This window comes from Rhipicephalus microplus, chromosome 8 (genome assembly GCF_043290135.1).
Source record: "Rhipicephalus microplus isolate Deutch F79 chromosome 8, USDA_Rmic, whole genome shotgun sequence".
Lineage (NCBI taxonomy): Eukaryota > Metazoa > Arthropoda > Arachnida > Ixodida > Ixodidae > Rhipicephalus > Rhipicephalus microplus.
Window position 1 is genome coordinate 121524190 of NC_134707.1, and position 56718 is coordinate 121580907.

At 44.2% G+C, this 56718-nt stretch overlaps 1 protein-coding gene and 1 long non-coding RNA gene across 8 annotated transcripts; one reads left to right on the forward strand and one right to left on the reverse strand.

Moving 5' to 3' along the window:
* The first annotated feature begins 4769 nt into the window (after positions 1-4769).
* Positions 4770-53000, forward strand: LOC119164575 (uncharacterized). 7 transcript variants are annotated; one of them, XR_012885790.1, is made up of 9 exons: positions 4771-5868; positions 18299-18377; positions 23632-23667; positions 25743-25778; positions 29288-29323; positions 32641-32679; positions 37116-37249; positions 37619-37779; positions 50768-53000. XR_012885790.1 is itself a non-coding variant. In XM_075872528.1 (8 exons), exons 1-8 carry the CDS (start codon positions 4997-4999, stop codon positions 50799-50801), a joined length of 1266 nt encoding a protein of 421 aa, XP_075728643.1. In that variant the 5' UTR covers positions 4773-4996; the 3' UTR covers positions 50802-53000. The 7 variants fall into 7 exon arrangements, 6 of the variants coding, with proteins under 6 accessions (XP_075728649.1, XP_075728648.1, XP_075728646.1 ...); XM_075872528.1 differs by lacking the exon at positions 37619-37779 and having other exon boundaries at positions 4773-5868; XM_075872531.1 differs by lacking the exons at positions 37619-37779; positions 50768-53000 and having other exon boundaries at positions 29288-29372; positions 37116-37213.
* Positions 41457-45830, reverse strand: LOC142769358 (uncharacterized). Its single transcript, XR_012885792.1, has 2 exons — positions 45720-45830; positions 41457-44679 (listed from the first exon to the last, which is right to left on the reverse strand). It is a non-coding gene; the product is annotated as an uncharacterized LOC142769358 (long non-coding RNA).
* Positions 53001-56718: the final 3718 nt, after the last annotated feature.

The following is a 56718-nucleotide window of genomic DNA, read 5'->3' on the forward strand; positions in this document are numbered from 1 at the left end:
CGTGACATATTCGTTTTCCGCCGCATTCGCCCGATCGTGTCCACATATAACTTTCCCGTTTTATAGCGACGACACACCGTTGATTGCGGTCACGTCATTGAATGTCATTTAAACAGCGGTTGCATTATTTATTTGCAAATTACTTCTTCATAAAGTATGGTGAAGTAATTTATTATTTGGCCACCTGAGGAGCTTTCTAACTTGACTTATTTTTTATGAAGACTTGAATATAATGTTAAGTTTTATTTGGTTGACTCTGAGCATTACCTTCGCAACAGAAGTACATCTGTCAGCGACAATCATTCTTAACCTCTCCCAGTGCCAGTAGGTCCGTTCAAGTTACGTGATGAAAACCAGTTTACTGAACTATGTCATATATGACATGTCGCTCAAATGTCGGTCTCTGCATTTTTGATGAATCCAGTCGTCTTTTGTAAATTGTCTACTGGCAAGTTTTTTTTTTAAATTTTGTTTTGTTCTTTTTAAAACTGGTGGTCTCAGACAAGCTTATTACGCCTCTCCTCACCACTGGATAGCCGTTGTTACGCGCGGCGCCTGGGCCGACGGGGGAGGGCCGCGTTCTTTTTTCATCAAACAAGTCACTGAAGGGCTGCCAGCCTGCTGTCCGCCGTGTACTGTCCATCTTAGCCGGGAAGTGAGGTGGCATTCCGACACCATAAGACGTTCGACGAGACGACTACAATGGTTTCTTGGTGTCACAGGTACAGTGTGGTGGCCACGCCCCAATCAAAGACCTTGACTTGAGCGAGTGTGAGCGGCACCGTCAGAAATGGTGTGTGTGTCTCGTGATTCAACAGCGCATTCTGGACCCATTCCCTGATTAAGTCAAAACGTACACTTTATAGTGAGCCACCCAGCTCATTCGCCAGAGACCTCTCGCCCTGTCTGTACAGAATGTAATAAATACTCTGTTAAGTTTGCCATCTTACTCCTGAGTGCACATGCGTTTTCTTTTCTGTCTCTCTACACGCCCTTCCTTGCCCCTATTTCTCAACCCTCAGTGCTAGGCAGCAAACCGGATGCCAAGATATGGTTAATCCCCCAGCCTTCCTTTCTCTCTCTTGCCATCTTACTGCCTTGGCATCTTCATCCCGGGTATCCAATGTCTTAAAAGACCGGTACAAACAGACAAGTTAAAAAATCAAACAGATGGTGAATATTTTCTGCAGCATGTTCAGACGCTGCATATAAGTGGTCATCCTCGAAAATTATCAACTTTAACACCGCGGACAGGTGCTGATATACCCTGAGTAGGTTCGACCATGTATTATGCCTCGACGCTTTTAATCTTCATTAAACTTCTCCCTTTCGATTTCATCCTTCGGGGTTTTGTGTAGTTCTTCATCTAACGCCTAACCTCCATGTCCTTCCTCATTTATTCCTCCTCCTCCTTTCATCTAACGCGCTGCATTCGTGCTGCACTGCTACCACTTCATTTCTTCTTTATGTACGCCCTGTTTCGGGCACAATTATAGGCTGCCATCTTGTACTGATAATGATGCCGTTTTCCATCCGTATGAATATTCGCATTGTGCTACGGCGAACTCGCACGCATCAAAACGCTGGGCCATTACATTCAACGTCGTATCACCATAATTATAGCTAATTACGACACAAAAAACAGATAAATTGATAAATTATTCCCGTACTGCTAGCATATCAGAAATGAAATCTAACCTTGACCTACCCAATTTAACTGTCCGGAGGAAACTGGCGCGACTGCATTTTTTTTTCATAAGATATTTTTTCACAATCCATCAATGAAGCAAGACCTCATTTCACAACCGTCATACCACTCATCGCGCATTGATCACCAGCATAAGGTTGCCATTCCGTTAGGCCGCACCAAATTCTTTTCAGCAGCCTTCTTACCGAAAACAGCCGCCGATTGGAACCACCTTCCCTCTTCCGTTGTAACAATAACAGACCCTTTGTTATTCAAGACTGCAATTTCTCAGCAATGCTTGTAACTATACGCAGTTTCCATTATCTATCTTTGTCTTGTATATGCTTGAATACTTACTTATACATTTTTAGTTGACTTATGTTGCCTTCCTGATTTGCGCATCTGACACTTGTTTCTTTATTTTGTCTTTTTTTTTCTTGTGTGTTACAAATGTTGTGCCCACCCCCTCTGTAATGCCCTACGGGCCCTGAGGGTATTCTAATAAATAAATAAATAAATAAGCCTAAGACGGCAGTGTCTATGCTTTACTGTAACTGTTACATTTATTTTTGTCAATTTGTCCAATATGTCATTTCATGCAGCGGCCGCCGAACTCGTTCCGCTGTTCATAGTGGTACTCTCGGTCTCTGAAGCTGGATGAAGATAACTAAGAAGCCTGGTTTTTACTGGCTACATAAAATGTGAAACGAAGCTATAAATCACGATGAAAAAGAAGACAAATCTGTGAAAAGTCAGTACTGGCGCATAAATGGCGCGCCGATTGCGCCGACGAAAAACGTCGGCGGCGGCGGCGCGGCGAAAACTATCGGCGGCGGCGCGCCGACCAGTCGGCGCACACCTCTACTCCTCAGTGTCCTCACTCCGCGCCACTAGAGTGAACTAGAATAGGTTGAGTGGCGCGACCACCGCTGTTTTCCTGAAGCTCCGTACGCGGTTGCGATAGAGGGCGCTACGAGCAATCCGGCTTGGTCGCGCATCGCTCGCGCGGTCGTGCGTTGCCGGGCTTCTGCGCCTTTGGCGACACGTGCGACGGCCAGTTTCTTACCGGTGTACGGCTATAGATTTATACTGTCAGAGTAGCATTAAAAATGGTGTTTCCACACGATAATCAGGCTTTCGCCTCATAATATTGCCCCTAAATGTGGCTGCACTGGTTTCGCGGCTCTGAGCGTCTGCTACGGTGACGCGCGAATGCGCCCCTTGCGTAGGTTCTTCGCGATTCCGTTTTTTTTTTTTAGTCTTTTTACCAATTGAGAGAAACTGTCAAGTTCGCGTGCTGTCCGTCTCATTGTGCATGGCCGCAGTAAAGCGAAGCTGTAAATAGCAGTTCAAATTGGAATGAATGTCGTGAGCGAAAGCTACACGTGTGCTTTTGTCACGACGCTTCGGCTACGGGAAGGAATGCTTTAAATAACGATGCTAATAGAAAACTGCTTTTTCTTACACCCATATTAAAAGGACAACAGCGATGTCTGCATCCCTTAGCTTTTTATTGGATCAGCAGCAAATATACAAATATCGTTCAATGTGTAGAAACAAGCAGCGGTAATTTAGCCAAAGGATAAAGCCATGCATAAACCAACGTGGTTTTTTCCACCTGTCAACAGCATATTAAATGTGTTTACAGACATGACAAAATAAAAATAAAGATGTTTAAAACCGGCTGCTATATACAAAGAAATATCAGTCACACACACTATGCATAAAGATACATTTTAAAGGAAAACAAAATAAAAATAAAGATGCTTAAAACTTATTGCTTTACATATATACAAAGAAGTATCACTGTTACACTGGCTATGTACACAGATAAACATCAAAGTACAAAAAAATCACTGTAAATACTATGTACAAAGAAAACTGTTACAGGTATGTAACAGGACGAGGAGCACTCAGCTGTACGGGAATCCTACACGCACCTACGGAGCTTTAGGTGCTGCAGCCTCCTGCGCCGTTCTTCCTTAGCTCTATTGATTCCTTTAACCAAAAAGTGCAATCGAGTGACAACATAAAATTTTACCAGATGAGACTTCACTGCTTTTGCATGTTGAGCACAGCCAAGGGGTCTCCCTTCAACTCTGACCAGATGCAGCACATCTAAAATGCTTTCACTGCGCAGTTCATTAGTGCTGAAGCAGTCTGTAAATGTGTCTTCTAAATAGCTAACGAAGTCAAACAGCTCCTTAGACGGGTACAACAAATTACCTTTGTCGCAAAAGTTCGTAAAGGCCAAACACTCATGTTCCTTCCCTTCTGAAGCTGGAACAAGCAGTGCATCCTCACTTCTGCACACACTTTCTAGCAACATATCCAGCCATGTAATATGCTAGGCGAGAGTCACTTTTTTTCCCACAAGGCTTTAATGCTCAGTTGGGGCAGCAATACTGTCATGGCAGGCAGCGCTTTCTATCACGTCAAGATCTCCTTGAGCGACGTGGTCATCAATTGTTTGCTGCAGGCTTGTTGCATCTGCCGAGTGTGCATCTCCAGTGTCGAACAGTGATGTAAGCACCAATGGTGTAACGCTCGCACCGTGCACTGGCTTAGCTAGGCTATAGTAGCTCAGGCAGTTGACAGCAATTAAGAACTGCTCTGGGGTCGGATGGTCATTACAGCCCGACGACTGCCGCACAACTCCAAACAAGTTCTCGAGTGGATCTTGGCTTAGGTTACTTGTCATCAAATACCTGTAGCTTAGTTCTGTGGTAACATAGTCCAGTAAAGAAAGCACACTGGACAGCGTAATCCTCAGGCCAGTAGCTGTCTGCTTGCTAAGGAACCCGACGCCCTTGCCGACATGCTGCTCCCACTTGTCAATGTAGTCTAGAAAACTGGAGAGCGCAGAACTACCACTTGAGTGCGGCCAAAGAGCCTCGGACTTGAATCTAGAGGTCATCAGTTTGATGAAAACACGCAGTCCCCGTCGCCTTCGCTGCAAATTGCAATGGCCCGGCGGCGGACGCGGAGGAAATTTCCAAGCTGCTTCGATCGCAGCGCCCCCACGCTAACTTTCCGCAGTTCGGGCTTCGCCAGGAAGCGTAGGCGGCTCCCGGCGATCGCGCCACTCGACCTCTTCTAGTACACTCTAGCGCCACGGTCCTTCCTCCGTGCTCCGCGCCCATCCCGCCCGCGTTATCACAAAATCTCCGAAACTGCAGTACTTGTGTCGCCCTGTTGTGGTCTCTCGCTTGTTACGTCTCATAGAGGCACTGCGCCGTGTCGCCTGTAGGCAGACAGAAATTAGGTGCCTTCTTCCTTTTCCTTATGTACAACTAACGTCTCTTAGACATGGGACGCCCGCGCGTCATAAGAACTCCGTCGGAGGAGCGCGAGTTTCAGCTTCGACGCAAGGAAATGAGGCGAGTCCGCCTTCTTAACCAGACCGAGGAACAGCGTGCCATCATGCGTTCGAAGCAAGCCGCATTGCAACGCCGTAGGCGCCAGGACGCCACGCTTCGGGAGCGCGAGAATGAAGCACGACGGCGACTCCGAGCGGACCCTGTGATTAGGCAGCTGGAAGCGGCCAAACAGCGTGCGAGACGCGCAGACGAGGCGGTGCGTCTGCGAGAGGCAGAGGCGAGATGGAGGCGACGTCAGAACCCCGAAGTTCGGCAGCTCGAAGCGGCAAAACATCGTGAACGACGTAAAGACATAGCAGTGCGTCTGCGAGAGGCAGAGGCGAACTGGAGGCGACGTCAAAACACCGAAGTTCGGCAACTCGAAGCGGCGAGACATCGTGCCCGCAGGGAAGATCCGGAGGTGCGCCTACGAGAGGCACAAGGTAATCGACGGCGCCGACAGAACCTAGAAGGCGCGATAAGCGTTGCACAACAGTATGACTACGAGGCATCTCGGGGATTAGAGACCGGGGAGGACTGGCAATCGCGGCTGAGGCAACGAACGCAACTATCCAACGAGCGGTATGCGTGTTGTGACGTTTGCTTTTGCCTCGCCCGAGAACAAGACCTATCGCCCGTCAACAGCGCTCAGCTGCCCTTGCTAATTGCCGAATTTCCGGACGAAGAAGTGGACTCCTTCTTGCTGTGCTCGTTGTGTCATGCCGCAATTAGAGCGGATGCAATTGGTGCGCCTTCTCGAAGCAACGGCTACGCCCATCCCGCTAATACCGCAGGTTTATGTGAAGATCACTTTTTCTGCAGGTAAGAGGGTGCGCCACAGTTGTGTAGATGTCTTGACAGGTCTCGCATGGCCACGTGTACTGGTGCTTCAGACAGCACCATACTTGTTGGCATGGTAATGCTGAGTTGACGGTAGCGATGGCAATTGCGGCAGCTTTGTCATCTCTGAAATTCACAAATGATGTGTACCGTTTCACCCCTCGGAAGTCTCAACTTATGTAACACAAGACAGTATTTAGTTGCCTGTCAGATGTGGGAATTTTCGAAGTAGTAAACAAACTTCTGAAAGCGAGGTAACTTGTTTGGTAGGTTTGTGCGGCCACACGCATACAAAATGTCTATTTAGTATAGCGTATATGTAACATACTTAAAATCAGTTTTAATGCGCGTGTAGTGACACAAGCCACTTTATGACATTGAAACCAACTTGTTTTTGATGCTAACAAACGACAACCACCTGCATGACGACTTTGTGTTGGTTTCCATGGTGTCTTCTTGCAGACCTTTTCCGCAAAAAGAAAGAGCACTTCCCTTATCGACTTGCACTGCCGTTCATAAAGACAAAACTAAAGAGGTCTGCCAAGATCTGGAGCTTCGAGTGGTGTCCTTTCTGGAACACTAAGGTCCAATTCGAAAATGTCAGTACAGACCTTGATGGCAAGGTCTATGGGCACACTTGTGTAAAGCAACTTTGGCTCAGAGAAGCTGTGGAGACTATAAAAGACAAACTCAAAAAGAAGTTCCCATGCGTTTTATATGGGATTCCTTGTAATCGGTAAAGCTATTATGTGAAAACGAAGCACGGGGAATGAATGCGCTAGTATAGCTCGCAGCGTACATAAGCCATGGCATCGACTGGAATGATTCAAAGTTAATAGGAAAAGTAGAGAACAAAACAGCTAGGCTTCTTCTAGAATCTCTGTATATTCAGGCAACCGGTAACATGCTAAAATGCAACTTATGTAGCCAAGCTGTCCGTGCTATGCACTACATGTTTACGTCACATCATTAAGCCCATGTAACCCTGAAAACTATTTCTTTTACAGTGAAAGCTGTTATCGGATCACAACTCGGGTCCCGCACAGCTCCGGTAGTTGTTCCTCGCCACCACCAGCTTCCGTAACACATCGCACTAAACTAAAAAAAAAAAGAAACCTGGTACAGTGGGGCTCGAACTCGGGTCCACTAGGTGCCAGCCCAGTATTCTACCACTTAGCCACGCCGGTGCTTGGGACTTGTTGGCAAACGTGCCTTAGGCAGGCTTGATGTCGGTAAAGTAATCGCGTTAATACGACTCGTAAAGCGTTTTAAAACGGCGAAAAAACAAGCAGTCGTCGCACAATGCGAAAAGCGTAATGAGGGGGTGGTCCAATGCTCCAACCCGAAGCTTGTTTTTGTTCAGCTTTAAACTGTGGCGCATACCCACTTCAGGCATAATTCTTCATTGTCGTCAGCCACTGCATGAACCATTGGCTCGAAATTCCTCGCACTTGTTTAGTGGATACCACGCTTCTAAAAAAAATGCCGAAAAATAGCATAGTAAATGCCAGCCTGCGACCCTAGAAGCTTTATTAATGCCGTAGTGGGCATCAAGCAAGTGGGCTTGCTGCAGTTACCCAATGAGTATTTATAAAAGGCTCTGAAAGGCCGCTTTTCCAACTTTTGCTGTGACTGTGCCGCAGAGCGCGGGTTCGAATCCCGGATGCGGCGGCTGCATTTCCGATGGAGGCGGAAATGTTGTAGGCCCGTGTGCTCAGATTTGGGTGCACGTTAAAGAACCCCAGGTGGTCTAAATTTCCGGAGCCCTCCACTACGGTGTCTCTCATAATCATATAGTGGTTTTGGGACGTTAAACCCCACATATCAATCAATTGCTGTGACTGTGTGCTGCGCCTTTTGTGCAAGCCTGGCGTTTTTTTGAACAAGGCCTCCGTAGCAGGGTCGAAATGTCATAGGTATGTTTTTATTTAAACGACTGGTTGGTGCATACTATTTCCTACCAACACAAGGTAAGGTGTGCTGATACAGACACAAGCGTAGCGCACTGCATAAATGTCAACTTTTATGTGATATGGAGCACTACTGCAGTAAAGAAGGCATACACAAAAACTTGTATGTGCGCAGATAGAGTAGTGTCGCCTGGTAATCATGCACAGAGCTTGGCGATTGAAATGCAATGCCCAGAGTACATGGCTTCTGGCTGTGAGACATTCTGGCAGACTGGATGCCTCCAGGTAGCATGAAAGAAAAATATTGGTCAGTGGCCAAGTCAGGAAGAGATCACATGCTTTAGAATGCCAGCAGGCAAAAAAAGAGTGTTTCTTGCTCGCCATCATGGCTACTAACGGTGCTAACTACTGTGAATTGCCGAGCAAGCAGTCCCATCCGAGCAAGCACCCACACCACCCCCTTTTTCGGGAAATCGGAAATAAGCATCGATGTCCGAGCCAGGTCCCTGTGCCTTCCCTGCAGTCACTTTTTTTTTGTTTCAGGACGAGCATTACTTGTGCAAAATTTACAGCAACTACACAGAAAGTCTATCAAATTTTATGAAACTTCGTTGTCATGCGGCTGGTCATATATATCTATCTGGATGCTGCTTCAATGCTGACACTTGTGTCAGTTCAGCCTCATTGACATAATCAAGAAAAGAAATTGACTTAAGATTGTTGGTGTGATTGTTCCTGGTTGCGTCCAATGCTAAAGAGTCGTTTGCTGAGTTTCTTGGTGAAGAAGGGGAATAAAATGCAGCAGATCCCAAGCACCTTAGGAAGCAATGTTACGCGAAATTCGTGGAGGGAAGCTGACTGTGTTGTAATCTTTTCATTGAGCGAAATATTGCTAAACGACGCTAAAGATATGTACAAATGCACCCTCAGACATATGTTAAACAGTCGCATCTTTACTGTTGCATAATAATGGCAACACCAACATGGGTATTAGCAACAGCAGACGTGGTAAGCTGATATCTAACACTTCTGCCAGTGAGGATGGCGGTCCTGGACACTGCTAGATTAGCTTCAGTGTATGGTACTTCAGTACAATTGTCGTTAATCCGACGTGACGGCTGTATGACAGAAGCACGTATATGTTCTTCATAAGATTGAATAGCCAACACAGTTACCGCAGTTGACGTTACATGAACATTACGGTCTGCTTGAAAAGCAGTTTTGATTCTGAAACTGTCTGTCCATCTACACATCTGTCTGTCTATCCATCTATTCCAGCGCCCTTTCATTCATCTGTCCGTCCGTTCATGTGTCCATCGTTTATACTAGTTGGCGACTTAATCGTAGACATTACGGACCCTAGGACCTATAGTTTTGCCCACTTGTTGTCATTCATTTTGTGGAGACTTACTGTTTTTTCTGGGTGCTATCAAATTAAAATTACCAATGGCTGTTTGTGTCGGTCTTTCGTTGATAGAAACTGTCAATCATCTTTAGTGCATTGTGCTTAACTACAGTTGATCTTAACCCGACTTGATGGCCGTATCGAGGGGCACATACCCACGTACCGGCCACTGGTAGAATACCGCTACCAGTAGCATACCAACGCCCGCATGCCAGTGTTTCGGCCACTGTCTGGCCGAAAGTGTTTGACGTCGTACACGATGGGACTGTTGCATTATTTGGGTCATGAAAGGCGAGTCGTGTTCATGAAATCGTCTTACCCTACCATACTAATTTTAGTTTACCCCAAGTTAAGAAACTTACGGGGGTGATCACGAAAGCACCCGAGCGTAGGCGGCTAGACAAATAGACGGCACAAGTTCTTGCAGTACTCAAAGAAATGCTTTGCATTTAAAAACAGTGAAAAAATATAGCAGTTCATGAGAAACACAACTGGGCATTTTTTATCTTTAGTGGCTCTTCCACTGCCCTCTTGAATTTCGGTCCAGGACTGAGGAAGCGCCCCCTCTCATATCTAGTTGAATTGTCTCTTACCATAGAGGGGGCACTTGCTATGTATTTTATGGTAACTTTGAGAAGTTCGAATGTAGATCTGTTGAATTTAATCGAGTTAAGTTCTCCTGTTCACAGTAGAATGGAAGCAGAAGTTAAAAGCCGCGGGGCCTGACAAATTCTCCTGCTCCTGCAACAGCTCAGCATGTAGGCCGTATATGTAGCACACAAATCAATATAAAAATCTGTACGTACAGATTCAACGGAAATTGTCACAAAAGAAAACAAGTACATATGTACACACAAAAAAGTAGAAAAATGCAACAGTCAATATATGAAATGTCGTGTGTACAGGAAAACTATGAAAACTTTGACATAATAGCAATAAAGAGTGTTTTACTCTAAACAACTAAATCTGAGATAAGGACAGAGAAATTGACAATATATAATGTACTTTTGGTCAAGCGAACTGATATTGCGAGAAATGAGAAATGTTTTGAACAAATAATTCGAATCTTCCATGATGTCGTCGCCATGAAATTCGCAATGTCTATTAAGAAGTGTTTCTTATTGTTATTAATTGTTTCTTATAGTTCAATCTTACTTTCGGTGTTCGCAAGTGATGCTGTAGCGTGGATTAGTGGCTACACCTATAACCTAACATGTTCAGTTTGGTTTCATGTATTTAGTGGTACACCTGATTGGCTTTTAACATATAATACTTCATTAATAAAGGCTTGGTTCAAAAGTTTTTTAAAGGTCTACGATAAACCTCAAATGCACATAGGACTATTTTTTGTGGCAATATCAGGTTGTTATAATTTCTTTGAGTGGTGATGCCTCATATACCCCATAAAGTGGACAGGGGGATGACCGCCAGTGTAGTATGGTTGGTAGAGCACTGGGTGCATTATTCAAGGTAGCATGCTTATTTCCTGCCAGCAGCAAGTTATCTTTTCGGCACTTTACTTCTTTGAATATACATAATACAATTAGCATTTTCTATATTTTTTTTTACTTTCTTGTCTTCTAGTTGTAACTGACATTGCCATTTGTTATTGTAATGTGCTAATATATGTGCAATAATAGATTTGGTACTCCGCACAATAATCGAATTTTCACTCGTAAGAAGTCATGCAAAGAAGGCCATGATCGCGCAGGACTGGACGGCGTCTGCTAAAAATGCATGTAAATTCAGATTTGTGGCACGAAAACGTTCCACAGCAGTCTTGGGTCTGGTAGTAGCCTAAAGCTTCGTATATTTTGCATAATGACTCTCGAACATCTGCATGTGACTGCCATCTATTATTTTTTTCTTCTCTTCTTGCAAAGTCACTCAGAGTTTGCAGTAGTGTACTTGGCCCCAGATAGCTGGTGGTGGCTCAACATGACCATTGCGATATAAAACATCACTGATGTCGATGTTTTTCTCACGCGCACTGGGTTCATCGTAGTGCATTTCGACCTGTATATGCAGCAACCGTCATTTTTTTAGCTTTTGTGGGTGACATAGCTTGACAAAGTCTGGTATTGTGCTGTTATGCTTTGTTCCTGATAAGTGGTGATCATCACCATTTGTGCAGTGTCACATGCTGCATTGTGACTGCAGCTTTGAGAAGCTTTGTACTAACTAAGCTTTTCTAAAGCTTCTCCCATGTTCTTTGTTTTTTGTATGGCTATGGGATGACGGACAAGCCAAGTCCAACGTACTGCCATCGGCGGGGTTTGGGCAAGTCACCATTAAGATCTGGCGTGAGCCCTGCCGTGGTGGTCTAGTGGCTATGGTACTCGACTGCTGACCCGCAGGTCGCGGGATCGAGTCCCTGCTGGGGCAACTGCATTTCAGGGGAAAATGCTGTCGGCTCGTGTGCTCAGATTTGGGTGCACGTTGAAGAACCCCAGGTGGTTGAAATTTCCAGAGCCCTCCACTATGGCGTCTCTCATAATTATATAGTGGGTTTGGGACGTTAAACCCTACATATCAATCTGCCCTACATGAAACCCTACATCACATCTGGCGTGCGTGGAATTAATGAACAGCTCAGTTAACTGTGAGCCTTTAAAGTGGATAAGGCTGGCCAAGTGAACAGCCTTGCACTACAGGAATAATTGCAAGCTACCTGACTGCATCTGTGCCCACTGGCTTATAGGTAGCTGATGAATGTCTGTTACGATGGTGTAGCAATGGTTGGCTACTGGCCCGAAGGCTGTGGGTTTGAAGCCCGAAGCCGGTGGTGGGCGAATTTTATTGGAGGCCAAATGGTGTACTGGCGATGTCAATGCATGTTAAAGAACACCAGATGGTGGAAATTTGTGGAGCCCTCCACTACACCACCCCTCATAATCATATCGGGGTTTTGGGACGTTAAACCCCGGATGTCAGGTATCTCGTCAAGTCATAATCAGAAACAAGTGTTTGGGGCAAGGAAATATGCCAGTTTTTTTTCATAATGATGATCTTGATCACCCTGTCATGTCCACTGAAGGCTTCACCTATTGATCTATGACCCATTCCATTCCAGCATGACCTGATTCCACTATATGCTTCCAAAGTTACTTTCGTCCCTCAATTTAGCTCTTTGCTGTCCTCAGCTTCTCTACCCATTGCTTGCACCTCACATCATGGAGGCACAAATGGCCGTCACTTTGCAGTTGTGTTTTTGCTTTTGTTTTGTAAACAGAATGGATTGTTGGTAACTTTGTCAGCCAATTTAAATTAGTTACCCTAGAAAGCTCACGGCGGTGAAGTGTCACAGCCGAACGCTTGCGAAACTTTGTCTTGCGGCAAAACAGCTACAGGCCACACAAAGTCTAACGGAGTCGAAAAAATGAAGCTTAGAGAAATTTGTATAGTACCCGTCATTCCCATGCTCGCTGAAGCCTCGTGCATTCCATCTCCCTTATACACTAGTGCTGTTTTTCCCTCTTTGCATTGTTACGAAATGGTAAATTGCAGATACACAAGCCCTTGAAACAAGAGCACACCTCAAGAAATAGACGGTGGCGCCAGGTTCTTGTCTAGGTATTATTGTGAGAAACAGCTCTATAGCTGATACATTCTTAAAGGAAACATCTTTTTGAGCTGATGCATGTCTGCACAACAGCGTAGGCTATACAAGTGCATCCTGTTTGAAATTTTTAGAATTGCTTGTTCGTGGTAGTTATCTGATATGAACGTACTTTTGAAATACTAAGTCTTTGGTGGCAAGAACTTTCGACTATTCGTAAGTCGGTCTAAAATACCCCATGAAGCGATTGTCATCCCTTTTTGTGCTCTAAACTGGTCAAAAATGAGCTATCACCGACTAGCCCAGATTTTCCTTCTCAATAGACAGAATGTTCGTCTGACAGCTTGGCTACAATTTCAGAGTCTGCTTTCAATATAATTTTAATCAAGAGTCTGAAGGAATCCCATCTGGTTGGGTACAAACACATAGTGGAGTAACACAAAAATGCCTACGAAGGTAAAATGCACGCAAATTTTAAAAATATGTTACATGCAATCAACTGCCGTGGCACTGGTGGAATATTTGAACCCTCGGTGATCACTTTCTCTGTTTTATTTTGTGGCAGAAATTAATTATAAGGAGACTGTGAGAAGTGAACAAATCGAAGTAGCGTTACTGAACAGAAGAAAATGAGCGAGTTCATCTGATTAGTTTACCATTTTCCCATAACCAATGGATGTCTCAAAACCTATTAGCAGAATTACACAAGTGGGATAGCTTCTAAAAAAAAGAACCAAAAGTAAGCCGTTTAATATTAAGTTGATTGCCTGTTACAAAAAATTATGTTACGCTGTAAACCCGGCAATTAAAAGCTGCAAAATGTTTGCTTCTCAAATAAAGCAGCAGGTACTAATGCTACACTGAAATGGGAAATTGTAAACTGCTTTCTAAACAGGAATTCTCAACACCAAGTATCCAGAATTATAATCAACAACTCCCTTATTGACATAGCGGACACTTTCTGCTCCTACTTTTTGTTGACGCACCCTCTCCTACTTAGACGTCTCCCTAATTCTTTCTTTCTCTATCCCACCACTCATGAAGAAATACATTGTCATTAAACGCCTCTAATCCACTGGTTCAGAAATTGATGAAGTCCTGCTTGCTGATATCAAATTAATTTTGCACCTGATTTCCGATGTTCTGTGTTTCATTACGAATTCAATATTTTTAATGAGCCTGTCTGGCATATTTCTTAATGAGCTACAATAATCGTAGTTCTTGAAAAAGGCGATAGCACAATGATTAATAATTACCGACCCATTTGCATTCTGCCCCTTTTTTTTGTTAAGTTCTCGAGGAGTTAATTGGAGTACGCCTATCAGATTACCTTGATAAATTTAATATTTTGTCCTCTTGTCAGTTCGGCATTCGCAATCGTTTTTTTTTACTGATCTGGCACTCGTGCATCTAACCGATCGACGGAAATAAATAATGGACAAAGGTTTATTTGCAGGATCAATATTCATTGATCTAACAGAAGCATTCCACAGTTTAAATGATAGTATTCTTTTTATTAAACTTAAAGGGTGATAGTATTCTTTTTATTAAACTTAAAGGGATCGGTGTGTGTGGCCCTGCTTTAGCGCTACTAAAAAGCTACCTACATAACCGAGTTCAACTTGTGTTAATTTCTAATGTATACTCTAAAGAATTATCTACTAACATTTGCGTATATTCTAAAGAATTATCTACTAGCATCGATGTCCCTCAACGACCCATTTTGTGAGCACTGCTATTTTTTTTTATCTTTAATAATGATCTTCCTGACTGTCTGTCCTCCACTAATTCCATTTTTGTATTCCGATGACACTACCTTATTTTACTTCTGACCAAAGCATTTCACTTCTCGTTGACAAGCTAAGCACTAATTTGAAAATTGTTTCAAGTTGGTGCATTGCTAACTTGTGAACTATTAACGCAATCAAGACTAAACTTGAAGTATATTCATCACATCAAAAATATTCAGCATGCTTTCTTTCTTTGATTTTCATCTCGCACTCTATGTATTAAGGGGTATAGTAAAAAAAGTGTAAATTTTTATCGGCAGAATCTGCGATGGTCGAGTGCCACATCTGGGACACTTGGCATGGATTGACCCATATATATATACATCGACTGAATAATATACACTGATATACACCGATTATTTTCACATTTTATTCATGGAGATACATGCGCGGGTGTTCAGACGTGTTGTAGTCAAAAGTGGCCTCATTTTTTTTTAGTTGGATGCTTCTATGGTATTAACGAGGAGTGGGTGACGTAACAATGTACAGACTTTTCCCACAGTGCTTCATGCACCTGCAAGGAGTTCTGGGATTGCTTGAAAATTATCTGTTGCGGCATTAAGACCATACCATCGCCTGCATACAGCTGTACAAAAATCTAATTCGCATATGCATCCAAGCTGACATAAAACAGCTTTGAATGTCATTGGTGCATGTGCACCAGCTAATAGCGGAGTTTGCAGGTATAAAACCAGAAGCTGCCTGAGGGAGCCCGCAATCATGAATGGCACTGAAATGTCGGGCACCGTTATATTCCATTTTAGTTTATTATCACTCCATATCTAACCTAACCGTCGAATCTTTGGGTGCTGTCTTCAGGTTCTTTAAATTTCCCTGTTTGCTTCACAACATGTGTTGGGCGCTCATAATAACAAGAATGGGGACATTTATACAGTGCGTCTGAATGCTGTGCGCCGAACTTTGCGAATTTGAGCTGGAATAATGTCAGATGAACATAAAAGCGTATATTTTGTGCCCTAATGGTACGTGCATAATTGCACTGCTTTTCATTCTTACAGTACCGGGAATCATACCTTTCCATTACTGTTTTACAATACACAGTGTTCTGCATCTCTAACGTGCCTGGATAAAGCTAACCTGTCGTGCCTTCAAAAAAAAAAAATACCACACGAACATATCTATCCACAAAGTAGAGAGTGAATAGTGATGTCTGCAGCTGTGCACCACTCAGCCACAGCCAGCAGCCGAGTGGCCGCGCCACCACCCAGGATCGATACATTCTGCAACACTTTCAGGTGCTAAACATTCAATTACTTGTTGCGATGCATGTCTCTATAAACTCATAACTAGTGACACCCGTGAACGATTTTGCGTTTGTGAAGGCAATTCCAGCACAAAGAGCCTTTACTCAAAAGCAAAAGGCTGGGAAGCCACGAGCTTGCAGTGCGTACACTGAGGAGTTGGCCAAGTAATATAGACGACTGCAGCGGACGATGCACTTGTTTCGACTCTGAACAAAGCGGAGGCGAACGAGTGCATCGAGGCACTCTAAGAGTCGCTGAGGGCGCCCTTTTGTCGCTAATCTCGGAAGCTGCCATGTAGAAAGACTGAAAGCTGATAAGAAGGAGTCTGATAATAAAGGTAATAAAAGTAAGAAATGATAATAAAGGGACTGATAATAACAAGGGCGAACAATGCATTACCGTGCCTTCTATACCCCTACATGATAGCAAGGTTAGGTTCTTAAATTTATTATGTTGGAGAGTACACGTGCGATGTATCAAGGTTTTTTCATTGTACAAAACATCAACTTATCTGCCTTTGCTTGCCATAGTGTGGTCACATGGGTATGAAGGTCGAAGTGTTCTTTTTTTTTTTTCATGTTTTTTCTATTGTAAAATTCAGTTGCGAGTCAACTGCAGTGTATCACTCTTTTTCTGTTATGTCCCCGTAGTCGTGCACTTTGTTAAAATATATTCAAACTGCCATGTGGTATGTTGCTAGGTTCAGACAAAAGATGGTGGCATAAGACTTGGCGGATAATCTAAGCTAATCCGGAAGTCTGAACAGGTTGCATTGGTTTCACGGTGGCGGGTGGCGTGTGCAATAATCTTCCCTCTCACCAAACCTTGGGAGGGAAGTAGAGCCGTGACAGACGTACGGATGATGATCCATTGATGAGTTACGCGAGAATCTGGGGCAAAGGGCCTCTGAGCACTGCATCTCTTTCCTATCTGACGACAGTGTGTTATTTGTCAGGTGTTTGATAGCCCTGACATCGGTCAGAATGAGTGCAAATAGGAGTTGCTACAAGTTGAAGTTTAAGCGAGCTGTGGTCGTGTTCGTCGAGGACAATAGAAATCATAGTAGTGCTGCTGGATTCAGCGTGGACTGACAGGAAAGTGGACAGGTGTTAGGTGGAGGAGGCAGCGGAACCACGTTCTCAAAGGTGCCGTGACACCAAGAAATTCACGAGACCGCGCAAGGGCCGACACTCCGAACTCTAAGAGGAAGTCTGCTAGTTTGCTCGTAGCGAAAGAAACGGGGGCTTCGCTGTTACTATCGATGCCATCCAGAATAAGCTGATGGAGATCGCGAGGAGTATGGTTGTCGGAGCAGTGTTCCATGCGAGCTGTGGCTGGGAGGACCGCATAATGCGGAGGAATGGATTTCTTTTGAGACGCCGGACCACTGACCTGCTACACGAGGGGAGTCTTGACTGTCTGAACCTGATACAGTGAAAGCTGGTATGAGATCACACCGCGGTTAGCTGTGCGCTCTGTTGTTGTCTGCCTTCGCCAATGTTCGCAATCACTATCGCACAAAATAAGAAAAATTGAATCATCAAGGACACGATGGGATTCCGACCCCTGTCCCCTGCGTGCCAGCTCAACATTTTACCATTGAGCCATGCTGGTGCGTGGAACCCCTTTGCAAACTTGCCTTAGACAGGCTTGATTTCGGGAAAGGAATCGCACTAATATGAGTAATAAAGCATTTTGGAACCGCAAAGGAATAACCAGGTGTCATATAATGCGCGTTGTGCAACGAGTAGGTCGTAGAACGCTCCAACTCTAGAAAAGCTTGATCTTGTTCACCTCTAACTGTGGTGCATACACACTGGGGGGGGGGGGGGGGGAATTACAATATTTTCGAAGATTGACGAAGGACGATATAATGAATGCCAGCCTGCTGCACAAGAATTGTGAATATTTATGGTGTAGTGGGTACCGAGCAAGTGTGCTTGCAGCAGATACCCAAAGAGTCTTAAAAACTGGCTCTGAAAGGCCACTCTTCTATCTTTCGCTGTGACATTGCTGTGCATTCTGCACAGGCCTGGCATTTTGTTTTTTTTATTGTTTTTGAATTAGAATGTGATTCCACACGTCAACCTTTTTGATATGTTGTCACAAAAGGGGGTTGGCTGTATGGTCATTGTTCGAATCTAAGCACCCTTCCTCCCACTGTTAATATTGCGATCTTGGGGAAAAAAATGGGTGCTTAGACTTGAGTAAATGCAGTATCAGGCCAAAAAATATACTATGCGAAATCATATCAACAAGATTCCACTGTACTGTGTTTTCAAAACCTTCTGGTAGGATTGGGATAAAAATGATGCACCAGGGACTCGTTGTCCTCCCATGAAGCCAAACTGGCCAATCTCTGTGGTACATTTAGACTATTCAGTAGCTGCAAAACTGCCTTGTTTTTAAACTTCAGAAATTTTCATTGCAAAGCTGGCTGGGAAATGTGCACTGAAAAAGGTCGACACTTTCCTTGTTTGCAGTAGCGACTATGAAGACTCCTGGAACCAAGTGCACAGCCCTACCTTGCAGAACTGCCTACAGCAGACTGTGAAAGCCAAGGTGGGGCTCAGTCATTCTTGCATGCATGTGCTACTGATGGGAAAAAAAATTTCTCCAGAAAGTGTGGGAAACTTGCTGTGTGCGTGCCTGACAAAAAAAGCACATTTTGTGTTGTCTCATTTACAATGCTCTCTCCTAACTGTTTCTTTTTTTATATTGTAACTTCATCAGCTTAGCAGACACTGTTCACTATCATGATCGCTTGCTCCTACTGAACTGTCACTCACTCGAGGACATGAAACCATCCATTGTTTTTGTCTGGTGTTCCACTAAAGTATTCATTTTTTGTACTGATAGATGGCCTGGCAGTGGGCAAACCTTGAGGTCCACTCGACTCCATGCTGGGAATAGGACCTCCATCCAAGTAATTAGAAGCGCAACACTTCAGTTACTGCAGGCAACCACAACGGTCATGCATTCTTACCTAGGCAACAAATGTGCTAGTGTGAAATGGCAAGTCACCTTGATAAAAATACCAAACTGCCATGTCAGAAATGTTTGATAGCCCACAAGCCCCTGAATGGGAAAGCATCGATCATCGAAAAATTTCACATACAAATACACATGCGACGAGTGCCTTCGAGGACTGCACTTCTGTACAATCACTGGCACTGGGCTTTTCCCGCATGATTCCACAACGAAATCTGAGTAACAAAAAGTTCTTAAAAAATTTTATGGTCTATGAAAGTATGTTGAAGAGCAAGATTAAGTGGAAGCTATAATGTATCAGTTGCAGTTTTTATATATGTCAAGAATGAAATAAGATTGTTTATTTATTAGATTGCCATCGGTCACACCATGCTGAATGTGCCGCTTCTCGTCTGATGTGTTAGATTGTTTAGATGTGTGCATGCATACGTAATGAAAAGTGTATCCATGCATATTCACGTGTGCACACCAAATTACATTTTAAATATCAGGGCATATCCCCGAAGTGGATGATGATGAGTGGGTGAAGCAGTGGGATTGTGGTGTTGACACAGGGGACCCTGGACAGGGTCATCTGGATCACTCATGCGAGTAAATAAGTCACAAAGCGTTGTACAGTTTAGATTGTTTATTGATCATAAATGGTATGTTGTGTTAAGTTGTGAATATTGTTTTGCCTTCATTATTATTGCTTTGTAATATTGGATCTAGCCTCCAGTTGGCAAAGACGAGTCCCAGTGTTTGTTGGCTGTTACCAGTCATACCAAATACACATTCATATAGAGAAATCATATACTGCACAAGCCAGTTGTCCGTCATCATCATCGTGATCAGCGTCGTCATCGTCATGGCATATAGTGGGTACCTTTCATGTACTGTGTCGCGATGGCAGAAAGAGAATAAGTGGTCTGGAACATGCTTGTTCATCATCATCATTGACAGCATCATCAGTGGTTGGCTACGGCCCGCCGAGAGACTGGCCCTTAGCAAGAGGAGCTTCGCCCCTGAAACATTTCTGGGTACAGAAATTTTACTGTGATGGGACCGAGGAGCACGGACAGGCTGACAACCTGGCGGCGGAGAACTCTTGTGAGGCTTCTTTCTCACCAAACCCTAATCACACCTGGTGCGCTCTTTATATTCCCTGGTCCGTGCACGCGCTTCTCGTCAAATGCGGACTGCGTGTCGCAGCGATGCCAACGTGCATTCTCTGCAGCGCACATGGACACCTCCTGTGTTCCTGCGAAACGCAAACCGCGATAGGACGGTACTGGTATGAGTATCCCTTGCAGGCCGTGTACTTTACTTTCATTGCCGGTTGTAACAACTCCCATTACTCTACTTTTTTTCTCCCTCATGTGATTGGTGTGGGTGTTCTGTAATAAAATAAAGGAAACGACAATCTGAATTTTGGTAAAAAATACAATGATTAAAAATAGGTGTGCACTTGCATTGAGAATTTCCTGCGCAAACTTATTGTCTCTTTGTCGGATAGCGTCTATATTTGTTTTCTCTTACTTTCTCTACACTTGAATGCAGATTGAATGTTTTTCCAACGCGGAATTCTTCACTTAGTAGTTCGTCTGTGCTGAAATTGCCTAAATGTGAGAAAAAATGTTTGGAAAGCTCCCAATGTCACACTGATATAGTGATGTGATGTTCCTAAAGCAAAATCCGCTCCATAAGCAGTTTATTTTTAGCAGCGAAGCTTCTTAGGCCCTCTTGGTGTCCGACTTTTGTCGTTAAGGCTCGCCATCATCTTTAGTCGAAGCGCAGGTGCGAAACATCTGTGCGCAGTACCATCTACAGAGCATTCATTGCGCACATATGGTTTAAAAGTAGAACGTACAAGGGTGCAGCACTAAGGTGGCTAGCATAACGGTACGTGCTTGCAAGCTGCTCTTGAAAACAAGCGCATCGCTCAAAGTCGTGCACCAAACTGTACGTAAAGGGCGCCGACAGAAATCTCTGATAAATGCGCACGTTCTCCGCACTTTCAACACCGCCATAGACGAGAGCTCACGCAAGGTGCTGCTCGCAACAGCAAAGCTGAAACGTCACGAATACAACCCCGACTTACAAGCTCGAGAAGCGGCAGCACATCGACAAAGCCGTGAACCTAGTTTAAATTGTGGGAAGCCGCCTCTCAACAGCAGTGCTGGCGAGAACTGGATGCAAAGGCTCGAGCAGCCGCGGCTCGACTACGGCGTCAACAAGATCCTCGGGTAAAGGCGAGGAGAGCTGCTGCACAACATTTACGCCGCCAGGATCCGGAGGTCAGGGCGCTGAAAGTGGCAGCAAGACTGCAACTCCGCCACTCCGACCCCAACCTGCGAGCTAGAAAAGTGGCAGCAAGGCAGGAACACTACGACTCTGAAGGCACGGGAGACGGCTGCGCAACGGGAACGTCGACAGCAGGCCGACGTTGAGGCGAAAGCGCGTGAAGCAGCCGTGAGACATCAGCGTCAGCGGGCTGACGCAGACACGAAAGCGCGGGAAGCAGTTGTGAGATCGTCAGTGGGCTGACACCAAGACGAAACGGCGGGAAGCCGCTGCCAAGCGTCGCCATCAGCTCATTCCGGCAACGAGTGGTGCTGATGCATGGTTCAAGGGTGACTTCCCAGAAAGATTCTTTGGCTACAGCTGCAAGATGAAAGGTTCAAGGGGAATGGATGCACCTTTTATTTTCGTAAACATTCTTTATATCGTTCATCATTTTCGTCAGTGGAGCTTGGCTCCATACAGGCCGTTTCAAATGTTTCACCAACAAGCCCACATCGCCACTCTTGTCGTGGCTAGGAATTTTGGGGGGGGGGGGGGGGGGGAAGGGGCACCTGTTGAAGGCTTTGAAAGACACTTATTATTTATTCATTTTATCGGTAAAACACACACCTAAATCCATATTTAAGGAGGACCCGAGCACTTGGCTCCCCTTCCCCGATAGCTACTGGCCTGGCTCCATCATCACGATCGACTTTGTGTATCTCCAGCCATTTTTTAGAAGCGAAGCTGTTCGCCACGGTGGATCAGTGGCTATAGTGCTCAGCTGCTGACCCAAAAGTTTCGGATTCCATCCTGGCCTCAGCAGTCGCATTCTGGCAGAGGCGAAGTGGCACTGGCTGCTGCACTGTGCAATGTCGGTGAACGTTGAACACCAGATGGTAGAAATTTTTGGAGCCTTCCACTACGGCGTCTCTCATAATCATATGGTTTTAGGATGTTAAGCCGAAGCTCCTTGGGCCTGCACCTTCCTGTTGCCGCTGTCAAAGCTCCCTGCTCACACGGCTCTCCCATCTTCCTCCCTCTTTCTTCGTCGCTGCCCTCCCCTCGGCTGGCTCCCGCTGCGCCCCGCAGACTCACCTGCTCAGTCATTTCGGCCACCGAGCACACCAGACACAGGCCCTCTCCCCCGCTACCACCTTCGGGAAACCATTGCTCTCTAAACAGGACGTGACGGCCAATACAAGAAGTAGCGGTCCCGTAGTTCTACCTTGCATCATGCCTCATGCAATCACACGAAGCATGGAGAAAGCCAGCACGGAGAAGCGCGCAAGCACGCATTGCAAGTAGTTATTCCTTGCTTGTCTCAGCTGCCTGCGGCATGTGCGTCTCCTCCGCGAATAGCTTTGGCAACACACCATTGAGAGCAATGATGAGCTGCCATATGTAATCCCACCGGGCACAGCAAGTAAAGCAGAGTGGAACAGCAGCGCTGAAAGTTCACGTACTAGCCACGAATGCCGGCTTGCGAGTGTAGTTGCAAAACTGAACGTTGCCCCATCCTACTGCCTTCATGAAAAGCAGCTGCGAGATTGAGTGCATAGTCGTCTGTGTCCAATTTTTAAAGAGCCTTGCACATTGGTTATGTTCACACTCGGAACTGCCAGTTTAATTTCTGCACTTGTTAGTAAGACGTCAATCGTAGCCTATGTTGCTTTGGGGTGCTAGAGCCCATAGACCAACCAACTAGTTGCTATACCATCTGCTATATAATTCAAAATATAGTTTCTCAAGAGCATGCTATCCATGCTAAGTAGAGATGCATTGCTGCGTAGTGTCCCTTTAGTTGCCCCCCCCCCCCCCTTTCCTGTTTAGCACGACAACGTAAAAGAGTTCGTTTTGTCGAAATTACAGCATCGTTGGTTGTGAGTGAAAACTCATTATCTTGTGCATGACCAAAAACTCGAGAACGATGCAAATAAAGTAAATGATAAAAAAAATCCTGGGTCAGAATGGGGACCAAATCAGGGTCATTTTGGTCCGAGTGGTGATCCAACACGAGTCGTTCGCGTGCCAAGTGGATGTTCTACCACACACCCATGTCTGTTTGTGATTACAGTGAATATAACTTCCTCTGCTTGGAAATTCAGTGAAAGCAACTTTTATGCTTTACAGACACACGTGTCCTGTGTACATACTTCCCAATGCAACCTGAAATATTGCAGTAATAATGCATGATACAAGCACTCATTGCCAATGGGCGTTGGAAAGTGTGATTATCATAATAGCTTCGTAGTTTAAAGCCGGTCACTCAGTACAAAAGGCATACACACTACTGCGCCTATTCCTTTAAAAGCCACGTAGTGTGTGCATAGAAAGTTGGAAAAGGCTTCATGCAGTAAGTGTTTCAAGTACGCACTAGGAACAGGATATCGCTATCACGTTCAACTCCTAAAGGCAAAGCTAGAGGTGTCCCCTAGTTTGTTTGTTTTTCAGATACGAAGAAACGGAATAATTGAAAGAGTACATTTTTTAAAATGTCACAATTTGCATACTTTAAACAGACCACTCATCCCTTATCTTTTAAAAAAAATTTTTGTTACAGGTGGACTGCTGCTTGCAGACGGATGAAACTGGAAAGGTGACTTTTTGCACATTTTTCTTTTATTTTCTTAAAGGAAAGATCTCGCCCCACCATGGTAGTCTAGTTGCTAAGGTACTCGGCTGCTGACCCACAGGTCACTGGTTCGAATCCCGGCTGTGGCGGCTGCGTTTCCGATGGAGGTGGAAGTGTTGTAGGCACGTGTGCTGAGATTTGAATGCACGTTAAATAACCCCAGAAGGTCGAAATTTCTGGAGCCCTCTACTACGGCGTCTCTCATAATCATGTGATGGTTTTGGGACGTTAAACCTTTGATATCAATCAAAGGAAAGATTCTCGGCGAGTACCACAGTGGTATTTATGCCACAGCATGCTTGATAGAGAATGTAAATGGAACATTGTGCGAGTTACAACTTATATTTTGCTTTGAAATATAGTTTATGAGCTACCTTGTACAAATACTGTCACGTTATACCATAACAGGTGCTTGTAACAGTACAGTAGGAAGTCGGGCTGGTCTAATCACTCAAAATACGACCTCCTTGCATTCTTTGCGAGCTCAGCCTTATTATCAGCAGGGGCATATACAAGCTTGCCAGTAACTATAGCAAAAATACTACCCCATCTTATACTAGTGGCAATGTAACCTAATTAAAGGGCCAGTCAACAGGCTCAGTCTTTCTTTTACACCTCCTAAAGAAGCTCAGCAAATAGTAGAGTAGGCTGCGGCAGTCACGTTTTCCAAATACATTACTACAGCACTGCGCGCCACGTGAGGCCTCCATTTCGAAAAACTATTCCTGCACTCCTTTCCTATGCCTGACCAGTCCTCCTTTCATGTGCGGTGAGGTAAAGTCACTGATTGGCGATTTGACATAACTTGGAGCTCGTCGATTGGTCTTAACGAGGTCTCAACAAACGGTAGTGAAGTCAATGTCCATTCCTGTTCTTACCCATCTCTATGAAACTGTTCCTTGTTTCTTAGCACTGAGTTGGTGCAGCTCAGTTGATGCACAGTAAAACCGGGCATCGCAGCAAGCGGAAGTGCGTTATAATTGATCGAGCTCGCCGTTGATGTCAATTGCGGACGTGTCACGCTTCCGAACTGGGCAAAAATCATCACGACGGGCTATGTCTTCCCCTCCCCGGGAGGGAGATGGGTCGCGAGGCCACATGAAGACTTGAAACCAGCTAAAATCAATGTCCTAACCCCTGTTACTTTCTTAATATAGCAGATAATCACAAAATTTTTGCGAAAGCATGTTCACAAAGCGAAAGCGCACATATTTTTTTTTGTAACACTTTTTGGAACTCGGGGCTGTTTACTGACCCTTTGAAAGAAGAACTTACATATTCATTTTTCAAAGCAGTGTTTATTTCTAGTGTTGCGTTCCCATGTCTCTTCACACTGGTTCCACTTTCAAGGGGAGCGATGAGCTTTGCACAACTGTGGTAATGCCTTGGGGCTGCAGTGCTGCCCGCCTGAGAGCAGTCACTAAATGCTGCCAGTCACGACAGCGCCGAATCGTAGTTCAGCTTGAAATGCACTTGTAGCTCGATTAAGGTTGGCAGAAAAGCAAAGATTTTATCATTCTCCCCAAAGGTTATAGCAGCCTAATTATGCAATTTCTCGGTTGTTTCTCCCTCGCTTGCTTGTCAGATCAATGCTAATTTTTTTAGAAGAAAACATGTTCTTGCTGGAAAGTCAGGCATAAGAAGGGCACTCAAACCTCGGCATAATGAACCCCGATACAACGAAATATCTGTTATAGCGAAGTAAATGAAAAACAGTCTTGCAATGAATAGTGCTATGAATAGTGCTATGAATAAACCTTTATAATAAGTTTTCGGATTTAACAAACTTATTTTCAAGCAAGATGCAACTTTGTTTTAACGAGGTTTGAGTGTATATCAACTATTTAGAGCACTGTCCAAGGTGAACAGCTCACAGTTGTTCCTTCTATTCTTCTCATTGTCACCTTGATTATAAACAGTGCCTTTTTTCAGGAGTTCTTTAACTGACTTCTACATAGCATTACTTGGTTGTTACTCCTTGATTATTTGAAGCACTTAATATTCAAAATCTTGTTAGTAACAACGGTGCTTTTTTACAGGTACATTGCCTTGTGCAGACCGAGGACACTGCAAAGGTAGTGTAACATTTTCTTTTTTTTGTGATACCTCAAAGTTCCCAGGACGGGACTTTGCATGTGTGTTGGGAACATAAACGAAAAAATGGGGGGGGGGGGGCAAGTTAATTGATTGATATGTGGGGTTTAACGTCCCAAAACCACCATATGATTATGAGAGACGCCGTAGTGGAGGGCTCCGGAAATTTCGACCACCTGGGGTTCTTTAACGTGCACCCAAATCTGAGCACACGGGCCTACAACGGGGGGCAAGTTAGGCTAAGTGGCACGACTTGTCTAAATAATCTACATGCATTGATGTTGTCGAGGCTCTTAATATGTTCTTCAAACACAAGATGTTAGCAGTGAAGGCAACATAAGTAGGAGGGCATTTCATGCTTGGGCTGCATGTTCAAAGAAGGACTGTTGATATCTCGTGAAATGTGCACATGACAGGTTCACAGATTTTCTATTCACATGATGGGAGGAATTATGCACTGGAATGGTATGATTACCTGTGGCAAAGAATCGAAGAACCTGAAAAATAAAAGCAGTTCATTGTTTTTGTGGCAGGATGTGAGTGAGAAAAGACACAACCATCATTTTAAAACTTCGACGCTTGTGTTGGGGGAATTATGAGAAAGTATGTACCAAGCTGCCTGGATATGAACTGATTCTGTAAAGCCAGTGCCACTTCTATTTCTTTTGATGCCAGCTAGATGCGTCTAATCCAGACGTTCACCAACCTCTCCTCTAGCCCTTTCCTACTCTCGCCCATTGCCTATCCTTCGTGTTTGCTTTGCGTTCATTGGGAACAGAATCGTTTAGGTGGTGCTTCACAACGAAAACCAGACAAAGCAATTTTTTTTCCTCAGTTGTGTACAGATCCGTGGGGCAGCATCTTGCATCCCTCATGTTTACCATGTTGGTTGTCATGTTGGCACTGTGGGGAACACATTGTTCTGTGATAGCTCATCTCTGTGCGTAGTACTGTGCGGGCAATCAGTGGGGACCTGTTACTGCTACGCTGCTGCATGCGCTGTTTTTGAGGGGTGCCATTTGAGCGCTGTGGGGTGGTTGTGGTGTTGCTTCAAGCCAGAAAGAAGGAGAATGAAGGAACGTGTCTGTCAGACGCATGATATCGGAGAAGGAAAGTGTGTTTGTCCTCTAATCATGAGAAAGAGCTCAGGCACACATGTGATGCAAGCAGCCCTACCTTCTTATGTGGCGTTGCCTGTCGACTACTTCCTGAACTAAAGCGGATGAGCTCCCGTTGAGGAGCGAGCCTTTTCACTGGCAGTGAAAAAGATAGAGGAGGCACCAGTAAAGTTTATAATTCACTCAAACATTATTATATAGCATGGAGAGCAATGTCGACTTAAAATGAGGTTCTCAATTTTCACAGCACAATATTCTGGCATTATCGACAAGTTCTTTCACTAAAGGGCGCTTTTTTATGTGCAGTGGAAAGCATTTGAGGATGGCCCCAAACGCGCTTCATTCCGTGACTACACTGCGGTAACCTTTAAATGCCGATTTCTCGAAACACTACTTCTGGTCAAAAAAGAAACATTTTCTCTGTAATCATTGAAGCCATCAAGTGCAAACTTGTGTGACTTACTTTTGGATAACATGCACCCTTACTGAGTTTAGCAAAAGAATGACGTCACCAGAGCTGCATTTTTATGAAAGTTTTTCTTCAAGAAAAGATCGCTAAATTCTAATCATCAACTATCTGAATTTCTAATTGTAGAATGGTCATGCATATATTTAGTATTCTGATTCAGAAGGATACCTAAGGAAAATGTAATAACCAGAAGAGATTTGACCATTTTACATGCGAAACCTTTCTTACAAATGTTCCTTTAAAAAAAAAGTCAAAAGAGTAAAATTATTTAAATTGGATTATTTTTAGAATGACTTTGCATATTCTTGCTCAATTCACAAAAGTTCTAGTGAAATCTCTACTCAACGAACCTGCAAAATTTTGTGGGGTTCCTTTCAATATAACAAAGCGATGGGCAGTAGCAGTTGCACATTTTTCTTTGGTACTCATCCCCCTCAAGTCAACTGAAATGCAGGTCAGCTACCATAAGTCGTACATCAGCAAAGTAACACCAAAAAACACATGAGCACCTTTAGAAACTGAAATTGACGTGCCTCCTGGACTCGAGTGCATGTTGCTCATTCATCATCGTGGAGCCATTCCTTTTCATCAATTTCGGTGCCTTGGCCCCAAAGTGAACCCTCAGCAATCTCGTTCCCAAAATCGAAGACGTGGGCTTTTTGTGTGACCATTTGGTGGGTTGCCAGCAGAGATCGATCGCATTGTTCATTCACGTGTGCTGCAAGCTCCAGAAAACATGCCAGATCTTGGGGCTGCTCGTGAAGATTTGGATATCCTACGCCCACCGCTTGTTCACTGCCCACTGTATACATGCTTGCGTCTCGCCACTAAATTGCTCGTTCTTTTCAGTATTGGCTGCCCTCTTGAATGCTGCTGTGAATGAGCACCGAAAGTTTTTGGTTTTGAGTTCTCGTGACAATCAAGTGCAGTGATCAAACGCAGCAGTAGAATGTGGCCTGGCAGGTTGACTGTACGGGTGATGCTACGGTAAAATGCGGAGCAAGTGGCCCCCGCCCCATGTTGAAGGATAATCTGACCTGATTTTGGAGAGGTGTGTTTGCCTGGTCCCAGACTCGTCATTGGCATTTTTTTTCAGACCTTGCAAAAAGAAAAGGGGTGCTTGCGCAGCATTATGTGGCAAGCAAATCTGCGCTGTCATTGCTCACTTGTGCACAGTACACAGCAAAACTTGGGACCTTGATAGCTCCAGCGAGTGCCGACACCCTACACTCTTGCTGTGGACTTGATGACAGTCAAAGATGAGAAAGAAGGAGGCATGACTAAGTTGGCAGAGACTCCTTGGTGCAGAAAAAAATAAACATCGAAAAAGTCTGAGATCTTCCATCTACTACTGGTGCCCCTCGACATAAAAACACCGCCAAACCACTGTTTCCTGTCAGCAGTGCCGCTGTTGATTAGGACAGCGGTTCTTCTATTAAAAATTGACGCTTCAAAAAATGCCACACACGGCTTTTATGGGAGCATCAGTTCATTATCGGAGAGTTGCCCTTCCAATCAACCGGGACACTCCTGCTGGTGCATAGTGATTTGATCAAAGTTACAAATTAAAAAAAAAAGTTTTTGTCTTCGAAACTAGTGCGCTGAATGTCATATGTTATACGTATAACTGTAAAACAAATGTCACATTGTAACCATGCCACAACATTTCTGATTTCTTGTTTGTCCCTCTCTTCCTCGTGGTTCTAGTTTACGTTTTGATTGTTAGTAAAAAAAATGTCCCCCCCCAAGCCTCACATTTCAGATTTGTATAAAATGTGTGGACCTACAATTGTGTAAATATAATGTGCATGTGCTTCAGTTCACTACAAATTTACTTCACAATCATGCTCTAAGATATTTTCACTAATACTAAACACATTTTTCCTTCTCTTACTATTTGCAGAGCACTGCTGATGTGCCCGCTGACAAATGCACGAAGGTGAGGACACGTTTCATTACTGGCAGCAGTTGTACTGGATTTTAGAAATGTAAGCCGACCCTCTTTCTTTTGTCGATTTCTTTCAAGTTTCGAAGAAATGATAATGTATGTAAGAAGCATCTACTCATTTATGAAAAGAAAAATGCGCAGAAAAACATGGACAAAAAGAGGCAGAACACACGCAGCGCTGCACTTGCAACTGAAAATTTATAAAATGGTACAAACTTGTAAGCCTGTCCGTTGCAGTGGAGTAGTGGTTATGGAGCTTGGATTGATTGATTGATTGATATGTGGGGTTTAACGTCCCAAAACCACCATATGATTATGAGAGACGTCGTAGTGGAGGGCTCCGGAAATTTAGACCACCTGGGGTTCTTTAACGGGCACCCAAATCTGAGCACACGGGCCTTTTTCATTTCAGTCTCCATCGGAAATGCAGCCGCCGCAGCCGGGATACGAAACCGCGACCTGCGGGTCAGCAGCCGAGTACCTTAGCCACTAGACCACCACGGCGGGGCGTTATGGAGCTTGGGTGTTGTCCAAAATTTCGCTAACTCGATTCCGCTCGCGGGGATGAAATTTTCCTGGAGGGGAAGTCATATAGGCCTGTGGACTGTGCGATGTAAGTGCAGGTTAAAGAACACCAGATGGCCCAAATTTCCTGAGGCCTCCAGTATAGTCTCATAATGATATCCTGCTTTTGGCATATCATTATTGTGGTATTGTTATTATGAACTTATGAGCTTAGAACTGTGCATGTTGAGTGAGGTAACCTTAAGGGGAAAAAAAATGATTAAGTGATACACTCGTCAAGAAAAGAAAGCTTTTTTCCTGCTACGTCGCTTAAATTCAAGGTTTGGCTAACACTAAATTTACATGATTCGCTAGTTAGAAAAGCTTCTGAGACTACAGATGTGAACTGGTCATGGTGCTTAATCAGCATGGTGGTGTTTGAAAAAGCGGTGTGCGACAGCGTACGTCACAGTGAGATGCCAAATGGCAAGGTGAATTGTTCTGTCGAGACAGATGCAGCCATCATTAATACAGTGGCCTTTTGTCCAGTATAGTAAAAGCACGAGATAGTGGTATTTTATAAACAGCTCTCAGTGCACATGCAACATATTTATATCCGTCCACGGCAAATGTTCTTGCATAAAATGCATGATTATTCTTTTTTTTTTAAACAGAAGCACGTATTTATTGCTATCTGAAAGCATACTTCATAGGGGGAACAGAGATTTTTGAACCCACAGGCATGTTTATATGCGTAAAAAAATGCCTGCAAAGTTTTTTGTGTAAAGTTCTTTTTTATCGGCATCAATATTTGCTTTTTGTGCAGCACGTGTTGTTTGAACTTAATCAACTGATCCCAGGCATCCATCAGTATGCTAGCTGGGAACCCTGCTTTCTTCTAGTCTTGCTTTGCGAAGGGGAAGAGATTACTCAATTGTGCTGATACCTTGGTAAAGTTAATTATCTCAGAAGATCATCTTTCTTTGGATCTAGGGCTCCCCCTGAAGTATTATTTTTGAACTTCATTACTATAAGGCCGGCAAACTGTGTTCTCACTGTGCACCGAAACGATGGGAATTTCTGAGCGAGTGGTGCATTGTGGCAGTGGGGCGGCACATCATGAGCAAATTTTCAAACGTGAAGTTAATTGCTGAGTGTTTCACGGGCCAAAGCTGGGACGTTTTAGGGCTCTTGCAGTACTCGTGACTGAACAACATTTCGCAAGTGAAATTTTGAAGGGCCTGACATTTTTTCTTTTTTTTTAATGTGCGGTAACCACTTATCTTTTTTAAAGTGAAGATGCTCTACCTCCTTAACCAGAGTATCCGTGAAAGTTTCAGCTGAAGGCCTACTGTGACGATGCTAGTGTTCGCTTCAGCCACACTGCCCTAACCAATGGCCTTTGTTGCACTTTAGATATCCATCCTGTCAAATTATTCGAAACTTGGAATATTAGTGATTCAAAAGTAACATGAAATTATCCGATTAGGTGTCTCCACTTACCTACTGTTAAAAGTAACACCTGTCGCAAGCTGTGCAAGGAGAGCACACATCTCCTCTTCCTGCTCTGTGCATTACAGCTGTGACTGAACACGCAGCCGTGCAACTCAGCACACAGGCTCTGGCTAGTGTAGGGTCGCCACTTGTTTGGTTATAGACTAGCTCAGCCGGTTATTTAGACAGCAGGCTGGTTGCTGGTTCGCCCCTGCCATCATTAGCTGTTTTTTTTTTTTTCAGAGCAGTAAATAAAGTGTTATTCTAACCACAGGTATTTTTATGCCAGCAATTAGACTAGTTGGTTAGCTCAGTGTGCTGTTTTTGTTGGTAAATCTGAATCATTTGGCTCAAGGAAAGCAATATTATATTGAGTGCGTGTCAAAGACCTGACATGACGTCGATTGTTCAACAGTGATTTAATCGTCTGATAGCTCATACCCCCCCCCCCCCCCTCCAAAGGCCCTTTTTTTTTTTTGTTCGAGAAAAGATGGCAACCATGGGGAGTGCAAAAGAGGACAAGCTGATGACATTTGTTCTTTTCTGTTCAATTGTTGTTTGTGGTCTCAATATTTAAAGTTCTGGAGACACACGAAGCAAGATAAGCATGCAGGCAGGCACACTTAGGGTGGCTATGCCTAGATTCACCAAGATGTGGCATAGAAACTTGGCACTCAATGCCAATGCTATTTACGCATGCCAGCAATAGGACACTGTGTGCATGCAGTCATTGAGTGTGATCATTATTACCTGCATGCAGGACACCATGCTTGTTAGTTTAAATAATTAATAAATGAGCATTTACTGCAACTCGTGAGACCCCTGTGTAGTAAATCTGTACGTTATATAATTGTACATAGCCGTCAGATCAATGCTTTGGATTTGGGATCATACTTTGACTATGTGCTTCTGCTCTTTGTTTCTTTTTCCTATTCTTTTATAGCCAGAGCTTTGCAAACAGAGTGATTAAATGTACAGTCAGGAACAGCTGTAGATTTTTGCAATAATTGTTCCATGCTCATTTGTTAATTGTACTAGGAGGCATACATGTGGTCTTTTATTCACAACCATATAGTAAATTGCAAGCACTTTCGTTCAGTCTTTTAATATAACCTGAAGAAAAAGGAAATTCTGCTGGCAATTTTAGATATTTGTCTTTTATTATGAAAAATGTGATCTGAAAGTAGGCGAGACATGAAATGACATGAATAGTTTTGTTTCTTCAGAATGGCTACTACATTTGTCAGTTGCTTTGTTAAAAAGCCATTCAGATGCATTTACCAGTTGCGTGTGTGTGACTCCCTCCGCAGGTTATCGCCGTGCAGACTGAAGAATGGCCATGGCTACAGGTAAGATGTTGTCTCTTTGTTGATGACTTATACCCATGTCACACAAGCACGTGAAAGTCGTTTGAGCTGGAAGACTTGTTTGGGAAAAGAGTTTCAGTTGCAGTCACACAACAGAAGGCAATCTTCCCTTTAAAAATGTAGTGTTTTTAGGCGAGAAATGAAGTTGGCTGATTTCTCTTTCTCGATCATAAAAGAGTAGCATTGAAACCAGTGGGGACCAGCGATTGTAGGTTGATTAGAAGTGTGGGCAAATTTTCATTGCTCTGTCTTCTAGGCGCACCATAAAGAGCGCCTCTGCTATTTTATCAATGCCAGCCAGATGAGCCCGATCTAGCTGTTCACCACCATCTCCTTTAGCCCTTTCCTGCTTTAACCCATCGCCGAGTCTTCAAATCTGCTTTGCAGTACTGGGGGGAAGAGCCTATCAGGTATTGCCTTACGATGGAAATCATATGAAGTAATCTTCACGTTGTGTACAGATTCCTGGGACGGCATCTTGCATTCCTTGTGTTCACTATATTGGCGGTCACGCTGGCTCTTTAAAAAATACGATGTTTTGAAATAGCGTGTCGCCATCCACGGCGCTATGTGGGCAAGCAATGGGGACGCGTCACAGTGATGCTGCTGCATAACTACAGTATAAGCTCGTTAATTTGAATTCCATGGAAACGCTGAGCAATTTAAAAAAAAACTAAATTTGGAATAATGAAAGTGAGCAAAAATTGGTGGATTTCGGGGGTGGGGGCACGAAAAATATTTATTGGCCAAAAAAGTCGGCGATGACCATCTGCTTCTTTTCTTTGAATGCCACAGCTGCGGCTCTCTGTTCCAGCGCGCGGACGAGGCGCAGGGAATCCTCTTCACCCTCTTCAAAGCTGAAGAAGAGACGCGCCACATTAAGTGCCTCCATCACCGCAGAAGCTGACGGGCGCACAGGCTGCGCACCAGCTACTTGAGCGATAATGTCCTCATCAGTCAGGGCACCGCACACCGATGTCAACTTCAACATAATCGGCAAAACGTACGCCCCGAAGAGTGTCGCGCAATGCCACTGGCATGAGCTCCTCAGCCCCATCCACGTCGACGTCACAACTATCCTGCGCACTTCCAGCTGCAAATCCACTGTGGCGGAAACAGTTGGCGATTGTGGTCGCGGTCACCTGTTCCCATGCGCGCACCAACATGTGCATGGCAGTGAGCAGCGTATTGCCGAAGTCCTTCCTGTCGCCCGCGCACAAAATCATTCTCTACAGCACGTGACGCCTATAAAAGCACTTGATGTTTCTTGTCACACCCTGGTCCATTGGTTGTAGGGCCGCAGTCGTATTTGCTGGAAGGAACACTAACTTTGTTGCTCTCAGCTCAACGTCGACTTTGTGCGCCGAACAGTTGTCGACGACAAGAAGAACGCGTCTGCCGCCCAGGTCCATTCGCCTGTCGAATTTCAGTAGCCACTTCCTGAATAGGTCACCTGTCATCCAGGCTTTCTTGTTTGCGGCGTACTTTGTCTTCAGTGACCGAATGTTTTTGAAGCACCGTGGCATGAGTGCTTTGCCAATCACAAAAAGGGGGACCTTTTCCGTACCGGTCATATTTGCGGCGACCAGAACAGTGACACGCTCTTTGCTGCGCTTTCCGCCGGCACAGCTGTTTTCCTTCTGGGAGACAGCTGTGCTGTCTTGTCTGGCTGCAACTTGAAAAATAATGCTGTCTCGTCAGCGTTAAACACATCCTGTGGTGAGTAGCTCTCCAAGTACTGCTGCAAGGTGTCGCTTCTCCAAGTAGCGCATGTTTCGGCGTCCACTTCCTTTGCCTCGCCAGATAACGTGCGGAATACGAGATTGTGCCGCTCCCTGAAATGATGAAACCATCCCTCGGAGGCGACAAAGTCTTCAATGTCCAAGCGCAAGGTGAAATCGGCTGCCTTGGCCATGATGATAGAGCCGCTCAATGCGATACTCTGGGCTCTCATTTTCTTTAACCCAGATAATCAAAGCGGACTCCAGTTCCGGGAACTTCGCTGTCCTTAGCCTTTTCCGTCTGGCGCCAAAATCCTCGGCTTCATAGGCGTTTTCAATGGCCATCGTGTTGCGTATGTAGGTTGACAACGTGCTCGGAGGTATGCCATGCTTCCTCGCAATTTCGTATTTGCTCGAGTTTCCTTGGTCAACCTCTTGCAAAATCTCCACCTTCTACTTGACAGTCTTCGCGCAGTAGTTTCCCCGCGGCATCTTGCAACTTCGATGCGGAAGAAGACGGCTTGACGGTGTGAACGAACAACGTGCTCGAGGAACAAAGTGACGCTGCCGGGTGTGGCCTAGGACTGCTAGGACTACTCCACCGACTCCTCAGCGTCGCAGGTCCCGCGTATAAAAGTGGTGCCAGGCGCTGAGATAGTGGGAGGGCTACGGAAAAAAAAAATTGCTCCCTGGATTTTGGAGGCCATACTTTGCTCGCCCTTTGCTCAGAGACCACTTGAAGCTCGAAAAAACCGGTCGCGCCACCTATCGTTCGGCCGTAAAAGCTTCCACTAGTGTTTGACGATGATGATGCTCGGCGGTGCGCGCTTCGAATTATCCGCAGAGGCAGCAATTTCTGTTCGAATTAACGAATCGCTTTACACATGGTCTCCTATGCTCTGCGGACCGGACTGCGGTGACCATTTCGAATTGATGAGGTGTGAATTAACGAGCTTTCACTGTAGCGCTGCGAGGTGGCGGCGGCATTGCTTCCAGCCACAAAGGAGGAGCATGAAAGAACAAATCTGAGATACTATGGTAGTGGAGAGGGACACATGTCTATCCTGTCTCAGTGGGAAAGCGCTCAGAAGCACATGTGATGCGAGCAGCCCTACTCATCATGCAGCATTCCGTTATGACCACTCCCTGAACCAAGACGGACCAACGGCTCCCGTTGAAGAGCGGTCGCCTTGCACTGGCGTTGAATGAAATAAAGAAGGCATTGCTATAAAATTAAGTTAGAGATCTTATTAAAGGCGTCATAAACTCTTTGAAGCATATTTCCCTACATTCTCTCGTAGGCAGCCGAACGGGTCATGCATACCACATCGACAACATGGGGATGCTCGGTGCATCACAAGCACAGACACAAAAAGCATAGCAGCGCAACATATGTGACCGACACCAGTGGCCAGAGAGCCCTGGACGTACACAAAAAGCAGCGGCTACAGCAATCCAAAAGGGACACTTGGACATATTTGTGTTCGTTTTCTTTTGATGGTGCCACACTTTCGGTAGGGTCCACGGAAGAAAATGCTCCAAAGAGTTTGTTGGCACTGTGTGTTCGTAAGCCAGCAGCTCTTGATTAAGAGGTGCTTCAAAAGACTGCTTTCAGAAAAAAATTTTTTGCATGCTCGTGCGGTTGGGGCATTACAGTGGTGGTAAGTGGATAGCAGAGTCGCCCAAGCCTTCCATGTGCTTTATACCACACAATAAATAAATCTCCATGTGCTAGCGCAAAATAAAAGTGGTAATCTGGTAAAGACATTGCTGCTGAAAGGGAATTACATCCTCTAATGCGATTGGTTTCTTGCTTAAATTCTACACATCATTTCACCCCACAATAAACAGAATTCCCATTAAATGGAGCATACTTTTCTAATCTCTCCAGGTGGGTGCTTCGACGCAAGATTGAACAAAGCACGGCTGGGTGACCTCTTCAGTTTCTTTAAAAACTTTATATATTGTTGCCTGATGAATCTCTTGATAGGTTTGTACCTTGGGTAACTCAGCCCAGTTAATAAGTCTTCAATCTCTGTGGGTATTATTTTTTTTTTTTGGGGGGGGGGGGGGGTATTATTTTTCAAAGAGAGGGGCAAGTTTAAAAACACGTGTACTTTTTCTTAGGTGCACATAATTGGACGCACATGGCAAAAAGTTTCCTGGAGCCATCGCTGGCTGCGTGTTTTTAGGGCTGACAACTTGGTTGTGATTTGAATCATTGATGAGGCGATCAAAAGCAGTAAAATGCAGCAATTTCATTTCACTTATTTACTTCAGGCATCTAATAAAAAGCTTTGTGGACACCCAAGCTCTGCCTTCGAGAATTGAATGCTGTGGTGTGTTCTGGAACCATTTGCATTGCCTTCTCATTAGCTTGCCATGCTTCACTTCTTAGTGAACACCTCAACTGTACATCTTTTTCAAGTGGAATCGCAGGGTTGAATGTTGGTTTGTTACAGCGATGAATAATCATGTGAAAGAAACATAGACAGTATTAAAGTTTTACACATAGCCGTGAAAGATAAGTTGGTTGTAAGTTCAAGGTGTAGTCATTTTTAAAGCTGCGTGTGGCGACCTTCACTTTGCTTGTCATATATTTCCTGTTGTCTTGAGCTGACCAGAGCCGGTAATTTGTGATCCCCTATCTCCTCACTTTTTTGTTTCTTTTTTTTCCTTTTTGTTGCACCACCTCAGTTCTGCGAGTCTATTTGTGGTGAGACTGAGGACGAAAGTGATTGTCTGCGTGCTCATGGGATAAATACCAAAGGCTCGCTCCAAGAACAGAAAAGGCCACAAAGTGATTTGGTCACAAAGAAGGCTTTTGTGCTGTAAGTATGCCTGTTTCATATCTTGCAGTGTGTCAATTCCAGTGCCGATACTATAATTCATACAAAGCATGAAACACTGCCAAGGCTATGAAGAATCCTTGGGTACTGATGATAAACACACAACACTGCTGAAAGCAATGACATCGAAAATATGGAGAACATAAATACCATAATGATTAGGGTTTTTGTACAGATTTGTTACTAGGCGAAGTTATGGCACCTTTGAAGCCCGAGTGTTTGAATTTTATGGGCATGTTAAAGCACCCAAGTTTTCAGGCATAATTCTGAATTCCCAATCATGGCATGCCTCATGGAAAAATACTGAAAATGTGTTATTTTCAAAATTTATTTTATTTCTGTGAATTTCAGCACCATTCATTCTTTGATGTTAGTGAAATGAGACTTCTGCTTCAGCCCCAAGTGCACTTCCTTCTCAATAAACGTTGTTTAGACGTTCTGCAAAGTTTTCAAGCCAGTGCAACCAGCTTTTCGACAGATTTGCAGTGACAAGGGCATGGTGCTTAAAGATGGTAAGCCCCAATATTCACATGCTCAAGGTGTGCAGGTTCCTGGCCGGGAACCTGCAATTTGTAAACATTATGCAAGAACTAGGCTTAATTGAAAAAAAAAAAAAAGCCAGGCAAAGCTTGCGCCTGTGGTGCAAAAGTAAAGGCACAGCGGAGCTGATCGATTCCTAGTTGGTCCTGGCCGAACCAAGTGACACAGGCGAATCTCGTTATAGGGAACCTCAGATTAATGGTTTTTTTTCAGAATAAGGACTTCTTCGAAAATTTCTCTCCAAATGTCTATTGGTTTAATGTGAAAATATTTCATTACTACAAATTAAAGAATACAGAAGTTTCAGCAGTGTATCGAATTTCATCCCCGATATATCTCCACAACACTTCTAATTAACAAATAGCATTTTGAAAGAGTTACTCGTGGCTGTGAAATTAATTCACCTTCCATCATCATCATCTTTAAAATGTCGGGGCATTTCTCTATCTGGCTGCTCTATTCACATGTGTGAGAGCCTAGGAGGGTATACAAGAAAATGGCTTGTGTGGAGGAAGCGCGCTCCAAGTGAATCCAGTGCCATCATGTTGTGGTGGGTAGAAAGCTCCACTCGCCGGCTGCCAGTTCACCCGCAGTGACGGTGGATTGCGGTTAGCGTACCTCTCTTTTTTGAAGCGAGCATTGTCCGGTCCTGCATGCACGACCACGGCCGGGCTAGAGGAGCGGTAGGCACGCATTCTCATACAGCCTGTGCACCCAAAGAGAGAACAATAGGGCATATTCTTCACAGCTTGTTGCATGTGGAGGTGTTTTGAGCCAACCCAGTACCCTCTCTCTTCTACCTTTTCTCAGTCGGCGCCTCGCTTCTGTCCAGCTGCATGTGTTTGGATTTAAATTGAGGAAGAAACCCATGTACATTAATAATAAATTAAAGGATTCCTAAAAATTAATTAAAATAAATTAAAAGATCACTGACTTAATCTCTAATAAATTTGCCTTCAAGTTCAGGTTTACTAAAAAAATCAGTAACAGAAAGACGCACTTTGAGCACTATGTGACCAGATAAGGTTGCCACGTTAAACTCGCTGGGCAATTTTTTTTCCTCCTTGGTTTTACCAAGGTTTAGCGAGCGTTGGGCCGCAGCGCCATTAACTAGAGGTGGTGAAAGGTGGGAACTAGGCACGTAACGCAGGCTGTTGGAGAGCGCGCGTGCCGCTCCTCTAGCCCGGCCATTGCGTGGCATAAGAGCTCAAAAATCATGCAAATCCTGCTTTGAAGATCCCATTTAGCAGGAATGCACTTAAAGCACATAGGGCTTGCGTGATCTGGTAATACGCCTGCGTGATGGTATTTTTTTTTTTGATTGGCTTAAGAAGTAATTGTTCGAAAATAATTGGAAAGTTTCCAAGAAATGCTGAGGCAAGCTAGGAAGTTATGTATAACGCATCTATTGGTCTAGAGAGACGTTAGATTGTTCACTTTAGGTAAATATTTGTGAGATATCGTTTCTGTTCTGGGGTGCATCTCCCCCTGCCACTACCAGAGGCGTAGCCAGGGTAGGGGGGATTTCAAAGGGGTTCAAACCTCCCTAAATTTTTTCATGTTGCTTGTGTCATACATTCTAGATCATTATACTGTCGTCATACTGGATCTAGACGTGGCTCCGCACCAGCTGCATTCATTCGTTAGAGAATTTCAAAGCTCTTGATGAGGTGAAACTCGGTGGCTTGTTCAGCTCTTTCGTGATGTAGATCACCATGGTGCTGGTACCATTGATTACGACAGTAGCTTGCACGACTTCATAAATGTCCAACCGTTGCTTTACTGTACCAAGGATGACCATGTTGGGCTTGAGGTGTGTTGTCCCCTACTCCATCGTTCGTAGGAGGCCCATTAGTACAATAGTGATGCCCACTTCAGTGTCCAGGTGAAACTTAACTTCTTGATCCCTAAAATAAGGTGAAAATTTCCCATGGCTTTCACTTGCGCAGGACTGACCTCGCTACAAAAGAGTAAGCATCCTTTGATGAGCCTTCCAAATGATGGATGATTTGCCTTAGTTGCTTGGCTTCACAGGCTCATGCAAAATGGCCCTGCTTGCCATTCAACAAAGTGAGCTTGGCAAAGGTACCATTCGAAGTCACAAAGAAATAAATTCCACCCTTGGCCTAATTACTCTTTGCAGCACCCACTTGTGAACATTGCACAGGCCTCCAGATGCCCTTGCTTCTGAAACTTTTTCTGCTTTTGTGGGCACACAGGAGCAAAACGTACCCTTTTTGGCACCTGTAGTGCATTGCCCCATGATGGCCTTCAGTAATGTGCCCTGCCACTCGCCACACACTTTTGCATGTCTTTGTTGGCCCATAGGTTTACTGAACACGCCTAAGTTGCTTGCCGATGAACTGCCCGTTATTGCTCACGTCGATCGTGCCGCCATCGAAGTTCTGAGAGAGACCACGCCGCCGCCCATTAATGGCGGCGCGCCGCCGTTTCTTTTATAATGCTGTATGCCCGTGTGCTCAGATTTGGGGGCGCGTTAAAGAACCCCGAGTGGTCAAAATTTCCGGAGCCCTTCACTACGGCGTCTCTCATATTTATATGGTGGTCTTTGTCTGTTAAATCTTTCATAATAATCAAAATCAACCAAGAAAATTGAAATAAGGAACCCCTGATTATTTTATTATCCCGACAGACAAATTCTTTACAGTGAAGACGACGGAGCTCTATAAAAAAAGGCCGACCTGCTTCGAGGGTTTTTGTGTATTTTTTATTGGTAAAAATGTTGTATGGACCTTTTCTACAGGCGTTCATCATTGTTTTTCTGTTCTGTATAAACACCATCTCAATAACCTTTTTTACACACACTGTATGCTTTTCCCCCGGATAAAATTTCACGAGCGCTAGCGAGGAACACAACTGACACATAGATGAAGCCAGCTGCTCATCTCCATCAGCCGGACGGCGCATGCGATATCATCTCTCCGCTTGCGATGCCTAAGATTAATTGCTCCTCAACAGGAAAAGAAGCCGTGTCTCTCTTTTGCTGGATATTTGAGTATGAAAAGATACTCAGGTAGGAGGCTGTGTGGCTCGATCTGCAACTGTGTACTTTGAGAATAAGTGCACAGTTGTGTGTGCAGGTGCCCTCGCTATTTTAGCAGGCATCAGCGAATGGCTCCTGTACCCTTCTACGCGCTATGGGATCACTGCACAAACACTGCCCTTTTCCCGCAAGCAGCCCTATTCCCATACGCTGGCCTTTTGCAGTTGCACGATGTGAGATGAAAAAGAGTTAGTTGCAGCCTAAGTTAGTTACGAGTCTGCGTAATCCTATCGCACAGTGTAAAATGTGAAGTCATCAAAAGGTTTTCTGACCATGAAACTGTTGAAGTCGCCCCAAATTTAGTGTGTTGTCCTCGAATACATGAGGAAAAAGTGTATTGAACTTTCCTAATGTTGATGACACTTCCGTACTAGTCACTTTAGCCCCATCTTTTGAGGAATTCGAATGTTGTAGTGAATTTCTCAGCATAGATGCGCTCCTTTACAAGTTTTGTGACATTGTGCATAAATGCTTATCAAAGTGTGAGCCTCAAATATATGATAAATGAAACCTAAGACCCCCATAGTACCATAGATATATAATTCATCTCGCTCGTCACATAAAACACTTATGTAAGAATCGTCATTCGTAGTGTAATGATAATGCTTCTTTATTTAATACATTGAAAAGTAAACTAAAAGCTAACATGAAAGAGGTAAGATTTACTACTTCAGCAATGTCTTCGTTACATTTATGAAGGAAGGGAGGAAAATTGGAGAGAAAGAACAGCAGGGAGGTTAACCAGCCTATAGGCAGCCTGTTGCTACCCTGCACATGGGAGGGGGAGGGGGAGATGAAAGATGGAGAGGAGAGAGGGAAGAGAGATCAACACAGAGCACATTCGGCAGCACACGCACGCACACTCAGTCATAGTTTAGTCTTGTCTTTCGCGGTGTGTGACATTTCTGTTACTGCCGCTTGTTCAAGTCCGTGTCGCGTAGGAATTTCAACAGAGCTTTTGTCGCCTTCTGTTGCAATGTCTTTTCTCAGGCACTTGACAGAATAGTGTCCACAGACATTTGGCTATTGTCGATGCACTCAAGAATGGACGCCAGTGACTGTCTCTGGATGTCATACGACAGTCGCACAGGATGTGGTGTAGCGTCTCTTCGCAATGACAGGCATCACAGAGAGCGTTGTCGGCCGTTCCTGTGACAAAGGAATAATATTTGTAAATGGCACTCCTAGCCATAAGCGATGAAGAAGTGTGGCTTCTCTTCGGTCGAGCCCAGTGGGCATGTGGAGAGCCATCAAAGAGGACAGGTGGTGTTGACGATTCGTCTCGTTGCTTGGTGGCCACCATAGTGAAAACGTGATTTCGCGCTTAAGTCGTCGAAGGTTACTGGCTGCATTGGTCCGCGAAAGTGGTATGGCTTTTCACGTTCCTTCAAGAGCTGCCTGCGCGGCAGTATAGGCATGTTCGTTCCCTATGACGCTGCAGTGACTTGGTAGCCACTGAAACGTCACATGATGCCCTTTCTCGTGTGAAGTGTGGAGAAGGCATCAAATTTCAAAAACAGGCAGTTCGTATGGCCCGCGGCGCAGTGCTGAGAGCACAGATTGTAGGGCAGCCCTTGAGTTGTTGAAAATCTACCATTGTTGCGGTGGTTCCCGATTGACCACACAAAGTGCAGCGCGCAAAGCAGCTAGCTCCGCTGCTGTAGATGCCGTGGAGTGGTCAGTCCTAAAGCTGATGGTAACATCTCTTGCAGGGACAACTACTGCACCTGACGAACACTGGCGGTTCGTGGAGCCATCGGTATATATATGTACACTGTCTGAATACTTCTCGTGCAAAAGAAGAAGAGACAGTTGTTTCAGCACGGCCGATGAAAGCTCAGATTTTCTCCGGATCCCTGGTACACTAAGATGCACTGTAGGTCGAATAAGACACCAAGGAGGGTATCGATGGTTTAGATGCAGGAGTGAAGCCCGAGGGAAGTTTCTGGTGTTACTTCATAGTCATTTTAGTGAACGATGCTTGGCGCCTCTCTGAAGGCAACAGTGCAAAGTGATGACAGGGAGCGCGTACGAAGTGTCTGATGTGCATTCTCAGGACTTTCATCCATCTATCGAGGTTATAGAGCTCGATTGGTCCTGGATCGTCTATGCCCTCATCTTTATTCTTGAAGGCCGGTCCTCTTGAACTTTCCTCAAGCTACAGTAAATGCCTTTAATAATTACTAGAAGCTGTCTTTTCCTAATGGTAACGACATGACTCCTTCAATTTCCACATGCACCAAACTACCTGCTCTTTCCAATCCTAAATTAAGCTCCTCTGGAGTACATAACCTCATACTAAATCTTGAGGTTTCGAAACGATATGGCTCAGATGGTATTCCGAATATGTTCCTAAAGTAGTATTCAGAATGTTGTGTGGACTATATTACTATTCGCAACTTTCACCGCCTATAGAGGGCGCTGGTGAAAGCCCAACATGGCTGTTGTTTGGGGGATCGTGCAGCCGGCTTGCCGGCAGCCGCCACCGGTGTGCCCGTCACTTCGACCTGTGTAGTATTTTCGGCTGCAGCCACCGTGTTGTCAAGGCTTTGCTGAGAAGGTCATTGACTCTATCAAGTATTATATCGCACACTGCATGTTGAGAAACGCGTGTGCGGCGTATATTGATCGAAAAGAAGTTTCGGACGCCGGGCACATCGTCTGCTGTGGTGTACAGCTTTTAGGGGTGAAGCTTCTTATAGCGGCACCCGTTCGTTGTAGTAGTTTGTAACATTTTGACCTCTAAGGTGGTGCCGGTAGAGATTTCTTCTGTGCGTTGTTGAACAATAAAAGATAGTGCTCAATGTACATGCCAATGGCTGCTTAGGGGGAATGAGAGATTGGAGAATTCGACTTTTAGTCAACATGCACGCTGCAAATTTTTTATTGTTTAACAACGCACAGAACACAAGAAAGTGTTGCTACGTTATACTCGCTGGGCATAACCTCCTTGGTTTTAGAAAGGTTTAACGAGCGTTGGGCCGCAGTGCCATGAACACAGTGAACTAGTATATACCATGAACTCTAGGTGGTTAAAGGTGGAAACTAGACACGAAGCGCAAGCCGTAAGAAAGTGTGCGTGTGCCTCCTCTCGTTCAGTCCTTGGAATGTCCGCTGGATGGTGGTGCTTCTATATGAGGAATATATGATGAAAAGATGCGAGATGGTGGTACTTGGAGTGTTGAATAGGTGGACGAACGGACACACAGACAGATGCATGGACGGACGCATCGATGGCTGCACGAACGGATGGACTCATGGACGGACGCAGGAGCTGATGCATGAACGAAAGCAGGGACGGATGCACAGATGAACGTGCGGACGCACGAACAGACGCACACATGGACAAGCGGATGGATGCACGGGCCGCCACACAGACGCATGCATGGATGGACAGAAGCAAGAACGAATAGACGGACGGATGCTTAGCCCCACTATCCATCATTCACTCCGTGGAGATGCTGCCATTTCGTTAACGCTGCTCGTGCCACGGCCGTGGAAGACCAAGCGTCCGTGCTCGTGCAAAGCAGGAAACCTTGCCTTTGACTGCAGGGCGTCTGCACAGTGGCATCCAACATATATTGTGATTCTTCTAGCTCAGCAAGCAAACAATAAAGAATAAATCATTGCTACTACGACTCACAGTAACTGTCTGACTTCACAATAACCATAGTAGAAATTACCAGCAACAATATATAAAGCAGCCGCGAGTCGCCAAAGTGAGGCCGACTGAACGATGGCATGGGCTGGCTGCATGGGCATTTCCCAAACGACGGTTCCGACAGATGCTGCATGGCGACGCCACCATCTGTGAAAGTTGCGAATAAAATAAAAAAATAAAAAACTCTGGAACAGTTCCCCAGCTGTAGAAATTAAGAAACGTAGTGACTGTATTAATGTCCGAGACTAACAAATAATACCCAATCATAAGTAAATATTTTCGTCTTTTACCAGCTCTTAAACATTTGGAGTATATCATTAACAATTACATTCTGGAATACGTAAATGCACACAATATACATTCACGATCACAGCACGGCTTTCTTGCTGGCCATTCTACACTTACACAGTTTGTTCAGTTTATGCATGACATTGCTTTTTCTCTTAATGACTGAAAACTGGTTGATGTCATATTTATTCACTATTCGAAGGTCTTTGACATGGTTTCCCAAGCTAAAGTTCCAGCTTTTTTATATTTTTTTTGTTTCAACAGACTGGTTGATTGGATAGCAGATTGCTAGCTGTGACGCTCAGAACTTGTTAGGTTCAACTACCCGAAGTCATCTGAAGTACATATCACATCAGGAAGAGGCCTCAAGGCGTGGTTCTTGGTCCGCTTTTGTTATTATTTATATATATGTTGGAGAAGAAGTTATCGGTGATAATCAAATGCATCTTAGAGTGGATGCATAGGGCAGAGTTATCAGTAGAACTATTTCCGATACTCAAGATCTGAATGTGCTGAATAGTGTGTTTTTTTTTTTATTCGTCATTTTGAAATGGAAGTGAAACACGGCAAACTTGAAAAAGACTAGTCACGAACTTTCAAATAAGAAACGGCCTCTTCTTTATTTTTATACTAATGATGCTGTAAATATATAAGTGTTATTACAATAATGTAACTCTCACAGTAGAGTTAAAATGACACACGAACGTCGGAACAATGGAAAACGACCTCTTCGAAAACTTTGGTGTCTTCAATGGATGTAAAACAACTCGGCAAAATAATGCTGACTGACAGCGCATAATGCTTTGGTCATACCCAAATATGCATTGGTTGTTTGGTGGCCACACCACAACATGACATAACCATGTTAAAATCTGTTAAAAAAAATATTGTGCTCATACCTTGTCCTTATCGCCAGAGTTCCTGGCCTGCTTGGTATGTGCTTGTTTTATTGCTGCAGCCCCTCTCGAACATAGTCGCGCTTGTAATCGTGTCATTCTTCTGCGTAAATAAGAATTCACGCCGGTTAGAGTGTTCTAGCACCCATGTTCTTCGCTGCATCTTCTTCACGACATACACGATGATTTGATCCCCTAAATATTGTGCCCAATAGATCAATTGAGAATTCTCCTCGTTTTCTTTTGTTTGTTTTTTGCTTTTCTACAGAACGTGCATTTTGGAAGGACCTTGATGGGTATCTGCACAGACTCTGTGCTGAGCAATTAGAAAAAATAATTGCATAAAGATGTAATTAGTTGAATTGTGCTTTTTCAAGGAGCTCAAAATTATTATTTACACCTGCTATGTCTTGAAAACAGAGATTGAAGTCTACGTATGTAAGTAACATGTATGTGTATAAGTATCATAAAAAGCCATGTTGCTACCACGATAACTGCTTCGCTTTTTTGGGAAACATTTTTTTTTTTTGTTCAAGGTTCAAGTTTCTATGCCCACCATCTCTTAAATCGTCATCTTCCCCCTCCCGCGCCTGTGACGGGCCGCCGCCTAAGATGGAAACAAGGGCGCATGGCCGCCGGGAATTTCGGTACCCGCGCACAGGGGTACCGGCGCAGAGGTCTACTATAAACAGAGATAGCTGCTCCAAAAGCACATTTTCTCTTCAACAATATTGCAGAATGCTGTAAGGCATTCCCACCGCTGGAGGTGCGTAAGAACCCCAGTGGCTATGGCATCGGTGCAGTCCTGGCCCAGAAATAAAAAGGATGCAACTGCATTGTTGCCTATGTCAGCCACCTTCCTTTGCCTGCTGAGAGAAAATATTCAATTACTGAATGCGAATGTTTGGCACTTATTCGGGCAGTCGGGAAATTTTGTCCTTATCTGTACGGTCGGCCATTCACAGTCATCACTGGTCACCACGCCTTGTGCTGGCTTTCATCCTGAAAGACTCTTCCGGCCGCCTAGGCTGTTGGGCACTGCACCTTCAAGAATTTGACTACTCAGTCCTGCATGGAACTGGCCGCTTGCATCAAGATGCCGTCTGCTTGTCCCGATATCCTGTCGGCCTATCAGACGGCAACTCTGCTACAACCACCCATCCTGCCAACATTCTCTCTCCGCCCATTTTCACAACATTGGAGGCGAGCAGCGACGGGATACCTTCTTGGTAAGGTATTATCTAAAGGTTAACATTGGTGATGCCCGACCCTTCCCTTCAAAGTTACATGATGGTGTGATGTACCGTTGCAGTATGCGTCCTGACGGCCCCGAAAGACTACTCGTTGTTTTCCTTCAATTGCGTCGGGCTGTTCTTGCCCAGCTTCATGATGCACTGATAGCGGTCAACACAGCATGTCACGAAACCACGACGAAGTTCGCCGGCATTTTTTCTGGCCTGGCATGTACCGCGATGTCTGCCGTTATGTTGCAGCCTGAAACCCTCTCCAACCACAGAAAAAACCTAATACCCTTCAGTCCCTGGACCTCCCAAGAGACCAATTTAACGTGTTGGCGTGGACAATCAGAAGAGCGTATATGATGCCCACTATCATGACGTCCACTTCACACTGGTAATCTCTTTCTGCTGTGGTGCCCCTGGCGCTGCTAGGACTTTCAGGGAAGTTACTCCTACACTATTCAGGTCCTTACTGCATAATGAAGTACGTTCAGCGCGAACTCAAGACAAGGATACTAAAGAAGAGACACAGTCTGTGTCTCTTTTTTGGTATCTCGATTTGAAGTCCGTGCTCTACGTACTTCATTATGCAAAATCAACTAACCCCAAGTTTCACCCTACGCACCCCGCCAGCATTCACGCTGACATATTAGGGTGCCTCCTGATTACCACCGGGTCAGTGCTTCAGCTGCGAGGAAATTGTATAACGGGCGGACGAGAAGGAAGAAGAGAACAGGGAAGAAGACATGGTTGACATACCCTACGGGCTGGGCCCCATCTTGTCCGCCTCCAAGTTCATTCTGTGTGCCTGCCTAGTGAAGTTATTTTCCCCGTATCAACAGTTACTGCACGCGCTAAGAACATTCTGAATGTTTGTGGTATGTGTACTTATTGCATAGGAGCGCCAGATTAAAATTTTTTCACTTGAGAGTTTGTTTTCTCATGCAGACGTCATCTCATGGAATTTTTTTTTACTCATCATGGAAAACCGCGAAAAGTGAAAGAATTTGAAAGAATCAAAATGGCAGATACCCTGAGTGTGCAGTGTCAGTGCATGGTAAAGAACACTCTATGATCAAAATTTCTTTAGCCCTCTACTACGCTGTGCCTCGTAATCACGTGTTGGTTCTGGCATGTGAAGCCCCAGATAACCAGTTACGCATCACGAACAAGCCCAACTTCACACTATACACTTCACATGCTGTAACTCTACGATGATAGCCATAATAACATGTGGCCAATACAATGTGGAAAGCTAGATTTATGGGGGCAGGCAGACCACAGCTGAACCTATTCATCTTCACCAGTTTCTAGCATGTTTGAGTTTTGTGGCAAAGCACGTGAATTGGGCCGACTCATAATAAAGCTATTGAGTGTCATGCTCGTGCACTCAAAATGTAACTGATGCCATAAAGCACCAAGCCTCCATGTCGCCTTGAAAGCACACACCTGACCTATGCTTAGAGTTGAAGTGCAACTGTTGAGCACCACATCTGGTGCGGAAGGAACCTAGCTTGCTAGTGTAGTCATGGATGGCAACTATCATATGCACGCAATGGCACGCAATGAAAGGCACACAATGAAATTGAAACAGCTGCTTGTTGCAGCTTTAACCAAGTCTGCAGTTGACACGATCACAGGTAGAGCTCATGCAGTTTGCGTATGCCAAGTAAAAAATGAAAATAGACAAAAGCAAGCTTGCCGTAGTCACTCAAGCCTTGATTAGTCACAAACAATGCAATTGTGGATAGTGACCACATTTTTTTTAACTTTTGCAGTCGTTCCAATTGTCGATTAGCTCATTTTTTTCACTCCTTTGCTCATGCTTTTATGGCGCTACGCAGTCAGCGTGCTCTGAGAATCACTTGAATTAACAGGGTTTCCTTCAAGCATGACTGAATTGTTGATAGTTTCATGGCATAAGGCAATGCTTATGCTCTCCAGGACCAGGGAACAGGACCAACTTGCAGATTTCAGTGGTGGTGGCATCATATGCCAAAAAATCTCGGCATATCCACGAAGGGAAATATCGTGAGCGGGCAAAGCAGCTGGATCATCCGGTGTTACCCTAAATCGCCCGTTATATTGACCACTCGGAAAATGAAATTCAGGACTCAACACACTATAACATTCACGACCAATAAACATAGTATGTAACTGTACACTGCTGTCACTCATTTACATGCGTGAGTGGTCACATGCATATGCGCGTGAACCATTTTCCAGTGATAACTCTTTTCGGTAGGGTCTCATTGGCGATCAGCCATTTCTGATACGTATATTTGACCTTCTATTGGGGTCACTTGTCATTTCATGTTGCCAAGTTTCGTAGTTGCTTTTCATGTTGCATTTCATTGTTTCACGTGTGACTGTCATTGTCACCTGTAGCAACAACAATGTTGCTCTGCTATGCATGCCACTGAAAGTCTACTCGCATGGAGGAAGAAAAAAAAGTTTAGAGGGAGCATTGTGTAATCCAACATAAAGAAATAAAAGCCTGAAGCTTCGCTTGCTTCTATATCATGTTAGGTGAAGCACCCATAACCAGTACGTCACCCCATCTCATAGATGGAACTTTTAGCAGTCTTGTCAGGACAGCATTGCTGATTTATTTATGAAGTACTGCAGGCCATAAAAATGGCCCAAGCAGGAGTGGGAGGTGGTACAATGATAATGATATGACCAATTAATAGATGTACAGGTGTAGAGAAAGAAGAAAAAAAACAAAGAAAACGACAGAAAAAATTAATCAGACAGGTGTACAATATATTCGTGGGTTACGTAACTACACTTCAAAGTAATTTTCTAGAGATTTCAGTACATTTGAAGATTCAAAGATATGGTTTGACAGTTCGTTCCAGTCTATTATTGTGTGAGCGAAAAAAGATTACTTGAAGTTGCTAGTGTGCGCAAAGGCAGGTGTGAATTTGTAAGAATGATATCCTCTAGTAGGAGGTGAAGATAACGGAGTGAGGAAGTGCGAAAGGTCTATAATAGTGTTTTTTTTTTTAGTTAGGTGAAAAAAAAATTTATGTCTAGCTAGTTTCCTTCGGGGTTTTAAAGTTGGAATTTTGTTATTAATTATTAGTTCTGCCAGGAAGTCGGAGCTCTTATAAAAGAAATTACAGGAGCTTTCCTCACACAGTGCACATTTAGTTACCCAAACTTGCACATTCAGCAGTCTAAAACCATTACATATGCAGCCATTTATTATTTGACATTTGAGCGTGAAAGGAGACATGTGGGTCTTATCTGCTTACTGTGCACACGTAACCTTCATGGGTCCTGAAAAGTCTGTTTTTTTTTTACCTTGACTTGATCAGTCACCACATTTGCATTCTCAGCTTGGTACCGAAATGAAAAAGAAAAAAAAAAAAGCATTGCGGTATATCAGGTGATTGATTAATGTCGTGTCCATCTTAAACAGGCTTTACAGTAGAACTTAGAAATATTTAATTGGTAGGCAAATGAAAAGAAAGGCTTATATGTAGGTAATTGGTATACAAAGTATTTTATATTTTATTTGTGTACACAATAAGACAATTTTCAAATCACTGTGTGGTTTGAAAGTTATACACAATGTTTTGTTATAAACGAGTTTGGCTGTATGTTCAAGTTATGCTTCTGACATATGAGGCACATAAAAAATGACATACTCCTGCAGATCGCTGTCTTAAAATTTGCTTCTGCCAATGACCTCAGTGGTAATGTTTGCATTGCTGTACCTTCGTAGCCTTATTGTTTCCTTTACTTGTGGGCCTCAGTTCATTCGTCAGCTGTAATATTCTTTCTCTTTTACTTTGTCTCATCCAGCTATTCTACTCGACCGGTGAACGGACACTTGTGAGTTACAGCTTTTGTTCTTCAAGTCTGCCAGAAGGACTTCTACGAATGAAGAAACTTCCAGGTCACATCCAAAAGTCCCACAAAAGAAAGGCCTCACGAATGTTCAGACTCAAGCCTGTGCTCCATGGCAGCATGCAGCGCGGCTCATTACGCTAGCTGTGGTGAATGCAGGTCTACTGGGCAGCTGGAAGAACTTCACCATCAAAACTAGCCTTGCCTATGAATTGCCCCAGATGAAAAATGCCATTCTGCCATGGCGTGCATTCATGGCAACACAGGAACGGTGTCTTTTCTGGGAGTGTGGGGATCGGTTGCAACATTGCTTGATAGTGTGTAAAGAAGTGGCTGCTGATTGGCTAACGAGCATTCAGTGGCGCAAAGGATGCTGCGAAGATAGCGCAATGATTGTCATCTTGTAAGCAGCTGGTGGAAAAACTCTGGAGGTTGACTGCTGTGTCAGCCACTGCCAAAAGTGTTCTATCTGCGAGTTTCACCCGGTTCGGTGCTAATTTGGGATAATAGTACTAAAATAAGCAAGTATTATGAGTGCGAACATGTGAGTGTGTGGCAAATATACTAAGACACGATAGAGGGCACTTTGTAATGGCTGCTAAAATGTACAGGGTGCTCCGCTAAATGTCAGCACGCTTACTTTGCTAATCCTTGTAAAGACTGCATTTAAGTGCTTATTGTGGGCCGTCTGCCAGTGCAGGATGAGTCTGCCTACAGTGCCCAGCTGTTGCTCCATGCAAAGTATTACCGCTTTTCCATTCACTTGTGTCTCTGTGCCTGCAGCATACAAAATCAAGTCGCAGCAAAATGTCATTTTAAAAAATGGTGCAGCTCTGTGCTGTGGTGTGAGTGCTACAATGTCAAGCAATTGTTTCTGTCATATATTACACATAGTGGAAGTGACAGCAGTTCGTGGAAAAGCCTCGCCCTTTCCAGTTTATTTTAGTTGTACCAGCCGAGTGTTAGTCGAATTGGAGTTTGAAGCTGGTTGCCCCATGCTCGTGTGTTGCCTGTCATAGTGCTCACAGTATCACATAGTGTAATGGTTTCCCCATTTTTTGTATTTGTGACTTGTTTGCTGTGTGTTGTGTTCACTTGCTTACTTTGATATGCCTAGAGACGTGTGCATCTGTGTGTCCTATGACTTCTCTCGAGGAGCTGCTCATAGAACCTTACTCAGAGAGTAGGCCGCTTCAAATGTTACAGTATGATCAGCACCCACTGTGCTTCCCAAATGGTAGAATGAAGAATGGTCAACTAAAGTTTCCACTAGTGTGGGCAGCAAAAGAAGAAACTTGAGGGATTGTGCTATAAGTGAGAGGAAAAGAACACCAAATGTTTTGTCCATAGACGAGACGGAAGGCATGTGCCTGGATTAATACCGGATATTTTTAGGCAGATTGTGAGCAAGCTCTGAAAGTCAAAAATATATTGGAATGGAAATAGAATGCCAGCTTCTGGTGGAGAGGATTAGTGAATGCAGAACCTTATGAGGGCCAATCAACACTAGTAGTGAACATTCCATGACAGTGCTCTGTCTCCCATAGCTGTAGATCTGTAGTCCTAGAGCAGATGTCCAAAAGAGACAAGTTCCACACTGGCCCATTACATTCATACTGGGTGAATGACAAAAACTGAAAGCAGGTGGCATGACTAGTTGCATCTGGCAGTGCAATGGTCATTCAAACTTTACATTCAAGGCGTTAGGTGTTACCTAAAACAGGCATTCAATGATAAGCACTTGCCCGCATAATTAGAGGTCCCGTTGAAGTGAAGTTCAACTGCTGTGCACAGTGATCTGGCTGGGCCGCACTTCCGTCATAGCCGATGCCACAGTGATTCTCTTCTGTGTTTTCGGTGCTGTGGGGAGATATTTCAAGGTCAAGCAAGAACTATGGTAGCAAACTATAAGCACAACAGTTTTGAAATGCAGCTTCCTACAGGTTTGAAGCGAACCGGCAAGACCTAGCCTTCAATACCTGGCATGTTGATCTCCGGTGATTGGCCACATTGCTATGTGGCTGCTAAAAAAAGTCGTAATTGTGGGCTATGTCAACAACATGGGCTGTGCATTAATAAATGACCAATAGATGAATATAAAAAAACAATTGGTCTGCAAGAATATAACATATCTTGTGTTGCAAAATGATTGTTGAATGTTTAATAAATAATGTTATTGAAACCTTGATTCACTGTGTTTGTTCTCTTTTAGAGTATATAGGTTTATGAAGTTTTTTCTCGTAGAGCATCACGCGCGTCGGTGCCCAACAATTTGTTATGTATAAATATGTTTCGGTAAAGTATCTGAGAGTAGTCTTGCTCAGTGCATACTTATACACTCAAACCTGAATATAACGAACATGGGTATAATGAATAATTGGTTATAACGAAGTGAAAAGGAGCCCTCTTTCTGGCCTTCGCTGGCTCGCGTGGCTCATGTAAAGGCACGTCTCTACACCTTGTGTGTTTGAACTTCTGTAAATATCTAAAATGTGCATTATTTTTAAACGAAAAAAAGTTTTGAATCGTGAAGAAATTCGAATGCATTTCTTGCGCCTATAGTACATCGCACAATAATTTTTATGGCATAAGTTAATGATTGATTGATATGTGGGGTATAACGTCCCAAAGCCACCATTTGATTATGAGAGACGCCGTTGTGGAGGGCTCCGGAAATTTCGACCACCTGGGGTTCTTTAACGTGCACCCAAATCTGAGCACACGGGCCTACATTTCCGCCTCCATCGGAAATGCATCCGCAGTCGGGATTCGAACCAGCGACCTGCGAGTCAGCAACCCAGTACCTTAGCCACTAGACCACCGTGGCGGGGCTGGCATAAGTTAATGACGAAATGAGTATTTGTACCGTGACTATTTACACATTCATCAGCCAGTGGACGGTCGAGAATGAGGCGCTCGCTTCACTCCCTGTATATATACATACGAGTGGGTGATTCCACGAGAGATCGATACGGGTCCAAAAGATGATATTTTAGATTTCATTGAGTATTTTATATTTCGCGCACCTCTCACCAGGTAGCCCGAAAGTCAACTTCGTTTTATGATTAACGGCGTAACTTACGAGAGAAAAAAATATCAAACTTCACCAACACGAGGCACCAATTTCGTCACCTTTCATTTTCGAAAATTGCAGATGCTATAAAAAGACAAATATTTTTGTTTCAAGGAAGATATTTTTTACCTGAAATGCATGTCTAATGAAGAATGAATTCAATCGGATCCAAGTTTGTAGACCTTAAGAAATTAGCTTTTAAATATGTCTAATTTTGCGACAGTTTAAAATAATTCACGTATTCCCCTTTATTTTTTTTCTTCGAAAGTAATGCAAGCAGCGTTTTCAAACTTGACACGTTTTAAAGATATAGTGTGTTCATTAGGTACATAAATTGTTTCTGCCGTAGGGCAAATGTAAATTTTTATATATTGCCTCAAAGCTCTCATATTGGCAAAAGTGTACTCCACTGAAATTTGAATAATAAAAAAACCCCATCTTCTATTTTTCTTAAAATCTCGTAAATAGACAACCGAAGGCCATCATACAGTAATATAGAAAAACAAGTTGCATTATTTTGTTTTTAGCGACAATATTCGTGGTACAAATCAGAGCTTTTCGAGAATGCGCTGATAAGTTAAGAAATCTAGAAATTGAAATGGAAAAGCGGCAATGAGCTTCAAACGCGAGTAAACGTCACCGCATTTGGTGAAGAAAGGCTGTTTTAGCAGATAGGAGTAACTATTTTGAACACGGTATTCTACAGTATCTGAATTCACTCTTATACGTAGAGCACTGAGACTTCTAATATGTGGTGCCTCTCCATTACTGACACACAGATGGAGCTGCTGTGACGGCCATGTGTTTTCGACACGTTGGGTAATACCCCTGTCACACGGCCACCACCAAACTCCGTTGAACACCGTCAACGTAAATCTCCCCTAGGGGGTTCGACGGAGAAGGAGTTGTGGCAGTGCAACACGGCAATGACAAGGTTGTAACAGTTGCCGCGAGGGAACTCAGCTGGCGCTGTTTGATTTCCGAAAAAGTATTCTAATTTGATCCCTATTGATTTTTTGTGAATCCTTATTATGCGTTTTTTTTACAAAAAAGCACTATAAAGTAGGTATGCGACTAACAAACCATAAAAATAATTTCAAATAAAAACGCATTTGCTAAATGTAGCGATGCTGCTAGTTACGCTGGCCACATTGGGCTTTTAGTTGTTTTGTTGCCTGTGTGCATGCCCGGTACAAAAGTTCTTATGCTTCCTTGCCTCGTGAGCGCACATTTTGTGTTCTTCAGCCATGAGTGACACAGCGGACGACGTGAGGAAGTGGAGCAATATTGCGCTGGTAATGACGTTGATTGGCTGGCGCCGGCCGGCCCGACTCGCGAGGCACGGTGTGTAGGGCATCGGTGTTGAGAGTAAGTGAACTCTGGCGGGCGTAAATATTGTAACAAACACGCGTTGTGAATGAGTACTACAACGAAAGAACGTTTAATATTGCTAAAATGTATTATTCTTTCACTGCGGCCACTTAGTGCTCAAAATATTTCTCTGACCTCTAGACTGCTGAGGACGAGAGTACCTCGTTTCGCTGCAAAGGGAGATCGTTGAACGTCCTTTGCGAAATGCTCCGTTCACCTTCGTTTGCGTAAGGGTGGCCGTGTGACACCAACCGCATCTTCGTTGTCGTAAAGACGAGGGAGTTAAACGGTCTTCACGGGTGCCCGTGTGACAGGGGTATAAGAGAATTGAATGTTGAATGAGTTCATAAACGATTCATAACAAATTTTTATCATTTAGGGCATGAGGACTGCCGCATTAGACTGAAGAACACGCTTTAGGGCAAGTTGTATTCCGTCGTATGCTCTACAGATGAATTAGTGTGCGCCGCATCTCGGAGGCAATGCTTTAGATCATATGGTTCAAAGTAGGGACAAATATTACGCCTCCCGTAATTTTATCGTCAAAAACATTGTGAAATTCATTTTAACGTACTATACTTCAGTTTTGCATTCGCACTGTGGATACTTGCGCACGCTGTTTTACGTCTGCTCTCATAAAAGGTGAGAGACATAGGAACAGACGACAGGTAGATCACTTTCGTGCTGCTGGTTTCACGCATAGTTGCATCGCCAGTAATTTGAGCCTCAAGGAGCGTGGCGATGGCTGGCCACTTTAGCCGGGATAGAGTTTTTTGTTCAGATTACCTCATGTTGCATAAAAAGAAAATACCTTATCAAAGAAACTTCCGCAAGGTCGAAGATATCGGCCTGTTTGCCCTCCAGAAGATTTTGCCGAAAGCTGCCCGCCATGCACATGACAACGACCATGTCTGCCAGAACTGCTTCAGACGCCTCATAGATATGCTGTCTTCGTCTAATGGCTTCTCAGCTGAAACAGCAGATAAGTTTTTGCCGGAAAAAGAAAAAGGCAAAAGTCAAGAGCGGTGCGTAAACACGCCTGAAGCATTGTCGCATATGCGACTGGAGAAGCTGCATGTGCAAAATAGCAAAGTTCATGGAGAGCCAAGACAACTTAGCAGCAATTCTACAGTAACCGTGAAATGCCACCGTAACGTGCGTAACCGCCACTTTCAACCATCAGATATAAAGTGCAGTGTGTGTGCCCAGTGGTTCAAGAACATCAAGCAAGCCTATGAAGCGTGTTCTTCGTATCAAGAGCGCATGCGTTTGTTGACACTGTTGCAGAGCGATATAGAGCGCCGAAAACTCCGAACGCTTATACCAAACTTGTCAGCTTACATGATATACAGATCCCGACGCTGGCGCGCAAAACACGGAATATGGTTAGCACCAAATGCGGTAAAAAGGACACGGCTGAAACCAATGGACGTCCAGGCAGCTATGGCTTACTACTCCAAAG

Excerpts from the sequence above, each read along its gene's own strand:
- LOC119164575 (XM_075872528.1), top strand. The coding sequence starts at position 4,997 with ATGGGACGCCCGCGCGTCATAAGAACTCCGTCGGAGGAGCGCGAGTTT. Across the intron at positions 25,779-29,287 it reads AGACCGAGGACACTGCAAAG|AGCACTGCTGATGTGCCCGC; the intron begins GTAGTGTAACAT and ends TACTATTTGCAG. Across the intron at positions 37,250-50,767 it reads ACAAAGAAGGCTTTTGTGCT|CTATTCTACTCGACCGGTGA; the intron begins GTAAGTATGCCT and ends TGTCTCATCCAG.